Source organism: Aquarana catesbeiana, linkage group LG05, assembly GCF_042186555.1.
Source record: "Aquarana catesbeiana isolate 2022-GZ linkage group LG05, ASM4218655v1, whole genome shotgun sequence".
In the NCBI taxonomy this organism is placed as follows: domain Eukaryota; kingdom Metazoa; phylum Chordata; class Amphibia; order Anura; family Ranidae; genus Aquarana; species Aquarana catesbeiana.
In genome coordinates this window covers 414672411-414744499 of record NC_133328.1, presented here as the reverse complement: position 1 = coordinate 414744499, position 72089 = coordinate 414672411, and the positions used below count along the sequence as shown (strand labels likewise).

Sequence of the window (72089 nt, the reverse complement as noted above, 5' to 3'; positions counted from 1 at the left end):
TATTGCACACTGCCCTCACTGTGCACACGGCACTAATAATGTTTTCATTACATGTTTGCATTCTTTCGAGTCCTGATTAGAATTAGTCTGCCTATGTTACGCCCCTTGTTACCATAAACGTACAATTGTAATATTAATGTGATACCTACGTAATCATGTGTATAAAAACCTTCAATTGCATCATAATAAAGCAGAACAGTTATTTGGAAAGATGCAGTGTATCTTTTGTGTCTGTTCCCTACTGCAGTAGTTATTATTAACTTGGAACCACTAATCAATATGAGGAGAGAAGTTGCCTATCTATTAAATGTCCAGGTCAGATGGCGAGCCAGCCAGGAGGATTTACAGGTGACCCTGAGAACGAGGAGCTTGAGACGATCCGGGAAATTCTGATAATCAGCCAGCTGAGGTAAGCCTTTTGCTTACATTTGAGTTATCAGACTTCCTTGATCGGTAAGACATTTTCGGGACAAAGGGTACCTATTTTACTCTCCTTAATCTAATTGTATTGATTGGTAGTTATATGTTATGTTGTCCCTGTCTACTGTCCATCGGAGTGTTATAGATAAGAAAGGGAAGAATATTGCTGTTCACAGGTATATGTAGTACATCTGCTAGATAAAGTAGTTTAGAGGCAAGAGGGTATAGGCACACGTAGAGAAGACTGGCCAGTCATTGTGGGCATTTAATTAAGTAAGGGAATGAAGGGTAAGAGACCCTCAAAAATGCCCAGTGCAAGAGGAGTGCTATAAAATATATGAACCGAAGGTGCGGTTCTGCCTATACTGAGCCCCTAGATAAATGGTTAAAGTGGACATGGATCCACAATGGGTAACTGGGTTACCAAAGTCCACAGGGACTAGGAATCATGCAGAGTAAACAGCTAGCGAAACAGCTATCTATGTAAGCAGGATGGATTAAGGGTGACAATTAACACTAGACAGAACGGGACATTTTGAAGTTAAGTTGTGGGATGAATTTGGGGTCAGGCACTACGACTAGTAAAGGATATCAGAACAAAATATGGAAAGCAGAAGTTAAGCAGGGAAATATTAAAGAGTTAAAAAGAAAGTGAGAGAATGATATGCATGTGTTGTGTACAAATGGGAAAAATGTAAGCAATTTTAGAGAGATATTCGTGTATGTGTGTGAATGCTGGAACCTTTAGTTCTATCTCTTGTGTGTGTCATGTATGCAGATGTGACCCCCTCCTTTGCGCTCTCATGAAAGAATGTAGCTGGGATGAGAGATCAGTGATAAGCTGAAAGGACACCATGCCAATTTCTGTTTTTTTAAGACAAAACATTTATAACAAAATGTGCCGGGTTAATTAATCTAATGATAAACAATGTGATCACAATTATTTTTTAATCTGTTTTCCAAACATGATAAAATGAAGGTTACATTTACCCGTGTATTACACAAATTGAATATCCTTTGATAGTGGAAACAGTGCATTTAAAAAAGGGAAATGAAGTCAAACTAAGTAAAATGTCCTAATTTAAGCAAATATATTTCTGGATATATATTAGAATTAGGGTGTGATGTTGAGATTATCACTTGAGTATTAATTTCTGATATGAGTTTAACAATTTTATTAATAATATAGATGTATTATAACTGGTTTAGACAAACTTTGGTTGGAAATGAAATCCAGGTAAATGGGGAAATTTGTAAAAATGGGATAAGTTTAGATTAAGATGACAATTTTGTAATTTTACATTTATTGAGTGAAAAAAAAAGATTAACATGAGGTTGTTAATTGGAATACAGCTGCCATAATATTTAACAAAGCTAAGATGGATGGGATACATAAGAATTTTTTCTACAAAAATGAAATCTAAAAGTCTGATAATAACTTGATGTGCTGTCCATGATGTGAGAGCACTAATAAATAAAATTTAAATATAACAGACCCATCAAATCAAGTCCACACACCCTGTTAGGATAGATGCTATCTGCAACCGATTGTATAGTTTTTGATCTGGCTGAGAGCTTTCTGTTCTGTCATATACAGATTGTTGGTCCTTTTGTTTTTATTTATTTTTATTTTTGAAATCCAAAGCAGAATGTGTGGATTGTGAAATGTTGTGCCCCTTTTCTTTGTAAGTACAGTGGTATAAGCAGAAGAACATTTTGGATTTATTGGACATCTCTGCATGACCGCAGAGTATTGTTATCATTTATTATGTTATGACATCAGGAAAATAATGTCAGATGCAAACTAAGGATTTGTGTTATCTAGCTAAAACTAACAACAGAGCAAGCAATGAGAAATTAGAATATTGACAGGAAAAAGTTGTCTTTTTGAAACATGAAACTGAAGTTCTTACACAAACAGCATGATAGAAAACAAGCCATTGTAATATATTTCATGCAAGCTGGACCCAGTAATGAAGGGTTCACCCGGATATATCAGAGCTGTAGCTTTATGCAAAGGTGCTATTAGACAGTTACAGACATTATTTTGGTCAAATATTTAATTTTTAATGGTCCCACATTCTGTGCAGCAAATATACAGCTAACTAAATGTTTGTCAAATGAAAGGTTCAAAATATCAATTTGTTTTGTTTGTTTATGTACAAATCTAACAATGAAAAATGCGTACATTTGAATCCAGACACCTTATTGCCTCTATAGAAAAAATAAGGAAAAAACTGCGCTAAAAAATATTGGGGTATATAAGATATTGGTGAGTGAAGCAGCAATTCTAACAATGAAACATCAATTGTAAATGCAAAAATAAATTAAAAAAAGGTAATTGCGCTAAATAAATATAAAGTGTTACATAAATCAAGTAGTGACACAATTTAAAGCCAAATAACACACAAAGTGAAAATGTGAAAAATAAATCTTCGTGAAAATTGCATGTAGTTCAAAGTATATTAAATCTTAACCACTTGACAACTGGGCACTTAAACCCCCTTCCTAACCAGACCAATTTTCAGCTTTTGGTGCTCTCACATTTTGAATGACAATTACTCAGTCATGCAACACTGTATCTATATGAAATTTTTGTCCTTTTTTTCACACAAATAGAGCTTTCTTTTGGTGGTATTTAATCACCGCTGGGTTCTTTATTTTTTGCGCCGTAAAAGAAAAAAGACCGAAAAATCTGTAAAAAAATACATTTTTCTTCATTTCTGTTATAATATTTTGCAAATCAGTAATTTTTCTTCATATATTTTGGCCAAAATTTATACCGCTACATATCTTTGGTAAAAATAACCCAAATCGGTGGATATTATTTGGTCTTTTTGAAAGTTATAGAGTCCAAAAGCTATGGTGCGAATATCTGAAAATTGATCACACCTGAAGTACTGACGGCCTATCTAATTTCTTGAGACCCTAACATGCCACAAAAGTACAAATACCCCCCAAATGACCCCTTTTTGGAAAGAAGACATTCCAAGGTATTTAGAAAGATGCCTGGTGAGTTTTTTGAAGTTGTCATTTTTTCCCACAATTCTTTGCAAAATCAAGGTTTTTTTTTTACTTTTTTTTCCCCACAAAATTGTCATATTAGCAGGGTATTTCTCACACACAGCATATGCATACCACAAATTACACCCCAAAACACATTCTGCTATTACTCCCGAGTACGGCGATACCACATGTGTGGGACTTTTACACAGCGTGGCCACATACAGAGGCCCAACATGCAGGGGAGCACCTTCAGGCATTCTGGAGCACCCAACTCAATTCTGACATTTCTCTCCTACATGTAAAAATCATCATTTATTAGCTAGAAAATTACATAGAACCCCAAAACATTATATATATGTTTTTTTAGCAAAGAACCTAGAGAATACAATGGCGGTCGTTGCAACTTTTTATCTCGCACAAAAAACTGTTTTGTGCTTTACAAAAACCAAAACAGTAAAGTTAGCCCAATGTTTTTGCATAATGTGAAAGATGAAGTTACGCCGAGTAAATAGATACCCAACATGTCACCTTTCAAAATTGCACGTGCTTGTGGAATGGCGCCAAACTTTGCTACTCAAAAATCCCCATAGGCGACGCTTTAAAATTTTTTACTGGTTACATGTTTTGAGTTACAGAGGAGGTCTAGGGCCAAAATTATTGCTCTCACTCTACCGATCGCAGCGATACCTCACATGTGTGGTTTGAACACCGTTTTCATATGTGGGCGGGACTTACATATGCGTTCGCTTCTGCATGCAAGCACACAGGGACAGGGGCGCTTTAAAAAAAAATTTTTTTTTTATTGTTCATTTTACTTTATTTATTTTAGTTTGATGCTTTTTTCCAAAAAAAAAATTTTTGACCACTTTTATTCCTATTATAAGGAATGTAAACATCCTTGTAATAGGAATATGGCATGACAGGTCCTCTTTACAGTGAGATATGGGGTCAATTAGACCCCACATCTCACCTCTAGGCTGGGAAGCCTGAAATAAAAAAAAAAAAAAAAAAAAACAATCCTGGCTTCGATCGTAGCGGTGAGTCGGTAGAAGCGCGGGAGGGGGGGACATCCCCTCTCGCCTCCCGTAAGAACGATCAAGCAGTGGAACGGCCACTATGATCATTCTTATGGTGTAGGGAATCGCCGGCAGGCATCATTCAGATATCCCCGCACAAAGTCAAGGACGTTGTATGACGGCCGGCGGGCGGGCGGGAAGTGGTTAAAATGCATTTTTTTTTTTTTATCACAAAGTTGTCCATTTATACAATATTTCTAACACATAGCATGTACATACCAAAAATGACACCCCGAAATAGATTCTCCTACTCCTCCTGAGTACGGCGATACCACATGTGTGAGACTTCCACAGCCTGGCCACATACAGAGGCCGAGTACAGCCGAGCATGGCTCAGCATGGCTGGGTATGGTTGGGTATGGCGGGGTATTGCAGAGTATGGCGGGGTATTGCGGAGTATGGCGGGGTATTGCGGAGTATGGCGGGGTATTGCGGAGTATGGCGGGGTATTGCAGAGTATGGCGGGGTATGGCGGGGTATAGCGGAGTATGGCGGGGTATGGCGGAGTATGGTGGGGTATGGCGGAGTATGGCGGAGTATGGCGGGGTATGGCAGGGTAATGCAAGGCTTTGCAGAGTATTGTGGGGGTATTCCAGGGTAATGTGGGGCTTTGCAGAGTATTGTGGGGTATTCCAGGGTAATGTGAGGCTTTGCAGAGTATTGTGCAATGCCCCACACCAACACTACTGCCACTGATCCCCCCCACACCACCACTACTGCCAATGATACCCCCCACACCAACACTACTGCCACTGATCCCCCCACACCAACACTACTGCCACTGATCCCCCCACACCAACACTACTGCCACTGATCCCCCCCACACCACCACTACTACCACTGATACCCCCACACCAACACTACTGCCACTGATCCCCCCCACACCACCACTACTGCCACTGATACCCCCCACACCAACAGTACTGCCACTGCTCCCCCCCACCACTACTGCCACTGATCCCCCCCACACCACCACTACTGCCACTGATACCCCCCACACCAACACTACTGCCACTGATCCCCCCACACCACCACTACTGCCACTGGTACCCCCACACCAACACTACAGCCACTGATACCCCCCACACCAACACTACTGCCACTGCCCCCCCCCCACACCAACACTACTGTCACTGATCCCCCCCACACCAACACTACTGCCACTGATACCCCCACACCAACACTACTGCCACTGATACCCCCCACACCACCACTACTGCCACTGATACCCCCCACACCAACACTACTGCCACTGACCCCCCCACACCAACACTACTGCCACTGATACCCCCCACACCAACACTACTGCCACTGATCCCCCCCACACCAACACTACTGCCACTGATCCCCCCCACACCAACACTACTGCCACTGATCCCCCCCACACCAACACTACTGCCACTGATACCCCCCACACCAACACTACTGCCACTGATCCCCCCACACCAACACTACTGCCACTGATCCCCCCACACCAACACTACTGCCACTGATACCCCCAACACCAACACTATTGCCACTGATCCCCCCCACACCAACACTACTGCCACTGATACCCCCCACACCAACACTACTGCCACTGATCCCCCCCACACCAACACTACTGCCACTGATCCCCCCACACCAACACTACTGCCACTGATACCCCCAACACCAACACTATTGCCACCGATCCCCCCACACCAACACTACTGCCACCGATCCCCCCACACCACCACTACTGCCACTGATACCCCCCACACCAACACTACTGCCACTGATACCCCCCACACCAACACTACTGCCACTGACCCCCCCACACCAACACTACTGCCACTGATCCCCCTCACACCACCACTACTGCCACTGATGCCCCCCACACCAACACTACTGCCACTGATCCCCCCCACACCACCACTACTGCCACTGATACCCCCACACCAACACTACTGCCACTGCTCCCCCACACCAACACTACTGCCACTATACCCCCCACACCACCACTACTGCCACTGATACCCCCCACACCAACACTACTGCCACTGATACCCCCCACACCAACACTACTGCCACTGCTCCCCCACACCAACACTACTGCCACTATACCCCCCACACCACCACTACTGCCACTGATACCCCCCACACCAACACTACTGCCACTGATACCCCCCACACCAACACTACTGCCACTAATCCCCTCCACACTACAACTACTGCCACTGATACCCCCCACACCAACACTACTGCCACTGATACCCCCCACACCAACACTACTGCCACTGCTCCCCCCACACCAACACTACTGCCACTGATACCCCCCACACCAACACTACTGCCACTGATACCCCCCACACCAACACTACTGCCACTGATACCCCCCCACACCAACACTACTGCCACTAATCCCCTCCACACCACCACTACTGCCACTGATACCCCCCACACCAACACTACTGCCACTGATACCCCCCACACCAACACTACTGCCACTGCTCCCCCCACACCAACACTACTGCCACTGCTCCCCCCCACACCAACACTAAGGCCACTGCTCCCTCCCACACCAACACTACTGCCACTGCTCCCCCCCACACCAACACTACTGCCACTGATACCCCCACACCACCACTACTGCCACTGATACCCCCCACAGCAACACTACTGCCACTGATACCCCCCACACCAACACTACTGCCACTGCTCCCCCCCACACCAACACTACTGCCACTGATACCCCCCACACCACCACTACTGGCACTGATACCCCCCACACCAACACTACTGCCACTGCTCCCCCACACCAACACTACTGCCACTGCTCCCCCCACACCAACACTACTGCCACTGCTCCCCCCCCCACACCAACACTACTGCCACTGATACCCCCTCATACCAACACTACTGCCACTGATACCCCCCACACCACCACTACTGCCACTGATATCCCCCACACCAACACTACTGCCACTGATACCCCCCACACCACCACTACTGCCACTGATACCCCCCCCACACCACCACTACTGCCACTGATACCCCCCACACCACCACTACTGCCACTGATACCCCCCCACACCACCAATACTGCCACTGATACCCCCCACACCACCACTACTGCCACTGATACCCCCCCACACCACCAATACTGCCACTGATACCCCCCACACCACCACTACTGCCATTGATAACCCCCACACCACCACTACTGCCACTGATACCCCCCACACCACCACTACTGCCACTGATACCCCCCACACCACCACTACTGCCACTCATCCCATTCCCCTCCAACCATCACCCTTGCCACTGATCCCACCCCCCACCACCTCTGCCACTCATCCCATGCAACCCTCCCACCACTGATCTCACTCCCCAACCACAACCCTTGCCACTGATCCCATCCCCCCTCATCGCTGCCACTCATCCCATCCCCCACCACCACCGCTACTACTGATCCCACCCCCACCCAACCACCACCGCTGCCACTGATCCCATCCACCTCACCATTGTCACTCATCCCATCTCTCCCTCACCACTGCCACTCATCCCATCCCCTGCCACTGATCCTATCCCTCCCCAACCACCACTGCTGCCACTCATCCCAGGGGCGTAACTACAGGGGTAACAATTGCAATAGCGCACATGTTGCCCCTGAACACCTGGATGGGGGAGCATTTAGAGGAAAAAAATCCCCTCAATATTTCTCCTGCAGCCACTAAAAGTCTGCTTCTTCTCCTCTCCCTCTGTGGGAGTGGCTGCAGGAGGAAAATGGGGGGATTTGTTTCCCCTCCGATCCAGATCCTGCTGCCCCCGCGATCAGTGGGAAGGGCCCTGGCTGGAGGTCAGGGGGGCCTTCCATGGTTTCTTGCACCAGGGCCCTGAAGGTTCTAGTTACGCCACTGCTGATAAGTCAGCATGCCAACAATTAGGCTGGAAGGCCATTCTGGCCACAGGAGTGTACAGCCAGTACTCTGTAAATATGTCTTATCAATCATTTGTTTTTCACAATGAAAAGTCATTTTGTAATGAAAAAGTTGCTCAGCTATAATATTCTCCACAATGGAGTTTTGCCTCTTTGGCCAGGAATACTTCCACCTAAGTGTGTGGAGGTTCAAGGTTAAAAGGTGATAGCAGGTATGGTTAGTAATCAAAATATTGATCAAAAGAGAGGAGACTGTAAAGGAAATTTGTAAGTTCTGTATATAATTGCACACAGCACTAATAATGTTTTCATTACATGTTGCACTCTTTCGAGTCCTCATTAGAATTAGTCTGCCTATGTTACGCCCCTTGTTACCATAAACGTACAATTGTAATATTAATGTGATACCTACGTAATCATGTGCATGAAAACCTTCAATTGCGTCATAATAAAGCAGAACAGTAATTTGGAAAGATGCGGAGTGTATCTTTTGTGTCTGTTCCCTATTGAAGTATTATTATTAATTTGGAACCACTAATCAATATGAGGATAGGAGTTGCTTATCTATAAAATGTCCGGGTCAGAATATAGATAGATAGATAGATAGATAGATAGATAGATAGATAGATAGATAGATAGATAGATAGATAGATAGATAGATAGATAGATAGATAGATAGAGATAGAGATAGATATAGATATAGATATAGATATAGCTATATCTATATCTATATCTATATCTATATAGATATAGATATATCTATGTATAATTTTGTTACTCGGCTATGACTCTACTGGTCGATTGCTGTATTATTGTCTATCACTATTTTGCAATGCGAATTGTCTACTAGAAAGTATGGTTTTTTTTAGGGCTGGGGAAATTAAAGATTAATTCCTCGATTAATCGTTAATTTTTTTGATCGATCAAAATTCTTTTGATCGTTACTCATCTTCAGGGAGTTCCGTCGGAGATCCGGTGACGTCACGTACATCGACATCACCGGACTCCTCCACCCTTCCCCAAGTGCCTCCGTCTGCTAACGAAGGGAAGGGGGGAGGAGTCCGGTGACGTCGATGTCCGTGACGTCACCGGACAGCCTGGACAGTTATGGTAAATATGGATGTGGTTAACTGGGATCATTCAGTGAGCTAAGTGTATGCAAATTTGATAACCTCCGTTTTTAACATTGAGAAAAAGAAAGAGAGAAGTAGCGCCTCTAGTTAAAACTGCTTTATTCAATGCGGTAATAAGTACAATAGTCACTTACATATCAGCAAGGAACGGTGCTCTCAGTGAGCCGATGGCTAAAAGGCAGGCTGCAGATGGGACACAAGCTGGTAGGAAGCCGGTATTCCGTGGCTGCGAGTGAGGGCAGAGAACCGGGATGGGAACCGCCGCTCGTGCAGGGAAGGAACGGGCAGCTCGCTGAATCAGCATGTGACGTCAGCCGGGTGGATGGAAACACAATGCGTTTCAGAGCATGCGCAGCGGCCGTAGGGATAGAGAATAGATGGGAGAGCTTATATATGCGTGCGCTGGCTGCAAAACAACGCACTAGTGGCTAAACTAAAGGGCTTTAAGTATGGCATTAATTAATCTAAGTATTGCAGAATATAATAAAAACATACGTTGGGGTTAAAAAATGACAGTGACAATGAAATTAAAAATAGAATGACAATAATAATAAGGATAATTAATAAAAATAAAAATATGGCAGGAGATTCACAGACCTTCCCAAAATAGCATAACATTGATACACATATGGTAAACAGTATCATAATGACAATAGAAGATTCATGATAGTAAAGGTATTATGTCATGGTAAAGATATAAGTGAAAGAAATAATTGACAGATGTTAATAATAATGTAAAATTAACTTAAAAACAAAAATGACATTCATTAAAATGTATTAATTAGTTATAGCTAGATAAAAGAATATAAAAAGGGGATGACCAAAGATTTTGGCTGAACATCAAACCTCTAGCTGGCAGCTAGATGCACAATATGAAATTATACGTGGTAATAGTTTTAAAATAGATTCAATGTATACAGGTACCCGCATTCACCGTGTTTAAAAAGGCAACATGTAGGGGGTGTATGGTAGAACAATTATTATTGGATTGTAGTATTTAGTGTTGAGAGAGGGGGGACTAAAATGGGGGAATAGTCGAGTGTACTCCGAAAAAATTATACGACAGGGGATTATAAAATAGTGTTAATCTCCAGTTCCTTGTTTAAACCATTAGGGGCAAGTGTGTCCAAGGTGTATATCCAGAACGTTTCGCGTTCACACAGTCGCACGAAACGTTCTGCTTCAGGGGAGCCCCTGGGTATAGACTCAATGACCCAGACCTGAAGGCCCACTGTAGACTGGGCATGGTGTTCCAAAAAAATGACGTGGTACGCTATGTTGGTCGTTGCCCAATTCGACAAGGCGGCGGTGCCTCCCAAACCGTCGCCTTAACGGAAGAATTGTGCGCCCGACATATAACATCTGGCAAGGGCATATGAGGCAATAGACCACATAATCGCTGGAGCAATTATGAGAGTTGTCGAACATGAAAACCTTACCCTTGTGGGTAAAACTCTTTTGTCCATGATTGACAAAATGACAGGTCTTGCAGCGGGGTTTGTTGCACCTATACATCCCTTTAAGTGGAATGAGACAAAGAGGATGATCTTTCTTTATAGGTCTTAGCTTGCTGGGGGCTATTTTGTTTTTAAGGGTGGGGGCCCTCTTATAGGTGATCTTAGGTTTGTGGGGTAAAATGTCGTTCAGATGAGGGTCCTGCTTCAGAATGTTCCAATATTTACTGAGAATGCGTTCCATTTTTTTGTATTGGTCATGGAACCCTGTAATGAAATGTGCCACCTGCCCTTCAGGGGATTTTTTGGCCCTGGGTTTCTTTCCCAGAAGGAAGGTTTGGTAGGCCCCTTCTATCAATTCTGGGGGATAACCCTTTTCAGTAAATTTGTCTTTAAGATGTACACTTTGAGAGATGTCATCGCAATCTCTGGTGCAGTTTTGTCTAAGCCTGCAGTACTGTCCTTTCGGGATATTGTTTACCACCAAGGGGTGATGACAGCTGTCATAATGCAGGTAAGAGTTTTTTGTTTTTAAAGTTAATTTTACATTATTATTAACATCTGTCAATTATTTCTTTCACTTATATCTTTACCCTGACATAATACCTTTACTATCATGAATCTTCTATTGTCATTATGATACTGTTTACCATATGTGTATCAATGTTATGCTATTTTGGGAAGGTCAGTGAATCTCCTGCTATATTTTTATTTTTATTAATTAGCCTTATTATTATTGTCATTCTATTTTTAATTTAATTGTCACTGTCATTTTTTAACCCCAACGTATGTTTTTATTATATTCTGCAATACTTAGATTAATTAATGCCATACTTAAAGCCCCTTTAGTTTAGCCACTAGTGCGTTGTCTTGCAGCCGGCGCACGCATATATAAGCTATCCCGTCTATTCTCTATCACTACACTTGACAAAGGAGCGCGCATGCGCCCTACGGCCGCTGCGCATGCTCTGAAACGCGTTGTGTTTCCATCCACCCGGCTGACGTCACACGCTGATTCAGCGAGCTGCCCATTCCTTCCCTGCACGAGCGGCGGTTCCCATCCCGGTTCTCTGCCCTCACTCGCAGCCACGGAATACCAGCTTCCTACCAGCTTGTGTCCCATCTGCAGCCTGCCTTTTAGCCATCGACTCACTGAGAGCACCGTTCCTTGCTGATATGTAAGTGGCTATTGTACTTATTACCGCATTGAATAAAGCAGTTTTAACTAGAGGCGCTACTTCTCTCTTTCTTTTTTTTCTCATGGATGACTTCGAGTTTACTTTACTCCTAAGAAGAGCTGCCCTGTGCTGACTGCGATACCACCATCTTTTTTACCAGCTAACTACAGCTCCCAAAGACCTATTTATGGACCCATTGTTTTATGCACCTTTTAGAATGTCCCAGAGCTGTTTCTGCCTGACTGTTGTTGCTCTATCAGGTACTCCAAGAGCCTTTCTTATATGTTTTTTTTCCGTTTTTAACAATGTTGTCCTTAGAGGCTGATAAGCTGTGATTTATGCCGTGTGGATCGGCTTCTGCTGTTGCCATGACGGCAGCGCTTGCTACAGTTTGAATTTAAAACGTATTTGTGTGAACAGTGAAGTCATGGATTGTGGAAACTAACTAGTGTCGGATGATTGTATATAGTGTATACCACATTTAACACTGACTAATGCAGAGTTGCAATGCAAGGAGATCAGCTAAAAGTAGTTGGATCTGTATGTGCGTTATAATTAATCGAAATTAGTTGATTAATCGATTAAAAAAAAAAATCGATTAATCGAACACGAAAATTTTAATCAGTAACAGCCCTAGTTTTTTTGTTTAGTTGTCTCCATGGTTACCCGCTCCATAAGCTAGTCAGCACTTCCATGTATGTGTATACATATATAACCTATTCTAAGATGGCCCCCAACAGAGCCCAAGGAAGGAGCACGTATGCTCCAAACGCCCACTGACCTTGTACCCGGTAGTGACGTCATCCCTGAGTGTCTCCGTGCACCGCTGTGTTCCACAAGCTCTCTGGAAAGCGCAGCAAGCCATCGACACCTGGTACCATTCCGAGACAGAGCGGATGCTCCACTATACATTGCTGGTTATAATCGCTCATTTGTGAGTATTTTATATATACTTTTACTCATTAAAATTTATTACTGCACTTAGAAGGCGCTGCTTCTTGTTCTTTTCACGTTTCAGAGTTTCTTCTAGCTTTTCCCATCCTGCAGCCTCTGAAGACAGCTATTCTTGTCATTATATTGCCCAATTACCCAGTTATAATATAGAGATATTATACAGAGATAGAGAAATAAGTGTAAAGCCGAGGACACAATGTCAGCTCAGGTCAGATCTGCTGTACTAACAATCTGACAATAGTACAGCAATCTTCCCTGCTGAACTATTGTGTTTTGACTGGGGGACGGCCCCCCCCCCCCCGGCAGAACACTCCACCATTGGCTGAGAGCGCTGATCGAGAGGCGGTCAGCTGCAGGTTTTCCAGCATGCTCGTCCAATAGAAGCCTGCCAAACATACATGGGCCAAATGTAACCCAACATGCAGCCCATGTGTACAAGGCTTAACTCCAGTTTTGCAGAAAAACTCAATCCTATCTAGGTTGGCTATATACATTGTAAGCACTTATACAATTTTGTAGACTCGTTGTCTACGAGTGCTTTGTAGCACTAAATGAGAAACTGTTTGTTTTGCCATGTCCTTTTCAGATTGATTCCAGGGTCTGCCTGCATTCTAACCACCTTAGCGTTATAACTACCAATCCCAGTTTTCTGATGAGGAAAGCTGCAGTATCTGGATACCTTTTAGAGGGGCACAAACCTTAGGCAGTATCCTCCCAAAAGATACATTTCTATTGCAAGAGGAAGGTTAAAATTTGAAATGAGAAAACCAGCCTGCCAATCACAAAAGCAGAACATTACATTTCTGGGGGCATTATGTACACCAGGGGTGTGATAAATGCCTCCAGCTGCCATATTGGGAGGCAGCAGCATCAGAAAATTGCAGCGCTTGCAGATTAAATTAAAAGTTTGTTTTTAATAACATGGCCAGTTCTAAAAAGGCCTATATAGCACTTACAGTACATATGTTATATCATTTTTTTTAAACAAAAGTGGAGTTTTCCTTTAAATACTTCTTAACGAATATCCACTAATAATGTATACAATGTATACATTTTTTCTACAGTCTATTATGATTTTAAATAATTCGATTTCAAGCTCTAATGAGCAGGGCCCTCTGTTTCTTTTTATATTGAATTGTATTGTAATTGTACTCTCTGCCCCCATGTAAAGCGGTGCACAAACTTTTGACACTATATAAATCCTGTACAATAATATTAATAATAATAATATAGAGGTTTGTTTTATGTATTATTTCTTGATGTGGTAATGGTTATTTAATTTCATAAGCAGTAGTACCCTCTAAACCTCTCAGAAATACACATACTACTGTCTGAGAACCTGTTCATAAAGTGGACCTGTCATAATAAACAAGTTGTTTATTCCTTAGTTGCTTTAATCATCCTTTGGCTTTACTACAAAATGCATCGTAGACCCAAAATAAACATGCAGGTTGGGATTTTGAACTAACTTTTTTTAACTAACTTTTAGGTCAGTGGCTCACTAGTAAAGTCATAGGATGAGCAGGACAGCCAGGGGACTATCAACTTACAAATGATGGTCTGTTCATCAACATGGACTAATTGAAAAATCTCAGAATTGTCTTTGATCACAAGATTCATCTGCTGTGAAATATAAATATCTGGATTTGATTATTGTACACGGGCAACAAAGAGAGTTCTTGGTACACATTGATACATTATTCTCAATTTATTAAATTAGGAAGTTCTTTAATGGCTTTCCTTTATTTTATTATTTCTAACAATAAAAAAATAAATAAATCAAAAAGCAGATCACTGTATTCTAATAAATCTTTATTTATGAAGCATTTCAACATTTCAGTTGGGTACAATGAAATGAGGAACATTATTGCTTGACAGCAGCGATAAATTCAAAGTTTACAAGTTAGGAGTATGACAATGGAACACAAGACCCATGTTCATCTGTGCAGCATGTAATAAAGACTGTCTTACTACTATTTACAATGTCATTTATGATGTCACTGAAATCTCATTGTCATCAACTGACACTCTGTTCCTAGTAGTATACCAAAGACCCTCAATGCTTCCATGCTGAAAACAAAGTAACTAGGGATAGGGAAGGTGAAAATGGAGGGTCAGGGAGCTGCAGCCTGATTGGGATGTAAGGGCTATGTAGGAAGTAATTATGGCACACAATAAAACATTGTTACTACAGGTGGGAGGTCAAACAGTGGGGTGTCAATGAAGCAAGAGTGCATAGGAAAATAATCCAGGCAGCAATCAAAGCAATGGGGTTGATTTACTAAGGGCAAATACGTAGGGGTCTCAAACTGGTGGCCCTCCAGCTGTTGTGAAACTGCAAGTCCCATCATGCCTCTGCCTGTAAGAGCTATGCTTGTAACTGTCAGCCTTGCAATGCCTCATGGGACTTGTAGTTTAGCAACAGCTGGAGGGCCACCAGTTTGAGACCCCTGCACTCATTAGTAAATGTGGTAAAGTTTCCCTTTGTAAAGTATACCCCATCAGTTGCAGGGGAAATAAAAAAAGCAGCATTTTTGCTTGCAAATAATTGGGTGATGGAAATCAACAGAGCTTTACCACATTTACTAAGCTCTGTGAAAACCAGCAAACATTTACTCTTTTGTTGAACTTAAAGAAAAGTTGTAGTGAGAGAAATATGGAGACTGTCATTATTTACCTCCTTCAGAAGGCCCAATCATTTCTGTGTCACTGACCCAAAACAAGCAAACGGATAAGTAAAGTCAGAGCTTTTATTTCTGCACACTTGTTCTGAGTTTGTGGCTTAGAAAGTACCAAAGTCACTGGATCAGTATGACAGCCAAATAACTAGTATTTTCCAGTAAGTCCAGTCAGTACTACCGTAGTAACCTCCATAGTTCTCAGTACAGGTTCCCGTTTATGAATTTTAAACAGCAGTGGAAAGTATTTATAATTTTTTCCACCTATGGGTTTATTTTCAAATTTATATAAGCTAGTTGATTACAAAGCATTAACTATGTCGTTTACAGGCAGACCTTTGAGGATGCCTGCTGCATTTAGTACAACCTTTTCAGCAACTCTCCTTCTTGTCTTATCTGTTGCATTCCCTACATGTGGTGTCAGAATAAGATTCTTCACTGTCAGCAAAGGATGATCTCTACAAACAAAAAAGTCATAAATAGTAGTAATAATAATTTAATAACAACTATAATATTAGCAGTAACAATGAGAGTAACCATTTAATATTAGCAGTTGTACTAATAATATTATTAATAGAAGACATAGACAAGTAAATAGTAAGCAACAAAAGAACAAAAACATTTTTAACGTTTTTGCCACATAAACATAAAAATGTAAATGCATACATTAGTTGAGGCTGTGTATGAAAATAATGGTTGCACTACACATATTAGGTATCACTGCACACACCAGAGTGAGGCTGCATTCCCACCTGAGCGTAGCGTCCTTGAGCATTTTTCTGCTCGACTTTGGCACATTTTTATGCGCATATTTATACAGCGTTTTTGAGCTTTGGCTTTTTTTTTAGCCAGTAGAGAAAACTATCATCTGTTGCTAGGTTTACTACTACTACCACCATCACCACTACTACTATCTGTAAAATAAATACACAAATAGATAAATAATTAATCCCTAAAAAATAAATAAACAAGTTGTTATTATTATTATTAATAATAATAATAATAATAACTATTTATTTATTTTGTTTGGGTGTTTATTTATTATTATTATTAATAATAATAATAATAATAATAATAATAATAATAATAATACTACATTTAATATTTTTTTAAGGTTAGGGGTTAATTATTTATTTATTATTACATATTATTAATTTATATACAGTATTATTTATTCGTTATTTACAATGATTGTTAGTTATTTGTGCATTTATTTTACATTTATTTATTCTAATATTATTACAATTTTTTTTTTCTTAAACTTGTTCATTTGAGCAGAAAATCAAACAAAAACATGTAACAAAATGTACAAATGTGCACAAAAACACGCAAATGGTGCATTTCCATTAATTTCAATGTGGATAACAAAGCGCAAAGGTGCCCAATTTGAGCTACAAAAAAAGCTCCAGAACTTTTTTGAGCTTCAGGCGTTTGGCTTCAGGCAGCTTGGAGTGGAGATGTTAACCAACCCCATAGAGAATAATTGATTTTTTTCTCCTTCAGCCTTTTGGAGCTTCGAGCTTCAAGCTACAAAATGCTGAGGTATGAATGGGGCCTGAGAGCAATAATTCTGAGGCCATCATTCCAGGTTAACTCTAAACTGATGATCTGTAAAAGCTTTTAAGGCATCACCTATGGACAATATTGGGTTGCCGTTTTACAAACGTGCCTTATTTTAAAGCTTGACATGTTTGGTATCTATTTACTTGATATAACTTCATCATTTATATTTTACCAAACAAAAAAGGATATACCGTATTTATCGGCGTATAACACGCGCCGGCGTATAACACGCACCCCAAGTATAGGAGGGAATTTTAAGGAAAAAAACTTTTAGGAGTAAAGTTTAAGGAAGAAAAACTTACATTAAAATGCCCATCAATGCAGCGTTATCGGTGTCCATCTGCAGCTTTTTCAGTGTCAGTGCAGCCTTGCTCCAGTGTCTATTGCAGCCTTGTCAGTGCAGCTTTGCCCCAGTGCAGAAGTGTCAGTGCAGCCTTGTCAGTGCAGCTTTGCCCCAGTGCAGAATTGTCAGTGCAGCCTTGCCCCAGTGTCCATTGCAGCCTTGTCAGTGCAGCTTTGCCCCAGTGCAGCCTTGTCAGTGCAGCCATGTCAGTGCAGCCATGTCAGTGCAGCCATGTCAGTGCAGCCTTGTCAGTGCAGCTTTTCTCCAGTGCAGCCTTGCCCCAGTGCAGCTTTTCTCCAGTGCAGCCTTGCCCCAGTGCAGCCTTGCCCCAGTACAGCTTTGTGGGATCGCCGCGATCCCTGCCGACATACACAGCGTATGTGTAAATTCAAATATGGCGCCGAGACTGCAGACACTCGGTGGAGCCGAGAGACACATACCCGAGAGTCCTCGGCTTTTCTCACACATGGCTGTGTATGTCGGCGGTGATCGCGGCAATTGCCGCGATCGCTCCGATCACACAAAATTGGGGGGGGGATCGGCCTATAACACGCACTCACGATTTTCCCCTGATTTTCAGGGGAAAAAAGTGCGTGTTATATGCCGATAAATACGGTATATATTGTGTTTTTGTGTATAGTATGTGCATGTATTTTTTTTACTGTAAATAGGGGATTGATAAGCATGTGCTCTAATATGTGACTACAATATTGCAACTACCAACATTTCATTTTCCAGGGTCTCTGCTTTTAGAAAATATATAATGTTTGGGGGTTTTAACTAATCTTCAGGCCTAAAATTAGAATTTTAGCAAGTGTGCAAAATATGCAAACACAGCTCTGTCAGCAGAAGGGTTAAAACAAATCATAGATCATTCCTGTATCACTCAACATTGTGGAGTAATTACATTTCCAAGTTCGCAACACAGTTAGGCCAAGTTTGATCAACTAAGCTGCATTTTGACAACCCTCCTATTGCCCCATCCAAATTGAAAAGGCTGCCAGGTGGGGTTATACACCTGCCACAGCTGCGAAGTCTGTCTGGGGCCTGCTACTGCTGGGATGGTCCTGTGCTGTCTGTCCTGCGGGAAGAAGCCGGACAATTGAGAAGAATCCAAGGGAGGACCCGTCTTGGAAGGGACTATGCGGAGCGCTGGTCTGGAGAGGGGCCTGGTGACTCGATTGGAGGACGCATCCTAGATTGCCCACACAAGTACTGCCGGGTCGACTTAAAGGTTCTGGTACTGTGTTTGCTGTTCATCGAAAACGACTACATCCTGTGGCAGAGGATCGTATGAGTTTGTCCCACCAAAGTCTGTGGCAGAGACTTTTTGTTTGTGCTGCGTTCCGGCTGCTAGGTCAGTGAGAGAAACCTATCCGGGCGGGCAAAAGATTTAATCCTAAGCTGAGGATACATTCATCTTAAAGATTTAAATTCCTTGACGCTTCGCCAAGAAAAGGTATTTGAACAACCCTGTAACTCTCCTTCTACCTCTTTCCTGCTACTTCTTCCAGTTATCCCCATTAAAGCATTGAAAAAGTACTCAAGTGACTGGTGCCTACATTGCCTCGCAGTAAACTCAGCGGAGACCCCTAGACCCTGTGTTGGTGAAATTACAAGTAACAAGATGACGGTAACAGCCCGCTTTAAACTAGCAGCTCCACCGAGAGTTAGTGCTACACTCATGAAAACCTATTTTCATTAAAATCAATGAATGCTTTCACACTGGTGCAGTGATTGGTGAAAACACGCCCCTGTCCATTGAAATGAATGGAAAGCGCTTAAAAAGCTCCTGAAAAGCTCTTCAAAAGTGCTCAGTGTTTTACTGGCAGTTTACAAGCGCCTCTGTGTGAAAGGGGCCTTACGCTTCAGACATACACTGATGACTGTACACTGTGAACAGGCTGTTTGTTCCTGCATCCCTAGTCAGCAGGTGCTTTGTGTAAGCAGGCAATTCAAGTCTATGAGAATGCAGCAGCTACAATGACACAGACAGGCACATACATACACACAGCTAGCCATACACTAATTCGTTAGAAATTTTGAATGTTTTCAGAATGTTTGTTTGATTTTCCACTTGTGGGGTCAAATCAATATTAGTTTTTGACTGCAGTGATTAGACAATTTGAAGGAGCGGGATGGAAAATTATTCTCGCACAAGCAAATTTCTAACAGTGAATGTGGTTTTCATTTGGGCAAGTCAATTCACTCCAAAAATGAATGTTAAAAGTAAACTTTATTTGAAGTACTTTTTTGTGATCTTTGAGGATCTTTACATGAGAAGTTTGGGGTATTTAAAAAACAAACAAACATATACAGTGAACTCATCTTTATGCTGCAGCATTGGTCCCATGTTGTGTCTGAGCCCGAGTACTGAGAGATCACATGGCCGCTGATCAGTCAGTTCTCTTCTTGCAGCAGAGAGCAGTGACAGTCAATCACTGCCCTCCACTCTGCCCCTCCAGTACTCACTGGAGTGCCGGGCAGTAGAAGGGGCAGGCACAACTAGCTTCAGCTCTCAGCCATGCCCTGAGAGGTGGAGCCAGCTGTCACTCAGGCAGCTGAGTGGATTCCAACAATATGGTCCGGATCTTTCCAGAGCCTGGAACGACTCTGTAACCTCAGCTGATAGCGGATTATAGCAAACTATAACCTGACTCTAGGTCACAGGAGAGCAAAAGTAAGTGCACTCCTATGACCCAGAAAAGAAGTATGGCCAAAAAAAAAAATGTGGTCGTACTTCTCTTTTAAGAATGAATAACTTCACATTATAAGCATTTAAAGAGGTCAGAATGGCACTTTGCAAATATTTTACTGCTTGTATGTAAATATATATTACTGTATATGTAAATAGTTTATTATCCATAATCTGGGCACAGGTGCAATTTATGAAGCTGTATTATACCTATTACCCTGTTTCCCCGAAAATAAGACCTAGCGTGATTGTCGGGGATGGCTGCAATATAAGCCCTACCCCCCAAATAAGCCCTACCCTGTTCCCCCGAAAATAAACCCTAACCTGAAAATAAGACCTACAAGGACTTTAACTAGGGCTTATTTGGGGGAGTAGGGCTTATATTGCAGCCATCACTGACAATAATGCTAGGTCTTATTTTCGGGGAAACAGGGTAACTACAATACCTGGGTTTCACCTATTACAAATGGGCAGCTTACACTTTACTCTCGGCTCTGAGTTGGATCAGGAGGACTGAACTGTGGACTTGACAAAGACATGTTTGATGTTTCTTAGTTCATAAATAATAAAATTATTCTCATATAGGTAGCTTACTTGTAGCAGTGGTGAAAATGGGGTAAAATATAGTCAGAGCCAGTCGCCTGTAAAATAACACAAAATTAAGCATTCCGGCACCTCACCTTGGTAGGGGTTCTGGATAGGTGACATCTAGAGCTGCAGCCTTAATAACTCCATGTTTCAGGGCATCTACCAGTGCATCCTGGTCTATGACTTGGCCTGAAATAAACAGTTGTTTATAATTTTATCATAAATATTAATAACAATCTATTAAAATGTATTTAAATCCAAATACAAAAATGTAATATACTGTAATTTGCCAATCCATAGTGGCTGCAATTTTTTTTTTTTTTTTACTTTTTTACTTTATTTTCATCTGGTGATCCAGCCAGTAACACACTTCCTGTCCTAGGGTGGCTTCACTCTATGGAGGAGCACTAGAGACACGCTTGGACAGCAGCATTGTCAATAAGGGGAGAGGGTACTGTTAGGTGCACTAGCAGATTTGGATGGATTTGATTAACAAATTAAAGCCGAATCAAACTCCACCTAACACTTTTCAAGCAATTTCAGCAATAGTTTTGTTCCTTTGGGATAAAGGTTTTCCATAAATGAATAAAAGATGACCATTCTAAGCACCCCTGTCAGTGTTAAATGGTTTGTCTCAACCCTCTGAAACTTTTGTTGAACTGCTTGTTCTGTTAAAGTGTAAGTTCACCTTTACAGAAAATCTGTAAGGTGAACTCACACTGCACCCCTCCCCATCCCCCCCAGTCCAACTGTACCTGAGGCCGGCGATCACCTGCTAGGCGACATCGTGTCGCCGCTTCACTGGTCCGAAGATTTGAAATCCTCACGGCTCTCTCTCTTCTTCTCCCCCACTGACAGGATGGGCTAGGCTGGTTCTGGTTGGTCAGCGCAGTCCAAGTGATGGCGCCAACCAATTAGAATGCCTTCTATACTTACCTTTACGAGGTACGTTTAGCAGATTAAGCTGCGGGGATTTCAAATCCCCAGACCTGTGATTCTGCGACCTGATGTCTCCTAGCGGGTGATCGCCAGCCTCAGGTACAGCGGGACCGGGGGGGGGGGGGGGGGGGGCGGTCCAGTGTAAGCTCACTTTACAGATTTTCTGCAAAGGTGAACTTACCATTAAAGGAAGTTGACTATAAAAACACAAACACGTTACCAGTCCATGTGCTGGTCAGACAAAACTTCCAAGTTCAGCTGGTAATCCTGATTAAAAAAGAAGGAGCACATCTTCTGTCACTAAGGGCGCTGCAGCTCTCTTGTTAATCCACTGGGTGATGGAATAGAATCTATGCAAACAAAGAAAGGAAAAGAGCGCACGACCACCCTAGTATGATACTGTTTATTTAAACAATGTATAAAAACAATCCATAGATTGCACTCACAATTCCGGGTACAAACGAAGGCATATAGTACAAAAGTACTCCTCTCCCAGATGGCCACTGCAGGGGATGACAAGTGGATGGGGAACATCCAACCTCCACAATGCTGGATGGCCATCTGGGAGAGGAGTATTTATGTACTATATGCCTTCATTTGTACCAGGAAATATGAGTGCAATCTATGGATTGCTTTTTATCATTTGTTTAAATAAACAGTATCACACTAGGGTGGCTGTACGCTCTTTTCCTTTCTTGTTTGCAAAGGACGTTGACTTACTGGCAGGATTACTAGGTCAAAATAGAGAAAAAAGCATAAAAAAGTTAAAACTAATGCAGTCACCACATTTAAGAATTGGTAAGCTGTAATACATTATATTTTTGCTTTTTGGTTTCCACATTACAAGTACACCGCGGTACATTAAAAATGTACATATGTTCAGGTGTACAGGTGTGAATGCATTCATAAGTGCTACACAAAAACATGTTTTTAAACCTATATTTTATAAAGGAATTAGTAATGGACACCAAGTCAACGTTCAAATGAATTTTAAAATGTTTACGTGTATGTAGAGAATTTACTTAATGTACCTCGGCTAATGTTGATAAGAGTTGCTGTGGGCTTCATCAGCTGAAGCTGCTCCCGTCCAATCAAATTGTGGGTTTTTGAAGTCAGGATGACAACCACCATCACAAAATCACTTTTCTGGAGCAAGTCCGCAATATCACTGCAGTACTCAGCACCCACAGCCAATTCTTCCTCCACAGCCCTGTTTAAGAATAATGTCAGCAACATTATTATCGTGTGATTACATTGAATAAACTGTAGCATTCAAAATACAGTTATGCTTGTTTTACTAATTTTAAATTTAATTTTCTAGCAGCTTGGAACAGAGACTTGGGCTGTGAGGTTGACTCCACAGAATAGGCCAAGGCTTTCACTTTTTCACATAAATCCACACACTCCTGTTATTCCCAGGAGAAAAATTACAAAGTAGTTACTAGATGGTATAGGGACACCTTTCTCCCTCCACCGTATATATCCTCAGGTTTCAGATAAATGTTGGAGATGTGGTCATGCAAGAGGTTCCTATTTACACATTGGGTGGGAATGTAGTGAGATTCAATTCCTTTGGCAGACAATTTTCTACATATTGTGTATATAATGAAATCTATGATGATTCATTATCTCCTTCTGAAACCACCCTTTTGCCCATCTTGCCAGGCTCACTGCGTAAACAAAAATCCAGTCTTCTTCATTATTTCCTATCTGCAGGTAGGTAGCTTTATACTGTCTCTTTGGAGATCCCTACACACCTTCCCTTTCAAATTGGGTACACATAGGGAATAATATTATGCAGATGGAAGAACTCCTAGCACAAGAACACAAATCATTAGAAAAATGCTCTTTATGGACTACCTATATATCGTATTCCTCATCAGATACTTTCAAGTTGGGTTCACACTAGAGCGAATTGGATGCGGGTTTCTCTATGGAGCCGGTTCACATATCTCTGCAGCAGCTCCAGTGCGATTTGCACAGAAGCCCTGTGCGTCTTTTGGTCCGTTTCAGGTCCGAATTCAGCCAAAAATTCGGGCTGAAATAGGACCTGAATTGGTGAACGATGACGCACCGGACTCCTGCTGTGAGCCGCTGCATGCTCATATGTGAACCCAGCCTTAAAGATAGGTTAAGAAAGCTGTTATAGCCTTCCTACTTTGAATTGAGCCCTTGACCTTGTCTTTTTCTCTCGCTGTCTTCTTCTCTATCTGTTCCCCATTCAAGTTTTCTTCTTTCTGGTTCATGCCTTATGTAATATATGTAATTTATATTGGATTCCAGTATATATAGATGTCACAGGACCTTTTTCATGGATGGTGCTCCCTGTGCACCCCTTTTGTTCTCCATTCATAGAATGGTATGTATAAGTTTATGCTAACTTTTTTTGACATATTCCTGTCTCATATCAATATTCTCTGACGTGTATATAATATATATATATATAATAATATATGTAAAAAATATATATGTAATATGTGTTATTTTAAACGGACATTTTTGGACCACTTTAGTACCTGTCTTTTCGCACTTTTTTTTTTTTTTTTTTTTACTGTAAGCTTGCTGTTATGCTTATAACCAATAAAAATATATTCAACTTTAAAACAATACTTGGTCATTATTTTTAATCTTCTTTGATAATTTTTTTTATTAGTTATGAGAAAAGACATTTCACCTTCTGTTCCTGTTATGGTAAAGAATTCTCATTCTAAAAGCCTTGGCACGCTGAGCTATGCTGTAGCCAATACTGCCCATTCCAATAATGCCCAGTGTTGCATCTGTGATGTCATCCCCCACACAGTTAAAATCAAACTCTTTTGTATCTGGTGAACATGAAATCCTGTGACCTGTGAAAAAAAATAGGACCTGGGTAAAAAAAGGATATACACTTTAACAAGCCCAAGCACAATATTACAGAACCCACAAGCACTGTGATTTAAAGGGACACACTCTTTTTTTTATAAAAACCCAACAAAATGTCATATTTACCTTCCTAATGTAATTACAAAATTATTTTAATATTCTACTGAATTTGCAGCTTAAATAACAATGATATCTGATGGTTCTGTCATGAAGGTGCTTTTTCGGGTCCCCGTTTTACAGTTCTGCACCTGTGTTGTCTCCTTGTCACATTAGCTTCCAATGGAGATGACAAGTAGATATTTCCACACACATCACATGGGCATGCAGCCACCACTGGAGTGCATGCATGCAGATATGAAGTGTCTACAAAGTGACAGCAGAAGATTAGAAGTAGGGATGGGCCAAACACCCCCGGTTCGGTTTGCACCAGAGCATCTCGAACAGGCAAAAAGTTCTAGTGAACATGCAAACTCTATTAAAGTCTATGGGACACGAACATGAAAGTCCTAATTTTAAAGGCTTATATGCAAGTTATTGCCATAAAAATTGTATGGGGACACGGGTACTGCCCTAGGGGACATGTATCAATGCAAAACAAAGTTTTTAAAAACAATAGTTTTTAAAGGAGCAGTGATTTTTATGATGCTTAAAGTGAAACAATAAAAATGAGTATGCCTGTAAAGTGGCGCATCTGTGCGATGTATAGAACATGCTGCAGAAATAATGACATTTCTAAAGGAAAAAAATATGATTTTTTCGTCATACTTACCTGTAAAATCCTTTGCTTTGAGTACATCATCGGACACAGAGTTAGGCTAATATTCTTTACCTACTGGGTTATACGCCAACTCTAGGTGAATGGACACTGGTAGACAAAGTCTTAGACAGGAAGTGATCCCCTATATAACCACTCCCATACAGGAAGTACTTCAGTTTTGTAGCAAGCACTGAATCCTCAAAAAAAGAGGGGAGGGATATCTGTGTCCCATGATGTACTCAAAGAAAAACATTTTACAGGTAAGTATGACGAAAAAATCCTATTTTCATTTTCATACATCATGGGACACAGAGTTAGGCTTATATTCATTACCTACTGAGACGTCCCAGAGCAAAAGCCTTGAGGGGAGGAAGGCACCCTGCCAAACAATAGCCATCAGACCTTATACAGCAGGCCACAGTACACTTCGGCCGAAATCCTCGGTTGCTCGAGCGTCCAGTTGATAAAATTTTGTGAACGTATGCACTGAAGACCAGGTAGCAGCCTTACAAATCTGAACCACAGATACCTGATGGCAAAAAGCCCTACACCCCTGGTAGAATTGAGCTCTCACGCTAAAGGGAGGAGCTTTACGCTTCAGACCATAGGCCTAAATAACCAATTGACGGACCCAATTGGCAATGGAAGCTTTGGAAGCTGCCTACCCCTTCTTGGGTCCTTTTGGTAAAACAAAAAAGGAGTCTGATCCTTGGATCTCCGCAGATCTAAACAAATAAACCTTGACTGCCCGGACAACGTCCAAGGAATGCAGTCTTCTCTCTTCCGCTGAACGAGGCTGAGAGAAAAAAGAAGGCAAAATAATGTCCTGACTTAAATGAAAGGCTGACACCACTTTTGGCAAAGAGGATGAAACAGGTCTTAACAGGACCCTGTCATGGTGAAGGATCAAGTATGGTTCCCTGCATGAAAGGGCCGCCAACTCCAACACCCTTCAAGCCAAGGTGATGGCCATCAGGAAGGCTAGCTTGCGTGACAGCAAGTCTAATGGAATTTCCTTGATAGGCTCAAATGGCTGTTTCTGTAACACAGACAGCACCAAGTTCAAGTCCCAAGGACACATAGGTGACCTAATGGGGGGAAGAAAACGAGTTGCCCCCTGCATAAAGGTTCGGACCAGCGAATGGGAGGCTAAAGGTCTTTGGAAGAATACTACAGGGCCGAAATCTGACCTCTGATTGTACTCAAAGCCAATCTGATTTCCACAGCTCACTGTAGAAAAGAGAATTCTCCCAATCACGGATTTCCGAGGATGAAATTTTTTGGCTTTACACCAAGCAATATAAGTCTTCCAGACCTTATGATAGATCTTCCTAGTGACAGCTTTTCTAGCATTCACTAGGGTAGATACCACTGGTATATATATGAACAAAAAAAGTATTTCTCCTGCACTCGTGTAGGCGGTATAAGTATGGATGGTAGTACTTTCAAATGGTGGGAAGTAAAGGATGATCGTGCGTGTTCCGCTGCCTAAACTGACCAGGGGTGGTCCAAGGAGCCCGAGTGAAAGAAAGGGGGGTGAAAGGCACGTGATCTAATGCTTGAATCAAGATAATACAGTTTATTCTTATACAAAGTGGATAAATACAAACAAAAGTTACTATGTTTTCATAAAAACTAGGTTACAAAATATACATTAACAATTGGGCATGTCTAAATTGTTAATGTATATTTTGTAACCTAGTTTTTATGAAAACGTAGTAACTTTTGTTTGCATTTATCCACTTTGTATAAGGATAAACTGTATTATCTTGATTCAAGTGTTATATCACGCACCTTTCACCCCCCTTTCTTTTACTTAGATACCACTGCTCCTGAGAAGCCATGGTCCTTCAACACCCTGGCTTCAATAGCCATGCCATCAAATTTAAAGACTGTAAATTGGGGTGGAATATAGGACCTTGAGACAGTAGATCGGGGTGACGTGGAAGCGTCCATGGCCCATCTATTGTCAGTCTCACAATATCCGGGAAGCAGGGCCTTCTGGGCCAGGCTGGTGCCACCAGAATGACTGGAACCCCCTCTCTCAGAATCCTGTACAACCAATGTAGAAGGAAAGGGATCAGAGGGAGAGCATAAACCAGGAAGTAGTGGCTCCATGAAACTACCAGAGCATCTGCTCCAATTGCCAGAGGATCCCTTGTTCGGGACACAAACTGCTGTAGCTTGTTGTTGAACCTGGATGCCAATAGGTCGACCTCTGGCCACCCCCAACACTGGCAAATTTCCTGGAACACCCCTGGGTGAAAGGACCATTCCCCTGGACAGATCTGCTGGCGGCTGAGATAACCTGTTGTCCAGTTCTCTACTCCCAGGATATGGACTGCCGATAGAATCGGTACATGTCCCTCTGCCCAGGCTAGTATGTGGATCACCTCCTTCAGAGCTGAATGAACTGGTACCGCCTTGGTGGTTTATATAGGCCACTGGAGTGGTATTGTCAGACTGAACCCTGATAGGGCAGTCCTGAAGCTCCACCATCCAGGACCGTAGGGCCAGACGTACTGCCCGTAACTCCAGGACGTTGATGGGCAGGATCTGTTCTGTCCTTGACAATTTCCCATGAGCTGTGAGCCCCTCTAGGGTCGCTCCCCAGCCTGAGAGACTGGCATCTGTAGTCAGTACTCTCCAAGTTACCGGGAGAAAGGATCTTTCCTTTCGCAGGTTTTGATCCTGCAACCACCAGTTTAGGCTTAAGCATGCCCGAGGAGATAAGAACATTGGATAATCCAGGGCTTGTCCTCTCCTGTTCCAAGCCAACAAGATGTCTTGTTGTATAGGCCTGGAATGGAACTGGGCATAGGGAACTGCCTCAAGGAGGACACCATCCTTCCTAGAAGATTCAGACAGAGCCGAATGAAGGGTTGTCTGGTGCCCCTTATCTGACGCACCTGATCCTTCAGGGCACAGATCCTTACGGGTGGAAAAAATACCCTTGCTTGGACCGTATCTAGGATCAGACCTGAATACTTCAGACTTTGAGCTGGTCTCAAGGCTGACTTTTCAGTATTTATGATCCAGCCTAAGTTTTCCAAATACCGCACTGTGCAGGTTATGCTCCATTCTAGAGCTTGTAGTGAGTGATCTCTGAGCAGGAGTTCATCCAGATACACAAGCACCAAGATCCCTTGGGCCCTTAAAAGACCCAGTACTGGTGCTAGGACCTTTGTGAACACCAGGGTATCTGTGGCAAGCCCGAAGGGTAGAACCACAAACTGAAAATGACGTTCCTCTACTGCAAATCGCAGAAACCTCGATGGAGGCTAGAAAGTCTCCCATCTGGAGTGAGGCTACTACTGAGTGGACAGAATCCATCCAAAAGGACTGGATTAATAGATACTGGTTCAGGGATCTTAGATCCAAAATGGGCCTTGTGACCCCGTTTGGATTTTGAACCATAAACAGGTTTGAGTAAAACCCTGTGCCCCTTTCGGATACAGGAACCTGTACAATCACTCCTTGATGCACTAAATAATGTAGTGCCTGAAACAATAAGTTTATTCTTGTAGGATCCGAGGGAATGCTGGATCTTAGAAACCTCTGAGGGGGAACCCCCCGCAACTCGAGCTTGTAACCGTGGGATATAGTTGAGGTGACCCACTCGTCCTGAACTATTGTTCTCCAAATGTCCGCAAAGTGCAGCAGCCTTCCCCCCACTGGATAGAGTGGCGGCGTCCCCTCAAAAGGAGGGCTTGGTGCTGGGTTTAGAAGAGTTTTGGACCCAGGGCTTTTTCTGACCCTGGCTTTACAGCTTGCCCCTGGCTCTAGCACCCCATTGGCAGTGGAACTGCCTTGGCACTGGGACACTTGAGGAAGCAGTCCCTGAGGTTTTAAACGAGGGACGCCTGGTGCTTTTCTTCACAGGAAGTAGAGAACGCTTCCCTCCGGAAATTTTTTGGATATATTTGTCCAAATGATCACCAAATAAACGTTCCCCATGAAAGGGGAAACCTGCCAATAACTTTTTACAAGGAAGCTCGGCTGACCAGTTCTTAAGCCACAAAAGTCTGCGCCTATGTACAGACAAGAGAGCCAAACGAGAAACCTGCTGTATTGAAACCTTTAAGGCATCAACAGCAAATCACAGCTATCGAGGAATATCTGTCTTATTTTTAGCCAGATCATCCTCCTGGTTAGGCCTGTCAGACCGTCTGACCTGATCCTTTAAGGACTGGCAGATACCAATTGCTGCAACAGCTGGCTGAATAGCTAAACTGACCAAAGAAAAGAAAGCCTTTAATAATGACTCCAATTTCTTGTCAATAAGGTCTTTCAAGCCCTGTGCGTTATCTACCGGACAAGTTAAGTTCTTGTGTAAGGATGAGACTGCTGCATCTGCGGCTGGCATGCTCCACTTTTTAATGTACTTTTCATCCATGGGATATAAAAGGGAAAACCTCTTAGGAGGAAAAAATGTCAGGGCTGGGCAGGGCTACGTTTGTTCTATTTACTTTGAATATTAAACAAGTGTGATTTAACGGTACTTCTGTCTCGGTCTGTTTTAATGGTTTCTGACACAAAAATCCTGTCAGGATGTTCCCAATCAGCATACACCGCCTATTCCAACAGAGGGTGTAAGGGGAAAGTCTGTGCGGCCTGAAGAGGTCTCAGGGACCCCAAAAAGGACCAGGGGGGGTTCAGTGACCTCTGCAAGAGGCAACTTAAAAGCAGAACGAACCATCTCGGTAAGAGTCTGAATCAAAAGCCTCTGCGACCTAGAGGCAGACATCAACTGGATATCTTCTTGTCCATATTGCTCATCTGCCAGGCCCTCCACGGAATCCTGAGCTTTTAGCTCTTACCCATCCTCAACCCATTCCTGCTCAAAACTAGGAGGCTCTGGTGAGGGGGATCTGTTACATTCTTGCCACGCTGCGGGATGGAGGCAATCATGCCAGCAATCCTGTGCTCTAACCCGGCTAGGGCCGAGGACAGTTCATCCTTGGTGATAAGGGGTGAAGCAGCAGCGTTGACTGTAGGCACAATACCTACACCCTTGGTGATAAAGGGTGAAGCAGCAGCGTTGACTGTAGGCACAATACCAGATAGGCGCAGCGGCTCAGATTGCCTGGAAGCCTCTGGTCTTTCAGGGCACACAACACTAGGGATACGACTAGGTTCATCAGGAACTACTGATGACATAGGTGTGCCCTTCCCTGTAGTGTTAGTCCCGCCCCTCTTTTTTGAAGACATTTTTGAAGACATTTACAAGCCACAAAAAGAGAGTATCTGGGTGTAGTATTAACACACCTCAGAAGGGAAACCCTTTAATAGGGCTCACCAAGCCCCTATGCAACAATCCTGCTAAGCACCTTTAGCCTGCCAAGCAACACCTTGTGACTCACGTGACCTGGGTAAGGAAAAATGAACCGCTGCAAGTGCCTGGTTCAGAGCCTCCAGTGTATCCCACAGCTGCCTTCTGGAAGCACCACATGCTTGGCATACACAGCTTAAATAAGCTGGCTGTGCGCCAAGACGTTCTGCACATGCGTGCACACTCACATGCGCGGTCTCGGTTAATGGGCGCGACAGTATTCACGTATACTGCGAATCTTCGTGCTCCCAGATAAAGGCCGTGGTGCATGTGCGGCAAACAAACTGTTGAGCACAGTAGCGCTCTTGCGAATGCACGTGCGCCATGGCGAACCAAGAGGCAAAATGGCGCACCGTCGTGCGCCATTGTACAGGTAAAGAGCAACCAAACACAAGCAAAAAAAAGGTACACTTTGCAAACACCCACAGCTATCCCAAAACTCCCTCGTATGGTCACCGCACACAGGTGTCCAGCCTCTAGCTTGCTTGACTGATTGTTACAATCACTAGACACCCCACAATAAGTAAATAAAGGGGTTTCACATACCTGTCCAGGCGCAGGCAGCTTAGAAACTAAGATCCCAATCTTCACTCATCACTGCGGGTTCCTGTAAGTGAGGACCTTCAAGGACTGGGTACCCGTTTCATGTTTAGGGTCCTCCACTCCCTTGGACCAGCACCCTGCAGGAATGCCTTAGCGCTGTGGTGTCCAGGATTCCACTTCCCAGGGTCCAGCGCCCGGAGGTCGCATTATAGGCAAATCCTTGCAGGATCTTGAGTCTTCTTTGTGAGGCTCAGTTACCATTTCTCTAAGCATATAGAGCCTGTGTCAAATGGATCCGATCGGTCAATCCCTCGATTCATTTAAGAACCGTTTGTGGGACTAGAGACCTGGAGCTCAGAGAGCTCAAACAAACGTGCCTATCCACCTTGCAGACAGTGGTAAAAAACTGAAGTACTTCCTGTATGGGAGGGATTATATATGGGATCACTTCCTGTCTAAGACTTTGTCCACCTAGAGATGGCGTAAAACCCAGTAGTCCCATGATGTATGAAAAAGAAATGTAATTTAAACTTGCTTATGGCTGTAATGGATTGCCAGCTCCCGGCAATACAGACTTAAAAAAAAAGAAAAAATCGGTGTGGAGTCCCCCCCCCAGTCCATACCAGGCCCTTCGGGGCCTTGTATGGATTTTAAGGGGAACCCCATGCCAAAATTTAAAAAAGAATTGGCATGGGGTCCCCCCAAAATCCATACCAGATCCTTATCCGAGCAGACTGGCAGGTCAGGAAAAGGGGGGGCAAGAGCGATTGCCCCTCCTCCTGAAGCATACCAGGCCACATACCCTCAACATGTGGGGGTGGGTGCTTTGCCATGTTGATGGGGACAAGGGCCTCTTCCTGACAACCCTGGGCTGTGGTTGTCCGGGTCTGCGGGCAGGGGGCTTATCGGAATCTGGAAGCCCCCTTTAACAAGGGGCTCCCAGATCCAAACCCCCTCCATATGTGAATGGGTATCAGGTACATCGTACCCCTACCCATTGATCAAAAATGTGTCAAAAAGTAAGAAACACAGTAAACAGTTTTTGACAAGTCCTTTATTAAAAAATAAAAATAAATAAAGAATGTCCCTTGATGTAATCCACAGTCAATCACGCTGCCCACCGACTTGAAAAAAAAAAAAGCCCACTGTCATCTCTTCGGAGGCCATCGGCCATTTGCAGACAGCCGGTGGCCTCCCAAGAGATAACAGCGGGCTTTTTTTTCTATTTTTGCAGGTGATATTTTTGAAGGTGATGTGATTGATGATGGATACATCGAGGGACACTATTTTTTTTTCTTTTTTAATAAAGGAGTTGTCAAAAACTGTTTACTGTGTATTTCTTGAAACTTTTTTGGTGAATGGGTAGGGGTACGATGTACCCGGAACCCATTTACATGGGGGGGGCTGGGATCTGGGGACCCCCTTGTTAAAGGGGGCTTCCAGATTCCGATAAGCCCCACCCGCAGACCTTGACAACCACAGCCCAGGGTTGTCGGGAAGAGGCCCTTGTCCCCAACATGGGGACAAGGTGCATTGGGGGGCACCCCAAAGCACCCTCCCCATGTTGTGGGCATGTGGCCTGGTATGGTTATGGAGGGGGGTGCTCGCTTGCCCCCCCCTTTCCTGGCCAGCCAGGCTGTATGCTCGGATAAGGGTCTGGTGCGGATCTTGGGGGGGACCCCACGCAATTTTTTTTTATTTTGGCGTGGAGTTCCCCTTTCCATTTTTTGTTTTTTTTATTTTGGTGTGGAGTTCCCCTTAAAATCTATTCCAGACCCAAAGGGCCTGGTATGGATTTTGGGGGGAACCCACACCGTTTTTCCCTTAATTCTGTCATAGGGTTCCCCTCAGCCACTTCAATACTGGGCACTTTCACCCCCTTCCTGCCAAGACCAATTTTTAGCTTCCAGTGATCTCACACTTTGAATGACAATTACTCAGTCATGCAACACTGTACCTAAACAAAATTTTTATCATTTTTTTTACGCAAATAGAGCTTTCTTTTGGTGTTAATTATTCACCACTGGGTTTTTTCTTTTTTTGCGATAAAAGTAAAAAAAAAGCAAAAATTAAAAAAAAAAAAACACTTTTTTTAGTTTCTATTATAAAATTTTGCAAATACCGTATTTATCGGCGTATAACACGTGCCGGCGTATAATATGCACCCCAAGTTTAGGAGGAAATTTTAAGGAATTTTAAGAAATTTAAGGAAAAGAACTTTTAGGAGTAAACTTTAAGGAAGAAAAACTTACATTAAAATGCCCATCAATGCAGCGTTATCGGTGTCCATCTGCAGCCTTGTCAGTGTCAGTGCAGCCTTGCCCCAGTGTTCATTGCAGCCTTGTCAGTGCAGCTTTGCCCCAGTGCAGCCTTGTCAGTGCAGCCTTGTCAGTGCAGCTTTGCCCCAGTGCAGCCTTGCCCCAGCGCAGCCTTGCCCCAGTGCATCCTTGTGTGATCGCCGCCGACATACACAGCTGTGTGTAAATTCAAATATGGCGCTGAGACTGCAGGCATTTGTCGGAGCCGAGATACACATACCTGAGTGTCCTCGCCTTTTTTCGGCGCCGCTCACAGTCACGCCCAGTCCCGCCCTATGATGGACATAACACAGGTCCAATGGCGGGACTGTGAGCGGCGCCCAAAAAAGCTGAGGACACTCGGGTATGTGTATCTCGGCTCCGACGAATCCCTGCAGTCTCGGCGCCATATTTGAATTTACACACAGCTGTGTATGTCGGCGGCGATCGCGGCAAGTGCCGCGATCGCTCCGATCCGAACAAAAGTGGCGGGGATTGGCCTATAACACGCACCCACGATTTTCCCCTGATTTTAAGGGGAAAAAAGTGTGGGTTATATGCTGATAAATACGGTAAGTAATTTATGTTCATAAATTTGGGCTTATACTGCAGTTTATACTGCTACACATCTTTGGTAAAAATAACCCAAATTAGTGGATATTATTTAGTCTGTGTAAAAGTTATAGAGTCTACAAGCTATGGTGCAAATCATAAAAAATTGATCGCACTTGATGTACTGACAGCCTATCTCATTTCTTGAGGCCCTGAAATGTCGGGACAATAAAATACCCCAAATTACCCCTTTTTGGAAAGTAGACAGTACAAGTTATTTAGTAAAAGGCATGGTGAGTTTTTTGAAGTTGTAATTTTTTTCCCACAATTCTTGGGAAAATGAAGAAATTAATGTTTTTATTTTTGACACAGAATTGTCATAATAACAAGTTATTTCCTACACACAGCATATGCATACTTCCAATTACACCCCAAAATACATTCTGCTACTCCTCCTGAGTATGGCGATACCACATGTGTGAGACTTTTTCACAGCCTGGCCACATAGGGAGGCCCAACATGCAGGGAGCACCATCAGGCCTTCTAGGAGCATAAATTACACATCTTATTTCATTCCTACCTATCACACTTTTGAAGGTCCCGGAGCACCAGGATAGTGGAATTACCCACAAAATGACCCCATTTTGGAAAGAAAACACCCCAACATATATTCTATGAGGTATAGGCTTGTCAGGGATGGGCTCAGCCCTTCCTTCTCAGAGCAGGCCGCTCAGCTGTAGGTTAATTGCCAGCTTCAATCTTTTCCACAGTGACTCACCTGATGATAATATCCTGTTTGTCAGTCCTGCTGGTTGCTTAAGCTGTCCAGTTCAGTTCCTCTCTGCATTCGCCTTGGTCAACACATCCAGAGACTCTCTCCGGTGTACCTGTTGAAGACTTGCCTGGCTGACGTCCCTTCTGGTTCCTGATCCCGCTTGCTTTTCGACTACGCTGATCCTCCAGTTTCCTGATTTCCTGACCTGTCCTGATGTACGCTGATCTCTGGCTCACCAATGTCTTGGCTTGTCTGACTATCCGTTACGGTTACTGAACTCTAGATATGATTTGACTACGTTGCTCTGTTTACCTTTTACTATTATTATTATTAAACAAGTGTGATTTTAACTGCACTTCTATCTTGGTCCGATTCATGGTTTCTGACAGTAGGTGAAGGCCATGAATTCAGAAGATGCAGTCAATCCACTTGTTGGTAATATTTTTTCCAGGTTGGATGAACAGGATCACCATATGGATCAGTTTGCCTTAGCGTTACAGACGCTTCTGAATCGCACGGCTCAACTGGAATCTCCCACTGTGGCTGCTCTGGCACAACCTGTGTCGCAGGCCTTCCCTGCTGCTACTCCAGTCTCTGTGCAGGCACCCGCCTCGAGTATTACCTCTACAAGAGGTATGTCTGGTTCCGCTCTGCTTCCCCAGCGATTTGAGAGTGATCCAGTTCAATGCAGAGTGTTTCTCAATCAGGTTAAGATATGCTTCAAGATGCTTCCCCAGGCATTTCCCACGGACAGAAGCAAAGTAGGTTTCATGATATCTTTGCTTTCTAAGAGAGCCTTGGCCTGGGCAAACCCTCTATGGGAGACACAAAAACCCCTTGTCTTGAGTTACCCAGAGTTTGTGGCTTCCTTTAAAAGGGAATTTGACGTTCCCGCATTCTCTGCTTCTGCTGCCAAGTGCCTCGTGTCCATTAAACAGAGTACGGAAATTTTTGCCGATTACGCCATTGAATTCCATACTCTGGCAGCAGAGGTTGCGTGTAACAATGAGGCCCTCGTTGCTGCTTTTTCTCATGGTTTCTCGGATGCCATCAAAGATGAGATAGCAGCCCGAGATATACCCACTCAGCTGGAGAATTTGATCATGTTTGCCATCCTCATTGACTCCAGACTCAGAGAAAGACTCTCTTTTAAAGCGGGGGTCCACCTATCTATCGGTTTTTTTTTTTTTTTGAGTTCATTCACAAACTTTTCTTCTCAGCATTACATACTCACATATTGTGTGTAATATGTCCGCCTGTGTCAGATTTCATCGGAAAGAATAACTTATATTATTCACTGCAGGCGGTTTCCATCTTCATTGTGGGCATTTGAAGCCCACAAGCATTTATTTCCTGGATGTGGTGAATGCTGTGCTCCCAGCATACACCGCTCGTTCCCGCACATGCTCAGTGGCATCCTGGGAAGCCTGAGACTAGCTCCCAGGAGTCTGGGAGAGGCTAGAAACACGACTACTCCCACGGGAGGAGAACCAGGAAGTGCAAAGAAGAATAGAAAAATAAAAGGTAATTACGGCGATTTAAATTTTTTTAAACAGCATGTCAGCATCTAGGCAAGGAAGAGAATACATACAGATATTGTTCAAAATTTGGGTGGAACCCCGCTTTAAGGAGCGCTCACGTGTACATTTGTCTCCGAGCTTTGCAGTCACACCCTTGCCTCCCTCACCTCCCATTCCTCCTGGTACCGAGTCGGTCAGTGAGGATGAACCCATGCACTTGGGCTTCACACGTCTCTCTGCAGATGAGAGAACCTTTAGGAGGTGGGAGAGATTGTGCCTTTATTGTGGCCAGGCAGGTCACTTTTTGAAGTCTTGTCCTACCCGTCCAGGGAACGCACGAACCTTGAGGTCCTGTAGCAGACAGACCTTAAGTGGCGTTGTTTCATCCCCAGTTATCCAGATGGATAAGCCCCTGGTCCCGGTTATCCTTTCTTGGTCTGAGTCCTCCGTCCAGATACAAGCTGAAATCGACTCTGGGGCTGCAGGCCTGTTCGTTGATACTGCCTTTGTATCTAAGCACTCAATTCCGCTGCATCTTCGTGCCACTCCATTTGCCATTGAGGCTCTTGACGGGAGACCTTTACAGCCTGCCCATGTGACTCATGAGACTGTTCCATTGTCTATGGTCGTAAGGGCCATTCACCATGAGGTAATCCAATTCCAAGTTATTTCCTCACCTAAGTTTCCGCTGGTTTTTGGTTATCCTTGGTTACAGTGGCACAACCCCTCTTTTGATTGGCTTCGTGCTGAGGTTCTCTTCTGGTCGCCACAATGCAGCAAGACATGTTTCCAGAATGTGGCTAAGGTCCTATGCACCTCTTCATTCTCCTCCCTGCCGGAGGAGTACCGCGGTTTTAGCGATGTCTTTGATAAAGGTCAAGCCGGTAGTTTGCCTCCACACTGGTCATATGATTGCACAATTGACCTTCAACCTGGTGCCATACCCCCCTGACGGCCTGGTTTACCCTTTGTCGGTTTCGGAGGATAGGGCCATGGAGGAGTATGTTGCAGATGCACTTTCTCGAGGATTCATCCGCAAGTCCTCAATTCCTGCTGGTGCTTGTTTCTTCTTTGTAAAGAAGAAGAGTGGTGAACTGAGACTTTGTATTGATTATAGGGGTCTCAATCATTTCACGATTAAGAGTGCTTATCCAATTCCATTGATTGCGGAGTTATTTGACCGCCTCAAGGGAGCAACGGTTTTCACGAAGCTGGATTTGAGAGGAGCATAAAATCTCAGGAGAATCAAGGAGGGCGATGAATGGAAAAGCTGCATTTAATACCAGAACAGGCCATTATGAGTACCTCGTAATGCCATTTGGCCTTTGCAACGCTACGGCTGTTTTCCAGGAATTTATCAACGATGTCTTCCGAGATTTGTTGCAGCTATGTGTGGTGGTTTATCTCGACGATATCCTCATTTTTTCCAAGTTCCTAGAGAGCCACCACACATATGTCTGTCGTGTGCTTCAGAAGCTGAGAGAGAGAACAATCTCTATTGTAAATTGGAGAAGTGCGAGTTCCATCATGAACAGGTTAAATTCCTGGGTTATGTCATTTCCTCTGCTGGTTTTTCGATGGACCCAGAGAAAGCAGTCCTACAGTGGCCCCAACCCATGGGTATACGTCCTCTGTAATGTTTTCTTGGCTTTGCCAATTATTATCGAAAGTTTATTAGTAACTTCTCGTCTCTGGTCAAGCTCCTGACTGATATGACCAAAAAGGACGGTAACCCATAGAGTTGGTCTCCGGAATCCATTAAAACCTTTGAGAGTCTCAAGACTGCCTTTGTTTCTGCTCCTGTGTTGGCACAATCTGATCCTACATTACCCTTTATCCTTGAGGTTGATGCTTCTGAAACTGGAGTTGGCACCTTTCTGTCTCAACGTCCTACCTCTGAGAGCGCTATGCATCCTTGTGGCTACTTTTCCAAGAAATTGTCACCTGCAGAATGCAATTATGAGATTGGGGACAGAGAGTTGTTAGCGATAATTTTAGCCCTTAAAGAATGGAGGCATCTCCTCAAAGGTACCACTGTACCGGTTCTCATTCTTATTGACCATAAGAATCTCACATTCTTGTCTGAGGCTAAACGCCTCTCTCCCAGGAAGCTCTTTTTTTTTTGTCAAGTTTCAATTACATTGTCTAATTCTTACCAGGTACTTAGAATGTAAGGGCTGACGCTTTGTCGCAACAATTTTCCCCCACTTCCCAGATGGAATTGGTTCCTGTTTCTGTGATTCCTCCTGATCGTATTCTGGCTACGGTTTGCACCAGTCTCACTTCTCCTTTGGGTGACAAAATTCTTGCACTCAGGTCCATGCTCCTCCTGAGAAACCTTGTCCCTGTAATACTGCCGTGCTCCAGGCTTACCATTCTCCCAAGGCTGCTGTCCATCCTGGGAGGAATCAACTCTTTTGGGCCATTTCCCAACATTTCTGGTGGCCTAGTCTATGTGCTGATGTAGCCACCTTCATAGCTGCTTGTTCCGTGTGTGCTCAGAGTGTACTGTATTATATAGTGCACTGTATTTTATATTCTCTACATTGCCATGTATTATATATTCTCTACACTACACAGTATTATATACTTTCTAAACTACACTGTATTATATATGCTATGCTCTACACTACACTGTATTATATACTCTACACTAGACTGTATTATATATTCTACACAGACTGACCGAACAATACACTAACTACCCTGCCTAATCTCCATTCATATACACTATACATGCTGTGTAAACAGCCTTATATAGTGTGGCACCCTGCCTTTGGTCAATCATGGCTCTGACAGCACATCGCGCTATGATTGGCCAAAGCATACAGGTCAGATGCATGCTTTGGCCAGTCAGCAGCCCTCAATGCACTGCCATCTTGCAGTGCATTATGGGGTGCTTGTTGGCGGATGAACGTCCCACAAGCGCCCCATTAGTTTGTTTGTTCTACGAACAAACGAACACCTGATGTTCGAGTCAAACTTATGTTCGAGTCAAACTTATGTTCGAGTCGAACATCGGGCCCATCCCTAATCAGAAGCAATGGGATATAACAAAGGATGAAAAAAAGATTACATTAAAAAAAAGGCACATTCTTACTATACACTGTGCTTTAGCAATCTAAATGTCATCTAATTAGAAGTTACAATTACCCTAAAGTAGATTTCTGGGCTGTATCTAACTAGTTTTTTAAAATCTTCCTCCCAAACACTTATACTAACTAACCTGTGTAAAAAAGATTAATATACTTACCTATTTTCAGCCTGCTCTGGAGGAGGGAGCGAGTGTAAAGCCGGGAATTCTGCTTTAGAGTGGATGTAAACCAAATTCATGAAATTTGAGCTGGGTACATATATCTGTAGTGTTTTTTCTCTCTCTTCAAAGCACTATGTCCTGTAGCTTTGTTCTGCCCCATTCCTCGGTTAACAGCCTGATAACCTTTGGCAAGCTCTCCAAGATGGCAGCCTGAAGTGTGTGTCAGGGGATATTGCTATAAATATATTAACAGACTGCTAAACTATTCACAGGCAACCTCTGCATGTGTGGGGAGGGGGTGTGTGCCTTTCCTCCAATCAGCTGTCTCACAGTGTCTAGCAATAATCCACTCCTACAGATGAATTAGGAAGAGAAACATCTAACAGAACATGCACTTTCTAAACAGTATATAAAGAGGAAGACAGAAGATGTACATGTAAAATTTATGTAGGGAGATTTGTTTCATCCCTGTGTATCATCTAAGGCTGTTCACTTCACTGGGTATATGTGAGGGTTTACATCCACTTTAAAGTGGATGTAAACCTGATTCATGAAATTTGAGCTGAGCACATACTGTATATCTGCAGTGTTTTGTTATCTCTCTTCAAAGCACTATGTCCCGTAGCTTTCTCCTGCTCCAATCCTCTGTTATCAGCCTGATAACTTCTGACAAATTCTCCGTCAACTGAGATAAAAGCAGCCTGAGTTTTGTGTTGGGGAGGAGGCTATAAATAGATTAGCACAGAGTTGAACCATTCAACAAACAGCTCTGAAAGTCTCTACCAATGAAGAGAGGGGGTGTGTGTCTTTCCTCCAATTAGCTGTCTTGGCTGTATGCACAGGCTTCACTCCCAGCGCTGAACGGGAAGAGAAAATCTTCCAACACGATCTGAACTTTCTAAAGAATATATAAAGCTGAAGACAGATATGCATGAGAAACATATGTAGAAAGATTTGTTTCATCCCTGTGTATTATCTGGGGCTGTTCACTTCACTGGGTATAGGAGAGGGTTTACATCCACTTTAAAGTAAATAACTTACAGAGAGTGTAAATCTTTCTGTGATACACAATTATCAAAATATGGGACAGCTAGCAAGTACATTGTGTTATGATAAAGCCTCCAAGACCGAATTACTGAAGGTACATTATAGTTTCCTTTTAAGCCTATAAAAAACACATTGCTGATATCATTGTTTTTTTGCCTGCATTGGACTGGCCTTGAAACTGTCTGCTGAGACAATCTTTCTTCCCTTACTTATCAGTTATTCCAACATTTCTTATCTTCCTGTGTGTATTTACAGGACATATTTAGTCCAAGCCTGAGTGCAGCTACATATTCTTTCTGAAAAAGTTTCTCTAGTGGGCATAGGGTTGCCACTTTTTCTTTAAGCCATACCCAAACACTTTAGTGGTGCACAGCAAATTTTTTTTGTTTTAGTATACACTACACTAGGATTGTTACAGGCCTAGAATACCTTTGGGCACTCCAAAGAGAATAGTAATGAGGCGCGCATAGTGCCCCCTAACACTCCTGTCAAGCCGTGTTCCAAGCCACATTCCTATCTTAATAATGTGTCCGGGTTTAAGGTGGACTGAAACCCGGACACATGATTCAAAACCAGGACTGTCCGGGTGAATCCTGGACAGGTGGCAAACCTAAGTGGGCATAGTAAACTTTAAGATTGTTAAAGAAACCTTTACATTTGTGATGGTTTTATTATGTCATAAAGTGGTTGTAAACCTCATAAAATATTAACAAAGCATATTCCTCTAGTCTATAGTGTGTACTTGTCTCAATTAGGAGCACTGTTTTATTTCTGTCTGCTGTTCCTTTCTCCTGCTATCAGCATGAGTCAATTCTGACAAGTTTTCCTGACACCAAGAGAAAAATGGTGACGGGGAGGGAGCTCCAGCAGGTTGACAGTCTCAGCTTTGTTCCTGTGTGCTGTGTGAAGGAGGCTGTGCCCGTTCCCTCCAATCAGCTCTCAGAGCTCTCCTCACTGAGCTCTGCAGAGTGTAATTTCAGCTCTCCGCCCCCTTTTTTCGGAAGTCTCACACAAGCTTTGGTTTTTGAATGGATGTAGGGAAGAGTGCAGATAAACAGGTACAACTTATGTAGGAGGATTTGTTTCATATCTGTGTATCGCCTGAGGCTAGTCACGAAAAGTAATGAACATACACCCACCTCCCCCTGTAAGCCAATCTGTTCACAGCCATAGTGGCAGCTTCTAAACGTGGCGGTAGCAAGAACTTCCTGAATATGACGCACAAGTCGTTACTTATTCCAAATCTAATGCAAGGCTTTCATGAATAAGACACAGGCCATATTAAAGGGCCATACCGTCAGAAAAAGTGACCTTATGGCTTTATTGAATTCCCTTGAGTATATTTTCAGCCAGTCCTTATTATTTACATTTTTAATTATAATTACAGTTTTTTCTTTAAAGTAATTTTCAACATGACTTGCAGATGTTTCCATACTCGGGCCTCAATGTTTTTGCAAATGTACTACCCAACTAAGGACCTTGGGTGTACAAAGTAAGCCCAAAAGAGTTTAAGCACCTTGGGCGTGCAGTACACCCTGGTTTTTCTCACCTTCCTGGCCTTCCTTCAAATGTAATTCTCAAGACTTAGCTGTCATTTTGACTACTGGGTCCTGCTCTGTGCTGCAGCAGCTCTTAATTTTTATGATGCCTGCAAATAGTGTTTTTAGGCATGATTGATAAATACAATGTATTATTATTACAACATATTTACAACTGTTCTTTGATATGCATATCCTCTTTAATGCAGCTCCTCCTAATGTCGAAAAATTTGAGTTTAAATGATACCTTTTATTAGCTAGGTTTTCAAAGCTTGTCTTTAAAATCTTAAAGTAGACCTTCACCTTTAATAAAAAGTTAATAATAAGAAAAAAAGCCGCGCTAGTAAAGTGTGATACAAAACACAGATAAGTGCCACAAAATTAAATTACATAAATACTGAAAGGACCCAAATGGTGTTATAGTACACCTATGAGTCAAACACACGAACACATATAGTATTCAGAACAATGTCCATCCAATTGGTCCACAGCAAAGTGACATAAATTGCAAAAATTAAACTAGTCCATAAATTTAAAAAATGAAAAAAATATCCCCAAAGGTGATAAGTGATGAAAGTGACCACATCCGCTTGTGACGAAACGACGTAGGGAGGAGGAGCCACGTCCTGACATCACCACTATTAGTTAGTCCCGGAAGCTACGGGGCTTATTTTGGAGCCGGCTGGCTTTTCTTTTATGCTGTTATTTATTTGCTGATCCGTAAGTGTTCATTTGGCTTAAGTTTTATTCAATAAATGTCATATGGTTTTATTATTATTATTTTATGTGGAGCATTTTCTTGTTTCTTATGATAAACACGGTACTTTGCATTACTCTGCTGGGATATATGACGTAGTGCCTGTCTGTGAGATCCCGGGCTGGGGTTACAGCCGTCTGCTCAGTGCGGTCCCCTGTAATCAGGGACCAAATCCCTCTGGTAAGTGGCAGCTGGAGGTCCCAGCTATGCACTTCTGTTCACTGCAACAAGAACTTTCATCACTTATCACCTTTGGGGATATTTTTTTCATTTTTTTAATTTATGGACTAGTTTAATTTTTGCAATTTATGTCACTTTGCTGTGGACCAATTGGATGGACATTGTTCTAAATACTATATGTGTTCGTGTGTTTGACTCATAGGTGTACTATAACACCATTTGGGTCCTTTCAGTATTTATGTAATTTAATTTTGTGGCACTTATCTGTTTTTGTATCACACTTTACTAGCGCAACTTTTTTTCTTATTATTCTGTTTTGTGCTGTATAACACTTTAGTCGCTGCTCCAACATTATTTTTATTTAGATTGTTAGTGCAGTATTTTATTTATATTTAATAAAAAGTTATTTTCCCTTGCCTTTTCCCCCTCCCTCTCTCACATTAAGATGTTTATTTTATAAACTTTATATTGTTTTTCTTCATCAACACAGCACTTTTGTCTTTCTCGTTTAGGCGAGAATGAGGTTTGCCTCCTGGATTCTCCATGTGCGCAGATGTGCCACAGAGCCCTACAGGACATCTGCATACATGTGGGCTTTCCTGTGCATGTGCAAAGACAGAACTGGTATCAAAGTCCCAACACTCAGAGTGTCTGTGCATGCATGGAAAACCAATACCTGTATGCAGATGTAGAAAATTGGGAGAAACCGCGCTAATAAACCAAAATGCTCAATAAATGTGAAAAGCTGCAATCCCCACAACAAACATCAATTGTGAATAAACATAGAAAAAAATATATAAGGGGTTGCGCTGATACCTGTGTACCTCAATACAATATCTACAGTAAAAATAATTGAATCATGACTGTAAATAAACCAGAAAGTATTGTGCAAACATTGAATGTAAAAAATCCCATCAAGTGAAACCATCAAAAATGATATCTAAGTGAGTCCAAAACACCAACAAAACCCAACAAAAGTCCAAGTGATGATTAGTATTGATCCGTGACAACAAGGGAGGGTCCACCACCAGAAAATGGAAGGGGTAGCTCCTTACCAGATGGCCATGACCCCCCACTACAGAGGATCACAGCAAGCAGAAATCTTTACAGGCCAGAGTTAGGAACTGCCAGCGATATCCACCAGAGGTCCTCTCAACATCAGTCACAGCAACGAACCCATGGCAAGGATCTTTTGGGTGGTTAAATGTTGCTTAGGCCACTGCTGGTTCAGGATGTTGACTGGAGCAGACTACAGCAAGGTGTCCGCTCCTGTCACATCGTGCTCCGGCTCCTTCTGCCTTTCGTACCCGAGATACCGAGATTACTGAGCCTGTCAGAAGCTACGTACAGAGCAGGCAGTTTAACCACTTCAATACCAGGCACTTTCCCCCCTTCCTGCCCAGAACAATTTTCAGCTTTCAGCGCTGTCGCACTTTGAATGACATTTGCACGGTCATGCAACACTGTACCCAAATGAAATTTTTATCATTTTCTTCCCACAAATAGAGCTTTCTTTTGATGGTATTTGATCATCTCTGAATTTTTTTTTTGTGCTATAAACAAAAAAAGACCAACAATTTTGTAAAAAAACTGATGGGCACTGATGGGCACAGATAGGTGGCACTGGATAGGCAGCACTGAGGAAGAGCTACTGACAGGCATAAATGAGTGGCATCTGAAGGTCACTGACAGGCATTACTGACGGGGCACTGATTAGCACTTTTATGGGCACAGATTGCCACTGTTGTGGGCACTACCACTTTTATGGGCACTGGCAGGTGTTCTTTCTGGGGTACAGGCTGGCAGGCGATGGGCACTTTTTTTAAAGATATTTTTATTACATTTTTTGCATCAACATACAAAAGAAAAAACTTTGATTAATCATAGTATTGTGATATTACATAGGTACACTTGAGTGGTCAATAAACAATTTTCATTTAACATGTCTCTTGCAGTTATTAAGTATAAAGCTACCAAGAACGAACAATATGCACTTCTCTAGTTACATATCCACCAGTGGGGTGTACATGGTTCAGGTGCACTGCATCTGTTATGAACATTATATAGCAGGTTATTTATCTTGTGTAAGGGTTAAAGGACTGGCCAGCCATCTGTCCCATATTTTGTGAAAGGTTTTGGTCTTTTTCCGAACCGCAAACGTGAGTTTGTATATTGATATCGAGTCATTAACCAGTTTTAAACAAAGGGATTTTAGGGGTATCGGTGATCCTTTCCAGGACAATAGTATGTTTTTTCTCGCATAAAAATGGAGGATACGAATAAGTCTCTTTGCATGAGTTGAAATGCGGAGATTCTCAAAGATACCCAGGAGGCAGTCTGTGGGGTGGAGAATGTTTGAGAGGCCTATCGCCGATTAAATGAAAGACCCCATTTCTGTCTAAAAGTTCTGAACTATTGGACAAGTCCAGAAACAATGTAAAAAGTCTGCCGTCTGGCCACATCCTCTAAAAGATGTTAATGATATGGTCTTTGGATGATATTGCTGAGGTCTTGTATGTATTACTGAATTCTGACCAGTCATCCTCTGTAAGCGTAGAGTCGATAAAGGTCCATTTTGTCTGAGCCAATCTAGGGTTACAGTCAGTCGTAAGGGCAGCATAGTATGTGGAAATAAGTTTAATGGGGTCAGGGTGTCGCAGTACTTTCTCTAACTGAGGTATAACGATGGGATTTTCTAACGAGCCGAACTGGGCACGGATGGCGTGTCGGAGTTGGTAGTAGAAGAACATATATGAGCGTGCTAGGTCAAAATCCACCCGCATCTGTTGGAAGGATTTAAATCCCTGTGTGTCATATAGATGGCACAGGTATTTAACTCCTTTGGAGTACCATTGTTGCGGGTCAGGTAAAGAGCATAGTTCTTTAAAGTTGGGGTTAAACCACAGAGGGTTATTAGGGGACATGGACCACGGTTCTTTTGAGATTTTGGAGACAATTATTTTAAACAAGGAGAGTGAGGTAGTTAGCATAGGTGTACTTGGGCGGGTTGGAGCCTGGCTTCTGTATATGATATTATGGTCTCTATTAAGGAGGCAATGGCTCCATCAGTGGATGTACAGGCATTTGCCACAGCGGGGTGGAGCCAGTCACGGATATGGACCAGTTGAGAAGCCAAGTAATATAAATAAAAGTTAGGGAACACTAAACCCGCCAAATGCGCCGGTAACCTTAATGTCTCTAGCGCCGCGCTAGGGGATCTACAATTCCATAAGAACGCCATGCATATGATATCTATCCATTTGAAGATGGCTTTAGGGATCATTTTCAGGGTGTTAGCCCTTCTCATTAGATCTAAGGGAAGGTCCATCCATTGCTTAGTTTGTAATTGTACTTGGGTCAGTAAGGGAAACAAATTGTTTTCAATATAGGAGGACAGGGGTAATTGTACTATGACCCCCAGGTATCTGAAAGAGGACACCACCTGTAGTCTGGAGTCCGGGTGTATCTGTACAGTTGCATCTGGATCTAGGGGAAAAAGATTAGATTTGTCCCAGTTCACCTGAAATCCAGAGTAGTCACCAAAGTTATCCATCTCCAGTAGCAGCGTCTTTAGTAAGTCTTGGGTGTCAGTCAGGTATACCAGGGTGTCGTCTGCATATAGCGAGATCTGCTCTTCTATTGTAGCGATAGGGAAGCCCCTGATCTGTTGGGAACAGCGAATGCGCATAGCTAGCGGCTCCACAGCCAGAGCAAATAGGAGGGGTGACAACGGGCATCCCTGCCTAGTGCCTCTAGTAATGGAAAAGGTGTCCGTAGTGTGGGAGTTAACTCGTATACGGGCCTGTGGGGAGGAGTAAAGGAGTCTTATCCAAGCAATAATAAAGTCCCCTCCAATTGCGGGGTGTTGGTGTGTGCGGTCCAGTGTTCTTCGTTGAGGTCCCCTTCTCAGCTCCCAGGCCAGGTTCCATGGCTCACCCCTGGCTTTGTTTGTCGCACGGTCCCAGTTTTGGCTATCATGTGAGTAATTTTTTGGCATGGCCCATTATGTCCAAATTTCCTATTTGGTTTCTTCCCCCCCCCCCCCCCCTTCCTGTTGATTTCGGTAGACAAATGAAATTATATTGCCTTTCATACATTTGGTGCCCGAGGCAGTCCTCTTTTGTCCCCCGGCGATCGGAGGTGAGGGGGAGGCCATCCGTTCGTGAACATTCCTTTGCTGCTGTATGCTAAACAGCAGCAAAGGAAATGATGTCATCTCTCCTCGGCTCGGTATTTTCCGTTCCGGCGCCGAGGAGAGAAGACATCAATGTGAGTGCACAAACACTACACCTCACAGTAGAACATGCTAGGCACACAAAACACCCCCGATCGCCCCCCGATCACCCCCCAATCACCCCTCCCCCCCCCGTCACACTGACACCAAGCAGTGTTTTGTTTGTTTTTTTTTTCTGATTACTGCATGGTGTCAGTTTGCGATAGTTACTGTGGTAGGACAGTTACTGTTAGCCCCCTTTAGGTCTAGGATACCCTCCTAACCCCCACTAATAAAGTTTTAACCCCTTGATCACCCCCTGTCACCAGTGTCGCTAAGCGATCATTTTTCTGATCGCTGTATTAGTGTCGCTGGTGACGCTAGTTAGGGACGTAAATATTTAGGTTTGCCGTCAGCGTTTTATAGCGTCAGGGGCCCCCATATACTATCTAATAAATGTTTTAACCCCTTGATTGCCCTCTAGTTAACCCTTTCACCACTGATCACCGTATAACTGTTACGGGTGACGCTGGTTAGTTCGTTTATTTTTTATAGTGTCATGGCACCCGCCGTTTATTACCGAATAAAGGTTTAGCCCCCTGATCGCCCGGCGGTGATATGCGTCACCCCAGGCAGCGTCAGATTAGCGCCAGTACCGCTAACACCTACGCACGCAGCATACGCCTCCCTTAGTGGTATAGTATCTGTACGGATCAATATCTGATCCGATCAGATCTATACTAGCGTCCCCAGCAGTTTAGGGTTCCCAAAAACGCAGTGTTAGCGGGATCAGCCCAGATACCTGCTAGCACCTGCGTTTTGTCCCTCCGCCCGGCCCAGCCCAGCCCACCCAAGTGCAGTATCGATCGATCACTGTCACTTACAAAACACTAAACGCATAACTGCAGCGTTCGCAGAGTCAGGCCTGATCCCTGCGATCGCTAACAGTTTTTTTGGTACCATTTTGGTGAACTGGCAAGCACCAGCCCCAGGCAGCGTCAGATTAGCCCCAGTACCGTTAACACCCACGCACGCACCATACACCTCCCTTAGTGGTATAGTATCTGAACGGATCAATATCTGATCCAATCAGATCTATACTAGCGTCCCCAGCAGTTTAGGGTTCCCAAAAACGCAGTGTTAGCGGAATCAGCCCAGATACCTGCTAGCACCTGCGTTTTGCCCCTTCGCCCGGCCCAGCCCAGCCCAGCCCACCCAAGTGCAGTATTGATCGTTCACTGTCACTTACAAAACACTAAACGCATAACTGCAGCGTTCGCAGAGTCAGGCCCGATCCCTGCGATCGCTAACAGTTTTTTTGGTAGCGTTTTGGTGAACTGACAAGCACCAGCCCCAAGCAGGGTCAGGTTAGCGCCAGTACCGCTAACACCCACGCACGCAGCATACGCCTCCCTTAGTGGTATAGTATCTGAACTGATCAATATCTGATCCGATCAGATCTATACTAGCATCCCCAGCAGTTTAGGGTTCCCAAAAACGCAGTGTTAGGGGGATCAGCCCAGATACCTGCTAGCACCTGCGTTTTGCCCCTCCGCCCGGCCCAGCCCAGCCCACCCAAGTGCAGAATCGATCGATCACTGTCACTTACAAAACACTAAACGCATAACTGCAGCGTTCGCAGAGTCAGGCCTGATCCCTGCGATCGCTAACAGTTTTTTTGGCAGCGTTTTGGTGAACTGGCAAGCACCAGCGGCCTAGTACACCCCGGTCGTAGTCAAACCAGCACTGCAGTAACACTTGGTGACGTGGCGAGTCCCATAAATGCAGTTCAAGCTGGTGAGGTGGCAAGCACAAGTAGTGTCCCGCTGCCACCAAGAAGACAAACACAGGCCCGTCGTGCCCATAATGCCCTTCCTGCTGCATTCGCCAATCATAATTGGGAACCCACCACTTCTGCAGCACCCGTACTTCCCCCATTCACAACCCCAACCAAATGCAGTCGGCTGCATGAGAGGCATTTTCTTTATGTCCTCCCGAGTACCCCTACCCAGCGAACCCCCCAAAAAAAGATGTTGTGTCTGCAGCAAGTGCGGATATAGGCGTGACACCCGCTATTATTGTCCCTCCTGTCCTGATAATCCTGGTCTTTGCATTGGTGAATGTTTTGAACGCTACCATGCACTAGTTGAGTATTAGCGTAGGGTACAGCATTGCACAAACTAGGCCACACTTTCACAGGGTCTCCCAAGATGCCATCGCATTTTGAGAGACCCGAACCTGGAACTGGTTACAGTTATAAAAGTTAGTTACAAAAAAAAGTGTAAAAAAAAAATTATATTATATATATATATATATAAAATAAAAAAAAATAGTTGTCGTTTTATTGTTCTCTCTCTCTCTCTCTATTCTCTCTCTATTGTTCTGCTCTTTTTTATTGTATTCTATTCTGCAATATTTTATTGTTGTTATGTTTTATCATGTTTGCTTTTCAGGTATGACATTTTTTATACTTCTTTTTTGCCTCTCAGCAAATAGCTTGGGGTGTCTACTTTCCAAAATGGGGTCATTTGGGGGGGGGGGGTTTGTGCCACCTGGGCATTCCATGGCCTCCGAAACTGTGATAGGCAGTGAAGAGTGAAATCAAAAATTTACACCCTTAGAAATCCTGAAGGCGGTGATTGGTTTTCAGGGCCCCGTACGTGGCTAGGCTCCTAAAAAGTCCCACACATATGGTATCCCCGTACTCGGGAGAAGCAGCTGAATGTATTTTGGTGTGCAATTCCACATATGCCCATGGCCTGTGTGAGCAATATATCATTTAGTGACAACTTTTTGTAATTTTTTTTTTTTGTCATTATTCAATCACTTGGGACAAAAAAAAATTAATATTCAATGGGCTCAACATGCCTCTCAGCAATTTCCTTGGGGTGTCTACTTTCCAAAATGGGGTCATTGGGGGGGGGGTTGTACTGCCCTGCCATTTTAGCACCTCAAGAAATGACATAGGCAGTCATAAACTAAAAGCTGTGTAAATTCCAGAAAATGTACCCTAGCTTGTAGATGCTATAACTTTTGCGCAAACCAATAAATATATGCTTATTGACATTTTTTTTACCAAAAACATGTGGCCGAATACATTTTGGCCTAAATGTATGACTAAAATTGAGTTTATTGGATTTTTTTTATAACAAAAAGTAGAAAATATCACTTTTTTTCAAAATTTTCGGTCTTTTTCCGTTTATAGCGCAAAAAATAAAAACGGCAGAGGTGATCAAATACCATCAAAAGAAAGCTCTATTTGTGGGAAGAAAAGGACGCAAATTTCGTTTGGGTACAGCATTGCATGACCGCACAATTAGCAGTTAAAGCGACGCAGTGCCAAATTGGAAAAAGTCCTCTGGTCCTTAGGCAGCATAATGGTCCGGGGCTGAAGTGGTTAAAGTCCCAACCTCCCCCCCTTTTTTTCATGATATAGGGATGGGGGCGCAAACCTTCCCTTGCGTCCCATTTAAAGTCCCATGTTCTCTTTCCCCCCATTGTTTGAAATGCGGGGGCCGAAGCCATATCGCTGTAGTACTTGAAAAAGATAGGGCCATTCCACACTATCAAAGGCTTTACATGTGTCCAGGGACACAATGGCCCGGGTAGGTGTGCATTCGTGGGGATATTGAAGATTTTGGAACAGTCATCGAATATTAATTCTCGTAGATCTGCCAGGTATAAAGCCTCCTTGGTCGCACCTGACCAGTTTCGCAACTACGGTGTTCAGACGGTTGGCCAATACTTTGGGAAGGATTTTAACATCCACGTTCATAAGCAAAATTGGGGGATACGAGTCACATTTAAGAGGATCCTTGTTTGGTTTTAGTAATAGAATAATCAAGGCCTCCCTCATTATGGGGGGAAGAATCCCAGCGGTCAGGGCTTCATTATAAGTTTGCAGAAGAGATGGGCATAGTAAGTGCTGAAACTGGGAATACCACTCAGTAGGGAAGCCATCTAGGCCTGATGTCTTATGTGCCCCGGTAGTTGTGAAATGGCCACCGCGATTTACTCGACAGAGAGAGGCGCCTCTAAATCTCCACTGTTCTCAGCCAAGAGGGAGGGGAGAGATATCTGTGCCAGGTAGTCACTTAGTTGGGAGTCAGTGTATTCTGCTCTCGATGAGTACAGGTTCTTGTAAAAGTCCAGAAACGTCTCCATGATATCTTTTGGAGCGTCACTAATCTGTCCCTGTGCAGTCATAATTCTTGGGATTGAAATGGGGGAGGGGGATTCAGGTCTAGTCAGATAAGCTAAGAGGCGGCCAGCCTTCTTACCATGCTCAAAGGATTTTTGTGTGGCATGTAGCATGCGTTTTTGTGGTCCAGTAAGCGGAGCTCATACCTTCTGCGACATTGCAGCCAAGTATGTAAAAAAATTGGAATTTAACATGTATCCTCACAGGGTGACACTGTAGATACACTAATAACAGTATGTCAACGTCCCAATATTAAATGGAAGAGACTAAGAAAGACTAAGAAATTGCAAAGATGGACTTGATGGGCACACACATAGTATATAAAGTATTTGAAATTTTAATTGGATAAAGTTAAAAGGGTAATATACAAAACATAAAAAGAAAACACATCATGTTAATGATGACTTATAAATACATGACCCTCGGGACTCAAATAACACCTCCAAATATTGTAATATAATCCAATGGGATGAGAAAAAAGATAATATAATATAATCAGTAGCAGCATCCAAGAGGAATAAAATGCATGGAGTAGTTGAGTCACAGTGTGAGATCACAAGAAGATTTTCCGCTCTACATGTTACGCGCACAATATCGCTTCTTTGGGCGCTTAACGATCTGGTAAACATGTAAAAAACATAGATTAATTATAACATAATATCCAGTACATAAAGCAATATAAACAGAGAAATGGTCATTTCAATGGGATCTAGCAGGATGGAGCCCAAGTCTGGTGACCACCGGGGAGAAAGAAGCAACAGTCCTCCCATGGGGACGCAGCCACACATTGCAAAAATGAATAAATTAAAAAAAGGTTTTTATGCATAACAAGTCAAACTTTACAATATTCCATAGAAATGGATACTTACATAATATGAAATTTTTTTTAAAGTAATAAATAAAATAAAGTAAATAAAGTAATAAATTGTAGGGGTCATGTATGAATAAATCAGACAGAGAATTGGGGATTCTCTGTCTTACTTTAACCCCTTCCCGACCACTGCACGACGATTTACAACACGCTGTCTGCCGGGTGCCCGCGATCGTGTCACGTAACGGAAGAACGGGGAGATGTTTTGTAAACAAGGCATTTCCCCGTTCTGCCTTGTGACATGGAGTGCAAGGCAGAACGGGGAAATGCCTTGTTTACAAAGGCATTTCCCCATTCTGCCTTGTGACATGACAGAGATCACTGCTCTCTGTCATCAGGAGCAGTGATCACTGTCATGTAAGTAGTAGCCCATCCCCCCCACAGTTAGAATCACCCCCTAGGACACACTTAACCCATGGAACGCCCCTTAGTGTTTAACCCCCTTCCCTGCCAGTGTCATTTATACAGTAATCAGTGCATTTTTATAGCAATGATCGCTGTATAAATGACAATGGTCCCAAAATAGTGTCAAAAGTGTCCGATGTGTCCGCCATAATGTCCCAGTCATGATAAAAATTGCAGATTAATAATAAAAAAAATAATAATAAAAATGCCATCAAACTATCCCGTTTTGTAGACACTATCAATCGCTTATTGCGATTTTTTTTTTTTTTTTTACCAAAAATATGTAGTAGAATACATATCGGCCTAAGCTGAGGAAAAAAAAAAATTATGTATTTTTGGGGGATATTTATTATAGAAGAGTAAAAAATATTGCTTTTTTTTCAAAATTGTCGCTCTTTTTTTTTTTAGCACAAAAAATAAAAACCGCAGAGGTGATCAAATACCACCAAAAGAAAGCTCTATTTGTGGGGAAAAAAGGACGTCAATTTTGTTGGGGTACAACGTTGCATGACCGCGCAATTGCCAGTTAAAGCGACGCAGTGCCAGGTCGCAAAAAGTGCTCTGGTCAGGAAGGGGGTAAATCCTTCTGGGGCTGAAGTGGTTAAAAAAAATTTCATATCATGTAAGTATCTATTTCTATGGAATATACTTTGTAAAATTTGACTTGTTATGCATAAAAACCTTTTTTTAATTTATTAATTTTTGCAATGTGTGGCTGCGTCCCCATGGGAGGACTGTTGCTTCTTGCCCCCTTGGTCACCAGACTTGGGCTCCATCCTGCTAGATCCCATTGAAATGACAATTTCACTGTTTATATTGCTTTATGTACTGGCTATTGTGTTATATTTATTCAATGTTTTTTACATGTTTACCAGATTATTAAGCTTCTGAAGAAGCGCAATTGTGTGCGTAAAATGTAGAGCGGAAAATCTTCTTGTGACCTCACACTGTGATTCAACTACTCCATGCACTTTATTCCTCTTGGATGCTGCTACTGATTATATTATATCTTTTTTCTCATCCCATTGGATTAGATTAGAATATTTGGAGGTGTTATTTGAGTCCCGAGGGTCATGTATTTATATGTCATCATTAACAAACATGATGTGTTTTCTTTTTATGTTATGTGTATTACCCTTTTAACTTTATCCAATTGTAATTTCAAATACTTTATATCCTATGTGTGTGCCCATAAAGTCCAGCTTTGCAATTTCATAGTCTCTTCCATTGCAGCCAAGTATCTGTATTATCTGGACTAGGGTCAGAGGCATAGGCATTTTCTGCAGGGGTCATAGCTGCCTCCAATTCCACAGTATGTTGCTGGGTATTTTTTACGTACATATATCTTTAGGGCTGGTGGTAGAGGCACAACAGTGGGTATTTTTTACGTAGAATGTAATGGACATAAAAGTACCCCGCACTTGGTCTTGAAGGCCTCCCATTCGGTAAGTGGGTCTACTGTGCCCATGTTTTCAGTCCAGTAGTTCACTATGTCCTTCCTACATTCCCCCTGTACTATCTCATCCTCCAGCCAGTAGGAGTTCACACTTGGCCTGATCCTGGAAGGAGAAGGAGATCCACTGCTGGGGGCATGGTCCGACACCCCCCCAGGTAAATAGGATATGGCAGATAACACTGAGAGGATATCTCGTGTACCAAATGCCAAGTCAATATGAGACATGATATGGAAAGAGACTGAATGGAAGAAAATGTACACATATCCAGATGTTTCCACCTCCATATCTCGGTGAGTCCATGCACCTGGGCCCAGTCAGTAAAGGAATTGAAGGTTCTGCCCCCTCCCCCCCAGGCGGTCCATGGCCGGGCTCATTACAGCAGTAAAGTCACCCACATACAGCAATGGGCCTGGGGGCCTAGACAATAACATAAGTGACAGTTTTACCAGCACAGCTGCGGAAAGTGGGGGGGGGGGGGGGTACATAGACAGTCACCAAGGTGAGTGTCACTGAGGCAATTTGTATCATAAGTACGACATACCTGCCTTCTGGGTCGGTTTTTATCTGCAAAACCTCCACATGTAGAGATTTAGCCAACAAAAGTGAGATCCGTCTGGAATAAGCTGTATGAGTAGCATGATAAGATTGAGCCAGCCAGGGCCGCTTAAGGGACCTCGTTTTAGAGTCAACCAGATGTGTTTCCTGAAGACAAATAATGTGGGGACATTGCTTTTTCTGGACCGAAAACACTAGGGATCGCTTCTGAGGTGAGTTCAATCCTCTAGTATTCCAGGAGATTATTTTTAGCGGTCTGGATATGGCACAGCAAACAGTGCAAAGTACATATATCTTTAGGGCTGGTGGTAGAGGCACAACAGTGCATGCCATGCCGTTCGGGATATATATGAGCAGAGACATATAATAATAACAGGTGTAAAGCACTATTCAAGTTAAAGGCAGCACAGATACACATGAAAAACCAAAGTACAAGAAAAAAGTTTTCAAAAACTAAACCAAAAATCAGAACAGCCAAAAAAAGAAAAGGTTAGGAAGTCCCTGAAAAACCTTGTACCCCCCCCCCCCCCCACTCCGCCACACGCCATCCCAAACATAGCGAGCCTTGGATCTCTGAATGGAGAGAAACCTTCACCTAAACGAAGTGAAAACTTTTCTGTGGCCTCGCCACCAACTAGTACGGGGGTGCTGTGGTGTCTGACTTGGCTCCCAAACAACCCAACAGGAGAGAGGGAAAAAATGCTTCAGCATTGAAGGGGTCCTATGGAGATAAGGGGTGAGGAAACTGTCATGTAGTAACATACAGGTATATGCAGGGAACTTGGCCATTTGTGATCAAACAGCCTTGCGTCTCGGTACAGCTCCATAATGGTCGTTCAGCCACGCCATGGCTTCCTTAGGATTGGTGTAGAAGTGAGACTTCCCATCATGAATAATAAATTTAGCAGGGGAAAGCATGGCCTAGGAGAGGCCTTCAGTGCGCAGGCGGGCTTTCACCGCTGCAAAGTAGATGCGTTGTCGTTGGACGTCTGCTGAAAAGTCAGGGTATACCGAAATGGTGTTTTCATTGTATTTCAGTGGGCCTTTCTCTCTTGCAAAACGAAAAATGGCAACCTTATCTTGAAAGTTATTAAAGGATCCTTGCAATTATGGAGCATGGGGGAGCTCCAGAGGGAGGGGGACGCGGAGGGGTGCGATGTGCACGCTCAATAACATAAAAAAAGGAGGGTGCATCTGTCCCAAAAATGTCCCTCAGCCAGGTATACAGGAATTTATCTGGGTGAGAGCCCTCCTCGCACGGGGAACACCACAAAGCGGAGATTGTTCCTGTGCGAACAATTTTCCAAATCATTGATTTTTGCGCGGAGGGCCGCCATCCGAGGGTCCCTGTGGTCTGCCTGCATAAACCAGCGTGGTCGTCAAGGTGTGTAATTCCTTTCACTGATCACGTGGTAAGAAGTCTCTGTCAGAGGCTCCATACCACGATCGGAGTTGCGGTGTGTCAGACTGACGCACAGATCCTCAAATCACCGCGCTGCCCGCCCCCGCAGGCGCGTGCCAGCTTGTTATCCATATAACGTCCGATCGGGATAACTGAACCACTTTGCCGCCGTCATATTGCTATATAGCGGGCGTCAAGTGGTTAAATACAAGCTGGCACACTCTGTTTGCAGCAGACTGAGAAGATGAGCTCACGGTGCCTCTCCTCACTTCTTATCAGAGGCACTGAGCAAAATGGACAGCTTGGAGCCTGCAGAGTTTGACAGGCAGCGCCAACTCGCCTATTGATTTCAATGGATCCACTCTGCAACTGCAAGCCAAACTCGCTTGCAGTGGCAGCATAGTCCAACAATGTAAAACTACCATTCAGCAATGTAAAAAAAAAAAAAAAACCAAGGAGGCGGCAGTAGCACCTCATGACCGCCTGTCAGCTGCTGCTATAACATTTGTTGAAAAGCAATCCACCACAGATCACTTTACAGAGGGCAGTAAGCATCACCGCAAATGTGAAAGATACTTGAAACACATCATCCATTTCACACTCCCCACCAACCAGGTCACTCCCCAGTCACTTTCCATGTTAGCCACCTCCCTTCAACTTATATCACAGGTGACGATTTCCCAACCTGCAGATGACAGACCCTACTCCAAAACATATCACTCCCAGTTACTCACCCGCTGATTGATATACCTCCATGACCACCTCACACCCCCCTGCTGACAGACCTCTCTCCCCAGCCTGTCCCCACACACCCTCTTACCTGTTGACCTGTAGATAGAGGAACCACTCCCACAGTGTTATTGTGTTCTGCAAGTGGGAAGCCTTCCCTACCCACAGAATACAATGATCAGTGTTGCTAACTATAGCTGGCAGCACTGATTGTTTTGGGAAAACCATACAGGCTGGTTGTACTCAAGTCGATTAATAGATTGACTTGCGTACAACCAGCTAGCCCATACATAGATCGACTATGGCTGGTTTCTGCCTAATTGGCTTAATTTCAATCCATGTATGGCCCGCTTAACCACTACGCAAACCCTAAACATCCTTCCACAAACCCAGATTCCTTCATCCTCCTCTCCTGTACATAGTGCCCCCTGTCATACCCTCCACACGCCTCTCCTGTACATACTGCTCACTGTCATACCCTCCACACTCCTCTCCTATACATAGTGCCCACTATCATACCCTCCACACTTTTCTCCTATGCATTAGTGCCCCCTGTCATACCCCCACAAGCCTCTCCTGTACATACTGCCCACTGTCATACACTCCATATTCCTCTCCTGTACATACTGCTCACTGTTCTTCCCTCCAGACTCCTCACCTGTACATACTGCTCACTATCATACCCTCCCCATTCCTCTCCTGTACATACTGCTGCTCACTGTCATACCCTGCACATTCCTCTCCTGTACATACTGCCTACTGTCATACCCTCCACACTCCCCTCCTGTACATACTGCCCACTGTCATACCCTCCACACTCCTGTCCTGTACATACAGCCCACTGTCTTACCCTCCACACTCATCTCCTGTACATACTGCTCACTGTCATACCCTCCACACGCCTCTCTTGTACATACTGCCGATTGTGATACCCTCCACACTCCTGTCCTGTACATACTGCCGCTGTCATACCCTCCATACTCTTCTCCTGTACATACTGCTCACTGTCATACCCTCCAGATTCCGCTCCTGTACATACCGCTTACTGTCATACTCTCCACATTCCTCTCCTGTACATACTGCCCACTGTCATACCCTCCACGCTCCTCTCCTGTACATACTGCCCACTGTCATATCCTCCACACTCGTCTCCTGTAAATACTGCTCACTGTCCTACCCTCCACACTCATCTCCTGTACATACCGCCCACTGTCATACCCTTCACACTCCTCTCCTGTACATACTGCCCACTTTCATAAACTCCTCTACTGTACATAGTGTTGGCTATCATACCCTCCACACTCCTCTCCTGTACACACTGCCCCATCATACTCTCCACACTCCTCTCCTGTACATACTGTCATACCCTCCACACTCCTCTCCTGTACATACTGCCAACTGTCTTTCTCTCCACACTCTTCTCCTGTACATACTGCCCCCATAATACTTTCCACACTCCTCTCCTGTACATACTGCCCCTATCATACCCTCCACACTCATCTCCTGTACATACTACCCCATCATAGCCTCAACACTCCTCTCCTGTACATACTGTCATACCCTCCACACTCCTCTCCTGTACATACTGCCCCCATAATACTTTCCATACTCCTCTCCTGTACATACTGCCCCTATCATACCCTCCACACTCCTCACCTATACATCCTGCCCCCATCATACCCTCCACACTCCTCTCCTGTACATACTGCCCACTGGCATACCCTCCACACTCCTCTCCTGTACATACTGCCCCATCATACCCTCCACACTCCTCTCCTGTACATACTATCATACCCTCCACACTCCTCTCCTGTACATAGTGCCCACTGGCATACCCTCCACACTCCTCTGTTATACATAGTGCCCACAGCCATACCCTCCACACTCCTATCCTGTACATAGTGCCCACTGTTATACCCTCCACATTCCTCTCCCTTACCTGCACATACTTCCCACTTTTATACCGTCCATACTCCTCCGCTATGCCTCTTACTCACAAAAACAGTTCTTTAAAATTATATTGAATATCCTCAATGTTACCAGCTCTAGAATGGGCACACTTTTGTTAGTTGAACTAAGGAAAGGAAATCTTCTCAGTCCTCATATTTGTTCTGTCCATTATCAGTACTCATTTAATTTTGTGATTACTATTGTGATGTATAGAGGAACATAGGGAATGTCAGCTACTCTAAATATGCCACTGGTAAAAAAAGGGCCCCATAAAATATTTTTGAAATGTTGGCAACTATGAACTTGAGAGGCTCCTGTGATCCTGTAATATTAAAGCGGTAGTAAACTTTGCTATCATTACTACTTTTTAGAGGCCCTGAGGTAGGTTATGCTATAATGTACTAGTATGCACAGTATAATAGCACATTAGGGTACACTTACCTGTCAGACTGAGCCCTCCATGGCTGCACTGTGATCAATCCGGCTGGTCCCAGCGCTTCCATCTTTACCCGGTCTTCCTTCCGGGTTCTGTGCCTTCGGTCACTTGCCTTGGCCGGGCTGCGTTGATGTCACTCCCACGCATGCTAATGCTCAGCCTCTTTCTCTCATCCTCCCTCTCTCTCTCTCATCCTCCCTTCCTTACCTCTCTCTCATCCACTTTTTCTCTCATCCTCCCTCTCTCTATTTAACTTAATTTGTTATAACAAAAAATTGTTTGCATTTTTATTTATTTTATAAAAAGCCCCACCAAAATCCTCAGCACCAGGCCCATGATATTCTTAATCTGGCTCTGCCTGTCCATCTGGACAGTTTCACCTCGGGTCTGTGGCAAGGGGAGTATTACATGGATCGTTGCCTTCCTATGGGTCGTTCCATTTTTGTGCGATTGTCGAAACATTGCGTCCTTCTTGAAATGGGTGGTTAGGAATGTTTTAAAGGAATTGTTTTTTGTTTCTATTGTTACATGGTAATAAAAGGCTGCTATGGCCAATTTATATCAAAACTCTGGTGTGGTCTGGTTATTGGTGGGTATAGGTACAGAAATGGTTTGGGATAGCATATGAGGTAATCTTATTAGGAATGGGGACATCTGTTCTACCTCAGTCAACACATTCAAGGGACAGTTGGATAAATATCCTAGCATTGTAGATAACCCATTAGGAGGTTTGCTAATAGATCACCTTGAAGTACAAAAAAGCGAGAAAAGAATGCAAACATGTACATGGCACAATATAGATATCTTACCTTGTACTATATTTTTGGCAGATGCAAGCATAAGAGCCATTCCCATATCTGCAGTGGCATCATTTCCTACACCTGGTGTATTGGTGACTTTTATACCATAACTTGATATTAGCTTCAGATCCAAGTGATCCACACCTGCTCCAGAACTCGATATCACTTTAATATGGGGGAGAGAATCTAGGAGTTCTTTGGTCACTACAGGCAGATGCCACCACAACAAGAGAGCCTGTACCTTTTGGGCATATAGCTCTCTGTTGTTGTTAAACTCATCCAGGTATACAATATGGAAGTGCTGTTTTACAAAACTTTCATAATGTTTTGGAAAACCCCGAGATCCACCACTGTGGGATAACAGTGCATAGGGAAGTTCTTCCATTTCTCCTACAAAATGTATGAAAAACAATTGATAGCATATGCTTGATATAACATAGAAAACAGAGTGCACAGTTACCTGTAGAACCAGAATGCTGCTATTGTAGCCTATAGGCAAACAACCTTCAAAGTTTTAAAGTTAACCTGCCAGGCATTTTAAACTTTCTAAGGAAAGGTCCGGACTAAAAGCAGGTATTTGCTAGCCTGAAAAGTATATTCTATATGCACCTCTGAACCTGATGCATTTTCTTGCAAAGGCTTGACATACACTATATTACCAAAAGTATTGGGACACTTTCCTTTACAAGCACGTGTATTTTGATGGCATCCCAGTCTTAGTCTATAGGGTTCAATATTAAGTTGGCCCACCCTTTGTAGCTATAACAGCTTCAACTCTTCTGGGAAGGCTGTCCACAAGGTTTAAGAGTATGTCTATGGGAATGTTTGACCATTCTTCCAGAATTTGTGAGGTCAGGCACTGATGTTGGACGAAAAGGCCTGGCTCGCAGTCTCTGCTCTAATTCATCCCAAGGGTGTTCTATCAGGTTGAGGTCAGGACTCCTGACCTGGCTTTGTGGTGGCTTCCCCCTGTAAGTTGGGGGGGGGGGGTGGCTATTTGTGTTGGGAAAAGTAATGGGGATTTGGGGAGGGGGGATATGTGGGAATTTGTCTTAGGAGGGGAATTGAAGTAAGAAGTCTTGTGCTGGGAGGAGAGATGGGGGGATTTTGTGCCAGAAGGGTGTGGGGGAATTTGGGGCTAATAGGGGGGATGTGGGGGGAGAAGATTTGTGCTAGGATAGAAAGTTTGAGAAGAAAGAGGATGTGTGTTGACAGGTGATTTTTTGGGGAGAGGGAGATTTGTGCTAGGAGGGGGGATTCGGGTGGGATTTTGAGCTGGGGTACGGGATTGGAGGGGCAAAGATTTGTGCTGGGAGGGGGGATTTGGGGGAGAAGATTTGTTCCAGGATAGAAAGTTTGATTTGTGCTAGGCGGGTGATATTTTGGAGTGAGACAGAATGTTTGTGTCCACTAATGATGATTTTCATGTATTTTTTGTGAAAATATTGTTTTGATATTTTCACTTCGGGGGGGGGGTCATCCGGTAGGCTGTACGTACGGGGCCCTGTGATTCCTAACAGTGGCCCTGGTCTCGGCACTTGCAATGAACCGGATAGTCAGTTTGAAGAACATTCGCCAAACAGTTAAAAAAAAGTTTAGAAACTGCAAACATTCTCTGAACCTAATTGAAGTCTAAGGGGGAGGAATCCTGAAAATTAATTTTAACTTATTTTTAGGGCTGATGGGAAAGAAATTATCATACAAAAGGTATGGGGAGCTGGTCACTATCAGGAAGAATGTGTACCAATGCAAATAACAAATATTTAAAAAAAATTACCATTCGGGAGAGAGCAACACTTTTTAAGGGGCTTAAAAGGCAACATTAAAAGTGCACAGTTCCTTAAAATAACATGCTTGGGGGATGCCGTAAACCTGCTTGTGAAGTGGAACACCTGTACAGAAGTACAGTGGGGATGGAAAGTATTCAGATCCCCTTAAATTTTTCACTCTTTGTTATATTGCAGCCATTTGCTAAAATCATTTAAGTTATTTTTTTTTTCCTCATTAATGTACACACAGCACCCCATATTGACAGAAAAACACATAATTGTTTACATTTTTGCAGATTTATTAAAAAAGAAAAACTGAAATATCACATGGTCCTAAGTAGTCAGACCCTTTGCTCATTATTTGCTAGAAGCACCCTTTTGATCTAATACAGCCATGAGTCTTTTTGGGAAAGATGCAACAAGTTTTTCACACCTGGATTTGGGGATCCTCTGCCATTCCTCCTTGCAGATCCTCTCCAGTTCTGTCAGGTTGGATGGTAAATGTTGGTGGACAGCCATTTTTAGGTCTCTCCAGAGATGCTCAATTGGTTTTAAGTCAGGGTTCTGGCTGTGCCATTCAAGAACAGTCACTGAGTTGTTGTGAAGCCACTACTTCGTTATTTTAGCTGTGTGCTTAGGGTCATTGTCTTGTTGGAAGGTAAACCTTCAGCCCAGTCCTGAGCACTCTGGAGAAGGTTTTCGTCCAGGATATCCCTGTACTTGGCCACATTCATCTTTCCCCTTGATTGCAACCAGTTGTCCTATCCCTGCAGCTGAAAAACACCCCCACAGTATGATGCTGCCACCACCATGCTTCACTGTTGGGACTGTATTGGACAGGTGATGAGCAGTGCCTGGTTTTCTCCACACATAACGCTTAGAATTAAGGCCAAAAAGTTCTATCTTGGTCTCATCAGACCAGAGAATCTTATTTCTCACCATCTTGGAGTCCTTCAGGTGTTTTTTAGCAAACTCCATGTGGGCTTTCATGTGTCTTGCAGTGAGGAGAGGCTTCCGTCGGGCTAGTCTGCCATAAAGCCCCGACTGGTGGAGGGCTGCAGTGATGGTTGACTTTCTACAACTTTCTCCCATCTCCCGACTGCATCTCTGGAGCTCAGCCACAGTGATCTTTGGGTTCTTCTTTACCTCTCTCACCAAGGCTCTTGTTCCCCGATAGCTCAGTTTGGCCGGACAGCCAGCTCTAGGAAGGGTTCTGGTCATCCCAAACGTCTTCCAATTAAGGATTATGGAGGCCACTGTGCTACTAGGAACCTTAAGTGCAGCAGAAATTTTTTTTGTAACCTTGGCCAGATCTGTGCCTTACCACAATTCTGTCTCTGAGCTTTTCAGGCAGTTCCTTTGGCCTCATGATTCTCATTTGCTCTGACATGCACTGTGAGCTGTAAGGTCTTATATAGACAGGTGTGTGGCTTTCCTAATCAAGTCCAATCAATCAATCAAGTTGTAGTACCATCTCAAGGATGATCAGAAGAAATGGACAGCACCTGAGTTAAATATATGAGTGTCACAGCAAAGGGTCTGAATACTTAGGACCATGTGATATTTCAGTTTTTCTTTTTTAATAAATCTGCAAAAATATCAAGAATTCTGTGTTTTTCTGTCAATATTGGGTGCTGTGTGTACAATAATGAGGAAAAAAATTAACTTAAATGATTTTAGCAAATGGCTGCAATATAACAAAGAGTGAAAAATGTAAGGGGGTCTGAATACTTTCCGTCCCCACTGTAAAAGTGACATTTACAAAGAAAAAATGCCATTTAAATTTCCAGTACATGATAGTTCCCAGATGCTTTGCTCTGTTTGTAATCAAGTAGTTGGGGATTCCCTACATCTTTACTAGACACTTATCCAGGATAAGGATCTGGTGTGGATTGCAAGGGGACACCCCACACGAAAAAAAAAAAAAAATAGTGTGCCCCCTGCCCACCCTTATTTGAACATGCCTGCCTGGTCAGAAAAGATTGTGGTGGGTTGCAGCAAGTGTGCACTTCCCCTCCTGAACTATACCAGGCTACATGTCCTTAACATAGGAAGGGCACTGACAAAGCACAGTGTCCTCATGCTGATGATGACAAGGAGCTCATCCCCACATCCCTAGCCTAGTACATATGGGGGGAAAGGTAAGACTTATCAGAAGCTTGAAGATGAGTTTAAATAAAGGGGACCCTGGATATCTGGCCCTCTCATGTAAATGAGTAAGGGGTACATAATACCCCTGGTTACTCATTCACTAAAATAAGCTAAATAGTAAATATTCATATCACACTATACGTAAAGGCCTTTATTAAAATAACGCTAAGAATGTCCCATCATGTGCAAAAATGTACGTGGTTCTAAAGGGTAAATGCATTTTCTGCATAAAGATAAAAGGCCTTTTAGGTGCAGCTTCCTCCCCAGACCCCCTCCCCCCCGAATACTTACCGAGCCTAGTCTCGATCCAGTGCTGTACACGAGAGTAGCAGCACTGTTCTTTCTCTCCTTCCTCATTGGCTCCCACTGCTGTCAATCAATTCAGTGATGAGGGAGCAGAAGGCAGGGTCAAGCCATACTATGTGTGTCAATTAACGCACAGTGGGGTTCAGGATCAAGCCCTTATGAATACCCCCATATCAAGCAGCTTGCTGGGAGGGGTACTCGAAGGGGTCAGAAGTACCAGTGGGGGAACCCAAGAAGAGGAGGATCAGAGTTGCTCTGTGTAATAGTTTTGGTAAGTATGACATGCTTGTTATTTTTTTTTTAAAATAACCTTTGAGATCACTTTAATGTCCCGTGATGCCCAAAGATGATGTCCAATGAAGTCAGTGTCCCACAATGATCCTCTTCCACCAATCCTCTTGCCTTGCCGTAAATGACAGCCAAGCTTCAATGCTGTCATTCACAGCAGGATGGCTAGCAACCATTGACGCGTCCCTGGCCCCATTTACTGCTGGCCAGGGAATTCCCAGTTTGCCAGAAAAATGTAAACAAAGGGGTTGGAATGCTAGCTGATGTCATTGGCCAAGTTTGGCATCCCCACCGTTTACAGCTGAATGGGGCCAGGAATGTGTCATTGGTTACTAGGATGCCAGCAGCCACCAACATCCTAGCACCCACAGCCCTGAGTGGAAAGCTGGCATTTATTAGTGGTGGCAGTAATACTTCTGCACAAATAGAGGTTCGCAGTGGTGGGCAGGCGGGCGAACAAGCCCTTTGGTTTTCTAATTTATCCAAGGGCAAACAGCTTGAACTTGGAGCAAACCTTGCATTGTCCAGACATAAACCTTATCTCCACTTCGCACTCAGCTGTCTCATTCGAAAATTGCCAGAAACCTCCCTGACTGCTAACCCACCCATGTAATTCTCCACAGGTTTAGCCAGCCTAACACCTCATAAAGAAACTGATTATACAAATTGAAAATTGAATTTGTATGCTTGAATAAATCGCTAAAGTGTGCAGCTCTAAAGAACTTTGAGAAAAGCATGGTAAAGAGACAAAGTTCAGCAGTACATACCTCAGCCACAATTCTCTCGTCTGACAAACTAATTCATTGCTGAAGAGCAAAAAAATAAAGGAGTTAATTAGTTACTTAACCAGTTATACAAGCCAATGTGCACACAGGAATGTACTTGTGATATTCACAGTTCAACAAATGTATTAAACTGTAAGCAATATAATACTTGAGCCGAGAAAGTAAAGGAGACCCAAAAGGACAAACTGATTAGGAGGTTCAATTTAAGTTAGTGTCTTTTTTTATCAGTTGAATATAAGATTATGAAAGACAATCATTTACACCTAGCTACCTGATTCATCATTTTGAAATGTCTTTTTTTCTTCTTCTTCTGGCATATTCACCCAAGGTCTCTTAGTGTGTAGAGGGAGGGTTTGGGAACAACCTAACTGCCATACCAACATTACTAAACCTACAGATCTCCACGTCAGTAGGTTCTAAGACGTTCCTCAGATTCAGTGCCACCCCTGACCAAACCCTTCTGTTTCATAAAGGAATACCATACTTTGCTTAACAGGAAGGGATTTTTGGTTGCTTTTGACCCGCTCACTATAGAGTGACTAGTTATAACAGTATCAGTAGTTGCAGTAATGCTTTTCAATGGGGAATTCCCCCCTTTCTCAAGCTTTGAGAAAGGAAGATAAATGCTGAAAATGTATTGCCTGGTTAATGCACATGATCCAAAATTCAGCGCTACTGCTCTCCCAGTAATCTGGACACCAACAGTGTAGCAGAGTCACCGGGAAAGCAAAATAGTAATGCTTTGGCTGTTTAGCTTCACGCTGCTGGCAGTGTAGGTTGCTGACAAGTAGACTATTTCACTTAACATGTGAATGCATTTTATGGATTATTTTTAGTAAACCTAAAGCTTTTTATTTGTGTTAAAAAATGTGCGAGCAATTAATTTGCCTCGCACACCAATGGGAGCGTGACAGTTATAAAATATATTTTAAAGCCCATAGCAACAGGCAGTCTTTAAATGTTGCAATGTAATTGGTTCAGGAGGTCACATGGTCACAACTGACAGGGCACGAGCTAATAGAAATTATTTAACGTTAAAAATCTGCGCAACAGTTTTCAGTTGGCGCTCAGCAGGAGAAGAAGAAGCTGCAACCACTTACTATGAAAACTTTACTGCGTTAGCTGCTTGAAAGGGCTGAATCGGCTAATGGCAATGAATGGATGCGTCGCTGCCTGGCTATGGATCCTCCACATACTGACATCCCACAGAGTTCGTCATCGCTGTATTCCTTGGCACTTTCAGTGCCTTCTCTAGAGCATCAGGTTTACAATTCTTGGATCCCGGACGCTACGCGATATGCATTTGAAATCGGGTGAAGAAGAGAGCCCATCTGGCTTGTCTAGGTCTGAGACGTTTAGCTGTACAGAGGTATTCCAAATTCCTATGATCAGTGTAGACAAGTATAGGTTGTGAGGCTCCTTCCAATAGATATCGCCATTCTTCCAGAGCCAGTTTAATAGCAAGGAGTTCCCAGTCTCCCACATCATAGTTCCTTTCGGCTGGGGGCAACTTCCTGGAAAAGAAGGCAACAGGATGCAAGATAGCTGTGGTTTTGTGGCTCTGAGAAAGGACTGCCCCAACTACAATCTCTGAAGCATCAACCTCCAAAATGTAAGGCAGGGCTGGGTCGTGATGATGAAGGACCGGGGCAGAGGTCAATTGCTTCTTGAGTTTGTCGAAAGACGTTTGTGCTGAGGGGGACCACAGAAAACGGCTGTTTTGCTTGGTGAGTTGTGTGATAGGTGAAATTATTGACGAGAAGCCTTTGATGAATCTTCTATACAAATTGGCGAATCCCACGAACCTCTGGACGCTCTTACGGTCCGAGGGTACTAGCCATTCAAGAACTGCAGTTACCTTCTCGGGGTCCATGGAGATGCCAGAAGTCGAAATAATGAGGCCAAGGAATTGTATGGTATCTTTCTCAAACTCACATTTTTCAAGCTTGGCGTAGAGTTTATGGGTTCGGAGGTGAAAAGGGGCTTTTTGCATGTGGATGTGATGTGCGTCGAGGGAAGGTGAAAAAACAAGGATGTCATCTAAGTATACTATCATAAAGAGGTCAAGAAAATCCAAAAAGATGTCATTCACCAAGTGTTGGAAAGTTGCTGGGGTGTTACACAGCCAAAATGGCATGACCAAATACTCAAAATGGCCAAACCTAGTACAAAAGGCTGTTTTCCATTCATTGCCCTCTCTTATCTGTATTAAATTGTAGGCCCCCCGTAGGTCCAATTTTGAGATGACCTTAGCGGTGCGGAACCTCGGAATGAGCTCAGGGACTAGAGGCAACGGGTATCGATTCTTGATTGTGATACTGTTTAATTCTCTGTAGTCGATACATGGTCTTAAAGAATGGTCCTCGTTTTCCACAAAGAAGAGTCTAGTGCCAGCAGGAGAGGTAGAGGGCCAGATGAACCCTTTCATAAGTTTGTCATCAATGGATTTTCAGAGGACTTCTAATTCAGGCTCAGAGAGTGGGAAGATCTTCCCAAATGGTATTGCAGAACCAGGAAGAAGCTCACTGGGGCAATAATATGGCCAGTGAGGCGGCAGGGATTCAGCCTTCTTCTTGTTGAAGACGTCCAGGAAGTCTCTGTAAACCTGGGGGAGAAGAGTGCTGTCATCTGTGGAAAGGGTTTGAACCATCAAACAGGCTTGTTGTGGGAAACAGTGGTGTAAGCAATAAGGTGAGCCGAAAGACACAACTTTAGTGGACCAATTAATCTGTGGCTGGTGCTGTCGAAGCCACGGTAACCCCAAAATAACCGGAAAAATGGGGGAAGAGATCATGTCCAGCTGAAGATAATCCCGATGGTCTGCTTCGGTGGTGGCCAATATGAGGGTGGTCTCATGGGTTCTGGGACCTGAGGTTGGTGTGGAGCCATCTGCAAAATGAGTGGTAAATGACTGGGGCTTCTTACATAGTAGGATTCCATACTTTTTGGAGAAGTGGATGTCAATAAAGCAGCTGCAAGCCCCAGAGTCAATAATGGCTGCTACTCTGATTATCCTTCCCGGTATCTGCAAAGAGAAGCAGAGAGTGAGATGTGAGGATTTAACAACGTACAGTGAAACAGATGGGGGTTCTATCCTCTTACTTGACCTAATGGGACATCCCTGAAGAAAGTGACCCGCTCTACCACAGGCATAAATTGTTTCAGGCGACGCCGTTGTCGTTCTTCGGGTGCGAGGGGTACATGAACTAAACTGAGTTGCATCAGTTCTGCATCATGAATTGGGGTTGATGCGTGGGTCTCAGGGGTTCTCAGGTGTGGAGCCATGGGTACTTATGGGAGCATCCATGTGGGACGGGCCATACCGGATTGTTCCCTATGACGTTCTCTGAGTCTGCGATCAAGCTGGATAGCCAACTGAATTGTAGGTTCCAAAGTATCAAGGAGCCCCACTCTTGCTAATTCGTCTTTGAAGGGCTTGGACGGGCCCAAGCGAAACTGATGGCACAAAGCAGCGTCGTTCCATGCAGTGTCTGCAGCCCACTTGGGGAATTCCGTTATGTGGTCCTCAACAGGGCATTTCCCCTGTTGTAGAGAGGTCAACACTGTTTCAGTCGTGATGGTTCGTTGTGGGCCATCATAGAGGATTGCCATGGCATCGAAGAGAGAAGACAGTGAGTACAGTATAGGACTCCCCCTTTCCAATAGCTGATGAGCCCATGTTTGAGGTTCTTCTGTAAGTAAGGTTACTACGAACCTGAGCTGTGTATCCTCTGAAGAGAAGGTCCTAGGCTGTAAGGTAAAATATAGCCGACAGGCATTCCTGAAAGCCCAGAACTTGTGGCAAACCCCTGAAAAGCGTTCCGGCATAGGAACCCGTGCTTCAGAAGCTGGAGTAGAGATGGGCCTCTCCATAGCCATTACAGGTGGTTCCGCAGGGCTCAGAACTGAGGGATTGGCCATTGCAGTCAGCCAACCTTCCAGTTGAAAGTACCCCTCTTGTATGGACGTCAGGGCCTGAGACACAGAGGCCACTTGTTGGCACAGGGCCTTGAAGGTGGAAGCACTCCCCTCAGTCTCAGACATGGCTGAATTATTCTGTCACGAGGGACACGTACCTGATGTGAGACTGAAGTAGTGGGGAGGCCTCCCTTGCACCTCGGTTCCTTAAAGCCTCTGGAGATGGAGACAGAGACTTGGTGGGGACAAGGAGTGGCAGCGGTGCCAAGGGTGTGGAGCACCGTGCAAGCCTTAGTCCGGGATCCGAGCCAAGGTCAAGTCCAGTTGGGCAACCAAGCATAAAAGGGTTAATCAGAAGAAGAATGGTCGAGATCCAAGCCGGGGTCAGTTCCAATCTGGCAGCTGAGTACAAAAGGGCAAAAAAGTAGAATGGTTAGGGTACAAATCTGAGGTCAAAGGCAAGCAGCAATCAAGAGTAGGTAAACAGGTTTCCAGGTCACAACAGGTTCAGACAGATCACACACTAGCACAGGAACAAGGGGGGACTGAAGATAATCCAGCAATTTGGCAGTGTCTGGGCTGGTCTTATATAGGGAAGTTTGAGGTCACTTCCTGTGCACCTCCTGGGCATTTTCCCGGCTTTTTCCATCAGGTTGATATCACTTCCTGTGCACCTCCTGGGTATTTTCCCGCCTTTTTCCATCAGGTTGAGGTCACTTCCTGTGCGCGTCCTGGGCATTTTCCTGCCCTTTTCCATCAAGTCTTCTGCGCAGGTGCGGGTTGGCGCCCTGAGGCACGAATTTCCTCTTGCGGCAACACGCCATTGGTGCATGCGTAGTAAGCTATGGACTCTTTTTTTTTCCAAAATCAATGTTTATTGTAAATACAGGTTGAAATACACAAAAATGATACATATGGAGAATGTAGAAGCAGTATAACATTGTGTTGATACAGAATAATAGATACATTGATCTCTTTTGCTCAATATATAATACATATTTATGCTGGAGTATGTGGAAAATAGAAGAAATCATAAACCTCAAACGGAGAACAAAACTCAACGAGGGCGGCTAGCCCTGTAATTAGCTCAGTAGTTAATTCTTCAGCACGGGTACCCCATTAGAATTGTGTGTTTTCACTTCCCCAACACAATGATATGTTCTATTGAGCCTGTGAAGAATTCTGTGAGGCGCCATACTTCTCAATGCGTTTCCAAAACATCTATGTATTTTGGGGTCATAAGACATTGGGAAGAAGGGCGGTAATAACTTGTGTGTATAGGCTCAATGTTTCAAAAGGTCATCCAGGGGTTGTTCATAAGGGGTTCATGTGTTACTAAATGGAGTTATCAGTGGGCAGTTGCCTACTATCATGTGATGAGTCAGTTACTGTTAGGATTGCGGTCACCGGACCACTAGCAATCCATTGGAAGGGTTCATCTGGTAGGCTAAGATAATAGTTAGGCTGGGGCATGGGGATGGAGGATTTGGGAATGTATGGGAACAGGAAGCGGGTTGGGAGTGGGAAGTGTTAGCGCGGTCTCAAGGAGCTTGTAGTAGACCTATCCATTGTATGTTGTTAGTAAAGAAGAAGAGGGGGGAGGATGGGGAAAAAGAGAACTGAATAGGGGTAATGTGGACTACAACTCCCCTGCCTCCTGCTATGCTCTGTGTGCCATTGTATAACCCTAAGACAATAGATGGGCGTATTCGTCTGTTGTTTGGAAATGTTGCCAACAAGCCCAGATTTCCCGAAATTTAGTGGGTGTGTCTTTGGATCGATGTATTAATTCCTCCATTTCTGCTACTTTAGCTATACACTTGAACCAATCAACGTTGGTTGGGGGTTTGGAGGATTTCCAGAGAGGGGGCATGCACATTTTTGCAGCATTCAATAGATGTAGCGTTAGGGAACGGTGGTATTCTTTTTTGGGGATAGAGGAGTGGTGCAAAAGCATTTGTGCTGGGGTAAATTCGATCTGATAGGTGGTTATGTTAGAAATGATACGGTGGACTTCCTTCCAGAAAGGTTGGATAGATGGACATGACCACCATATATGGACTAAAGATCCTTCTCCCTCAGGGCATCTCCAACAGTTGGAGGGTATGGTGGGGGAGATTTTGTGTAATCTGGTAGGAGTTTTATACCACCTAGAGAGGACTTTGAAGCCATTTTCTTGTGCCGACACGTTAATTGATCCCTTATGAATATAGGTGTATATGTTTTCCCATGCTTCCTCTGACAGGTCAATTGATAGATCCCTCTCCCAGTTGCGAGTTGCTATGTTGGATTTAGAGTTGAGGTCAGAAAATAGGAGAGAGTATATTTCTGAGATAACATGTCTTTGCGGTTCTGTCTTGGTACACAAGATTTTAAAAGGCGTGCGTGGTCTGGAAAAATCGGAGCGTTTATGAGTATGGTTGAGAAAGTGTCTAATTTGGAAGTATATCCATTGTGGGAATGTTCGTCCAGACGTTGGTGTGGGTAAGTTGGGAAGGGGCAGAAAGGT

The 72089-nt window shown here is 43.6% G+C and overlaps 1 protein-coding gene across 1 annotated transcript; it reads right to left on the bottom strand.

The window, feature by feature from the left end:
• Window positions 1–14917: 14917 nt before the first annotated feature.
• On the bottom strand, window positions 14918–65694 carry LOC141144996 (glyoxylate/hydroxypyruvate reductase B-like). The gene is made up of 6 exons (XM_073631185.1): window positions 65645–65694; window positions 60373–60753; window positions 24603–24774; window positions 22960–23138; window positions 21082–21178; window positions 14918–16258 (listed from the first exon to the last, which is right to left on the bottom strand). Exons 2-6 carry the CDS (start codon window positions 60746–60748, stop codon window positions 16102–16104), a joined length of 981 nt encoding a protein of 326 aa, XP_073487286.1. The 5' UTR covers window positions 60749–60753; window positions 65645–65694; the 3' UTR covers window positions 14918–16101.
• Window positions 65695–72089: the final 6395 nt, after the last annotated feature.

What these genes read in the sequence shown, in the direction of transcription:
- LOC141144996 (XM_073631185.1), bottom strand. Translation starts at nt 60,748, where the DNA reads ATGGAAGAACTTCCCTATGCACTGTTATCCCACAGTGGTGGATCTCGG. An exon ending in TGCCAAAAATATAGTACAAG is followed by an intron (nt 24,775 to 60,372) that starts GTAAGATATCTA and finishes TTTTTTTCACAG; the next exon opens with GTCACAGGATTTCATGTTCA. An exon ending in TACCATAACAGGAACAGAAG is followed by an intron (nt 23,139 to 24,602) that starts GTGAAATGTCTT and finishes ATTCTTAAACAG; the next exon opens with GGCTGTGGAGGAAGAATTGG.